General features: G+C 38.0%; 4 protein-coding genes and 2 long non-coding RNA genes across 13 annotated transcripts; 3 read left to right on the forward strand and 3 right to left on the reverse strand.

Moving 5' to 3' along the window:
• The first annotated feature begins 10,923 nt into the window (after nucleotides 1-10,923).
• On the forward strand, nucleotides 10,924-13,299 carry LOC110803523 (lysine-specific histone demethylase 1 homolog 2). The gene is made up of 2 exons (XM_022009034.1): nucleotides 10,924-12,457; nucleotides 12,557-13,299. Exons 1-2 carry the CDS (start codon nucleotides 10,924-10,926, stop codon nucleotides 13,297-13,299), a joined length of 2,277 nt encoding a protein of 758 aa, XP_021864726.1.
• A 686-nt stretch (nucleotides 13,300-13,985) lies between these two features.
• Nucleotides 13,986-14,919, reverse strand: LOC110803524 (protein ULTRAPETALA 2-like). Its single transcript, XM_022009035.1, has 3 exons — nucleotides 14,676-14,919; nucleotides 14,247-14,574; nucleotides 13,986-14,160 (listed from the first exon to the last, which is right to left on the reverse strand). Exons 1-3 carry the CDS (start codon nucleotides 14,917-14,919, stop codon nucleotides 13,986-13,988), a joined length of 747 nt encoding a protein of 248 aa, XP_021864727.1.
• Nucleotides 14,920-17,669: 2,750 nt separating this feature from the next.
• On the forward strand, nucleotides 17,670-27,083 carry LOC110803529 (uncharacterized). 6 transcript variants are annotated; one of them, XM_022009042.2, is made up of 13 exons: nucleotides 17,671-17,918; nucleotides 19,860-19,973; nucleotides 20,955-21,203; nucleotides 21,355-21,468; nucleotides 21,604-21,753; nucleotides 22,083-22,160; nucleotides 22,232-22,453; nucleotides 22,538-22,624; nucleotides 23,249-23,368; nucleotides 25,550-25,642; nucleotides 25,794-25,909; nucleotides 26,001-26,079; nucleotides 26,589-27,083. In XM_022009042.2, the coding sequence occupies exons 1-11, from the start codon at nucleotides 17,769-17,771 to the stop codon at nucleotides 25,851-25,853; spliced, it is 1,437 nt and encodes a 478-aa protein (XP_021864734.1). In that variant the 5' UTR covers nucleotides 17,671-17,768; the 3' UTR covers nucleotides 25,854-25,909; nucleotides 26,001-26,079; nucleotides 26,589-27,083. The 6 variants fall into 6 exon arrangements, with proteins under 6 accessions (XP_021864736.1, XP_056683523.1, XP_021864734.1 ...); XM_022009046.2 differs by lacking the exon at nucleotides 25,550-25,642 and having other exon boundaries at nucleotides 20,955-21,065; nucleotides 21,141-21,203; XM_056827544.1 differs by lacking the exon at nucleotides 26,001-26,079 and having other exon boundaries at nucleotides 17,672-17,918; nucleotides 20,955-21,065; nucleotides 21,141-21,203.
• Nucleotides 27,084-28,056: 973 nt separating this feature from the next.
• Nucleotides 28,057-36,449, forward strand: LOC110803531 (uncharacterized). Of its 2 annotated transcripts, XM_056827546.1 has the most exons (7): nucleotides 28,057-28,608; nucleotides 29,526-29,603; nucleotides 30,456-30,490; nucleotides 30,586-30,641; nucleotides 31,368-31,469; nucleotides 35,317-35,466; nucleotides 35,913-36,449. In XM_056827546.1, exons 1-6 carry the CDS (start codon nucleotides 28,198-28,200, stop codon nucleotides 35,439-35,441), a joined length of 807 nt encoding a protein of 268 aa, XP_056683524.1. In that variant the 5' UTR covers nucleotides 28,057-28,197; the 3' UTR covers nucleotides 35,442-35,466; nucleotides 35,913-36,449. The 2 variants fall into 2 exon arrangements, with proteins under 2 accessions (XP_056683524.1, XP_021864742.2); XM_022009050.2 differs by lacking the exon at nucleotides 35,317-35,466 and having other exon boundaries at nucleotides 28,065-28,608.
• Nucleotides 36,450-37,025: 576 nt separating this feature from the next.
• Nucleotides 37,026-38,345, reverse strand: LOC130459916 (uncharacterized). Of its 2 annotated transcripts, XR_008919645.1 has the most exons (4): nucleotides 38,055-38,345; nucleotides 37,908-37,978; nucleotides 37,433-37,525; nucleotides 37,026-37,222 (listed from the first exon to the last, which is right to left on the reverse strand). It is a non-coding gene; the product is annotated as an uncharacterized lncRNA (long non-coding RNA). The 2 variants fall into 2 exon arrangements; XR_008919644.1 differs by having other exon boundaries at nucleotides 37,908-38,306.
• An 8,858-nt stretch (nucleotides 38,346-47,203) lies between these two features.
• Nucleotides 47,204-49,085, reverse strand: LOC130459917 (uncharacterized). Its single transcript, XR_008919646.1, has 3 exons — nucleotides 48,112-49,085; nucleotides 47,623-47,703; nucleotides 47,204-47,401 (listed from the first exon to the last, which is right to left on the reverse strand). It is a non-coding gene; the product is annotated as an uncharacterized lncRNA (long non-coding RNA).
• Nucleotides 49,086-71,247: the final 22,162 nt, after the last annotated feature.

A 71,247-nucleotide genomic window follows, 5' to 3' on the forward strand; every position in this document is an offset into this window, starting at 1 on the left:
CTAGAGCTACTGCTGAGCAGATCGGGACCGAAGTTGGTAAGCTCACCTTCCGAGTCGAAGAGGATGCTGAGAAAATAGCTTCCTTCGACAAGGAGAAGAAGGATATGGCCGCCAAGTTTGCGAGCGAACTCGAAGAAAAGACAGACTTCTCAAGGAGATGACGTCTAAATTTGAGGCGGCTGATAAGGAGAGTAAGGATGCGGAGGCGAGACTTCAGCAGTTTGTCAAGAATCGGGAGATGATTCAGAACCAAGCTGACAAGGTGCCTGTTCTCAAGCTGGCGATCCGAGAGAAGGATGAAACCATTCGGAAGTTGGAGCAAGAGCGAGCTGACCTCTATACTGCTGATCAGTGTAGAGAGCAGTATTGGAATGGTATCCTGGGTGCTCGGCGCATGTTTGCGAAGCACATGCCTCATTTCCCTTGGAATGAGAAAGTTCCTCTCTGGATGCGGGCCCAGGATCACTTGGTGGAATGCCAGGCTGACCGAGACGAAGCTGAAGCTGAACGCCAAGCTGCTCTTGCAGTGGTTCGGGCCCAGAAGGCGAATTCCGAAGGTGACACTACTGCTGGGGGTTCTTCGAAGAATGCTCCCCTAGGGGCTGTTCCTGAGACTCCCAAGAGTTAGGGATTCGGGCAGTCGTCTTCTTCAGAGTCGGTCGGTTCCAGTTGAGGACTTCCGAATGTGTGCTTGCCTTTCCCCCTTTTGCCTCGGCGCTGCGTTGTACTTGCTTCTTTTTGGTTTTTAGTACTTCGGTAGGCCGGTATTATCTGTTGATGGCTGCCGATTTTAACTGTTTCATTTTGTTTTCAATTTTTGAGGGTCCTCGGGTGTGTCCCGAGTTGGTTTGATGTATTTTGAACTTCCCCCGAATATTGAATAAAAAATGAATGTTCGTGACTTGGCTGCTTCTTTTCAATTTTTTTGCGCTTTCCGAAGTTTTAAGTCTGCCTTTGAACTTGTGACTCTCGAGCTTTTCTTTGTGGATTTGTTGAGGGGTCCTTTGATCTGTAGATCTACTAAGAGACTCTTTAATTTTGCGAGTTCTTCAAATCCGTAGATCTGCTAAGAGACTCTTTAATTTTGCGAGTTCTTCAAATCCGTAGATCTGCTAAGAGACTCTTTAGTTTTGCGAGTTCTTCAAATCCGTAGATCTGCTAAGAGACTCTTTAATTTTGCGAGTTCTTCAAATCCGTAGATCTGCTAAGAGACTCTTTAATTTCCAGACTCTTCAGATCCGTCGATCTGCTAAGAGGTCTGAATTGTTCTTCCGATCTCTTGTGGTTCGGAAACCTAGGAAAGAGATCGCTAGTCTGCCTCTTAGTTATGACTCTGGCGATCCATGGATCTGAGCCGAAGTTTTATAACTTGATTCGAGCGACTGTTTGTTGCGAACAAGGTTTATCGAGGTATCGCGAATCCGAGGATTCTGGACGATTCCCCGAAGTGTATGATTTGGTCATTTCTTGCATTTTATCAAGGAATGGGCAAAGTCAACCTGTTTTAGTCTCGGATTGATCAGATCCGAGGCTGCATGTATATATAAAAGGACAATGAATTTGAAATATAGAGATAGGTTTAATGAAACACATGGTGCCAAACGGCTTTCCTCTTCTCATTAAACAACTTACTTGGTTTACAGACAGAGATCATACAAAATATTTCTTGAGAACATCGGTATTCCAATGGTTCTTCAAGATTGTTCCATCTAACTGTTTCAGCATAAACGTGCCTGGCCTTTTCTCGGAATGGATGATATATGGTCCTTCCCAGGTGGCTGAGAGTTTGCCATGGATCCGTCCTTTCTGAACCGAGGCGACGTTTCTGAGTACTAGATCGCCAACTTTTAGGGGTCTGGCGTTGACTCTTCGATTGTAGTGCTTGTTGACCCTCTGCAAATAAGCTGCGTTGAGTGTCCTTGCATCGTTCCGAGCTTCATCTAGTAGGTCGAGAGCTTCAGACAGAAGTTGGTTGTTGCTTTCTCCTTGGAGTCCATCATACCTGTTGTATGCCTGGATCCTCAAGCTTTCTGTTCCGATTTCCACAGGGATGACAGCCTCGGATCCATATACAAGGTGGAACGGTGTTTGCCCAATAGCTTCTTTCTCGGTGGTCCGAAGGGACCATAACGTTCCGGGTAGCTCTTCCAACCACTTGTTTTTGTCATCCTCGACTCTTTTCTTGAGTGCGTTGAGGATGAGTTTGTTTGCAGCTTCAGCTTACCCGTTGCTTTGTGGGTGGCAAGCTGCCGAGTAAGCTAGGTGTATGCCGAACTGTTTGCACCATTTTTGTAGCGGGGTGTTGTCGAACTGTTTCCCGTGGTCGAAGACCATCAGTCTTGGTATGCCGTACCTTGTGATGATGTTCTGCCATATGAACTTGCGGACCTGAGGTTCGGTGATGGAGGAGACAGCTTCGGCTTCGATCCATTTGCTAAAATAGTCGACTCCTACAATCTACCACTTTTTCTGGTTCGTAGCTGAGGGGAAGGGACCAATGATGTCTAACCCCCATTGTGCGAATGGTAAGGGATATAGTGTTGATTGTAAGGTTTGAGTTGGTTGATGGATAGCTGGTGCGAACTTTTGGCATTTCTCGCATTTCCTTGCCATCTGCTTTGCTTCGGAAACCATAGTGGGCCACCAGTATCCGGCCCGAAGGGCTTTGTGTGCCAATGTCCTGCCTCCGATGTGGTTTCCGCATATTCCGAGGTGGATTTCCCTTAGGATATAGTCAGCGTCTGTTGGACCCACACATTTTAGCAGTGGAGCGGAGAATGATTTCCTCATGAGCTCTCCTTCGGCGTCGATGATGAACCATTTGTTGAATCTTTTCAGCTTTCTCGCCTGTAGCTTATCTTCGGGAAGTTCTTGTTAGGTTATGATACATATGACAATACATAAATCATGCGGAAACAACCATTAAGCCAGGAATACATATTATTTACACATAATCATATAGCATAATTTAGATGCATACTCTTTGTTGCGTGCCTTCCCTAGCTGCGCCCGAACCGAACAAGAACAAGTCTTTAGGAATCCAAGTGTCGTCCCTCCGTAGATAGTCCACAGCACGTCCGGATCCGCCTTAAGATTGACCAACTAGAATCGCCCTTAAGGTACTAGAATTTTCGGCACTCTTAGGTAAGAAATATGGCTGAATTTTTCTCTCAAAACTCACTTTGAATACTTGAATTAATCTCTGAAAATATGTGACCCTAGGCACGTATTTATAGAGTTATGGAAAGGGAATTGGAATCCTAGTAGGATGCGAATTAATTAAACTTAGAATCCTACAAGAACTCTAATTAATTAATTTATCCTTTTAGGAATAGGAATTTAATCATATACTAACTCTAATAGTTTTAGGAATCATGCATGAACACAAACTCACACACACACGGCAGCCACGAGGGCCGCCCATGCGTGTGCGTGCGAGCAGCAGCCCACGCAGCGAGGCCATGGCCTTGGCGCGCGCTGGGCCTGCCTTGCGGTGGGCCTGGGCGCTGCCTTGGCTGGGCGCGCGTTTGGCTTGCTGGGCGATGGCCCGACTTCGTGCTGGGCCTTCGTCCGGCAGGCCTCGTCCGATGCTAATTCGTACGATACGCTTCCGATTAAATTCCCGGTTCCGGAATTCATTTCCGATACGAACAATATTTAATATTTCCGATTCCGGAATCAATTTCCGTTTCGAACAAATATTTAATATTTCCGTTTCCGGAATTATTTTCCGATTCCGATAATATTTCCGATTCTGACAATATTTCCGTTTCCGGCAATATTTCCGATTCTGGCAATATTTCCATTTCCGATAATATTTTCCAATACGTACCATGTTTCCGTTTCCGGCAACATCTACGACTTGGATAATATTTATATTTCCGATACGATCCATATTTCCGTTTCCGGCAATATCATCGTTTCCGGAGTATTCATTTCTTGCCTGTGACGATCTCAGCTCCCACTGAAACCAAGATCCGTCGATTCCGAATATCCATAGATGGAGTATCTAATGCCATTAAGTACTTGATCCGTTTACGTACTATTTGTGTGACCCTACGGGTTCAGTCAAGAGTAAGCTGTGGATTAATATCATTAATTCCACTTGAACTGAAGCGGCCTCTAGCTAGGCATTCAGTTCACTTGATCTCACTGAATTATTAACTTGTTAATTAATACTGAACCGCATTTATTAGACTTAACATAGAATGCATACTTGGACCAAGGGCATTATTTCCTTCAGTTCTCCCCTTTCTTTGTATGCAATTACTGCGTCCATCCAGCTGGGTTCGGTACGTAAACTGCATACTGTGGGGGGGGTGGCAAGTCAATGCTTCTCTCTTGGTGAACTTCCACGTGGACCGACCTGTTTAGGTCGATGAGTGTTGAGCTTGCGAGTTTTGACATTGCGTCTGCTTGCGTGTTTTGTCCTCGGGGAATGAGAATGACTTCAAAGGATCTTAACTTTGACGTTAAGGATTTAATTTTCGCTAAGTAAGCTGTCATGCTGGGCCACTTGGCCTCATACTCCCCTCGAATCTGGTTGGCTACAAGCTGGGAATCAGTTTTGAGGCAAACATGCTCGGCCTCCAGGGATAAGCAAAGCTCTATCCCTACGATTTCGGCCTCATATTCGGCCTCGTTGATAGTTTCTTTGAATCCGAACTTCAATGCATACTCTATGCTTTTCCCTGTTGGGGGGATTAATACAACTCCTGCTCCTGAGCCGTTTACTGTGGAAGATCCGTCAGTGAAGACCTCCCAAGTGCTTTTCGTATCATCCAGCATTTCTTGGTATGAGCACTCGGCCAAGAAGTCTGCCAATGCCTGTGCCTTGATGGCTGTCCTCGGCTGATATTTGATGTCGAACTCTGATAGCTCGAAGGCCCAGGCAGCCAATCTTCCTGACCTCTCTATTTTGTCGAGTACTTTCTCGAGTGGTTGGTCGGTCAGTACTGTGATCTGATGGGAGTCGAAGTATGGCCTCAGTTTTCGTGCAGCTACCACCACTGCATATGCAACTTTCTCGATGAGCGGGTACCGAGTTTCGGCCCCTGTGAGTGTTCGGCTGGTGAAGTAGATTGGCTGTTGCTTCTTCTCCTAGGAGGCTCTTTGGTTTTAGTGCTTTGAAGAAAGGGGCTCCCTTGTCCGAGGCTTTTGATATGAACCTTGTTAGTGCGGCTAACCTGCCGGTTAGCCTCTGCACGTCTCTTTTGGTCCTCGGCTCGGGTAGATCTAACGCTGCTTGGACTTTGTCCGGGTTCGCATCGATTCCCCTTTCGCTCACCATGAATCCGAGAAACTTTCCTGACTTCACCCCGAAGACACATTTTTTCGGGTTCAGCTTCATGCTGTATTTCCTCAGATTTCCGAAGGTCTCGGCCAAGTCCTTGACATGGTCTTCCTCCTTGATGCTTTTTACAATGGAGTCATCCACATAGACTTCGACGTTCCTCCCTTTCTGGTCGGCGAAGACGTGATCAACTAGCCTCTGATAGGTAGCGCCGGCATTTTTCAAGCCGAAGGGCATCATTTTGTAGTTGAACACTCCTGCACTTGTGATGAATGTTGTCTTCGCCCTGTCGTCGGGGTGCATGAACACTTGATGGTAACCCGAAAAGGCATCCATGAAGCTGAGCAGTGCATGGCCGCTGGTAGAGTCGACCAATTGGTCTATCCTTGGCAGGGGATAGCAGTCTTTGGGGCAGGCTCGGTTCAGATCTGTGAAATCCACGCACATTCGCCAAGAGCCATTTGCTTTCTTGACCATCACCACATTGGCCAACCATTTCGGGTACATGCATGGCTCGATGAATCCAGCTTCCTGCAACTTTTTCACCTCTTCGGCGATGGCTTTGTTCTTCTCCGAGGAGTAGTTCCTCTTCTTTTGTTTGATTGGCCGAGCTTCAGCGTTGACGTCCAGCTTGTGACAAATCAACTTCGGATTTATCCCTGGCATATCTGCCGCTGACCATGCAAAAATGTCTTTGTGATCCCTGAGCAATTGGATCAAATCGATTCGGAGCCCCGAGCTTAGGCCCTTGCCTATTCGGACGCTCCTGTCTGAACCCTCCTCGAGGAGGATATCCTCCATTTCTTGATCTGGCTCGGGAGACAGGGTTTCGGGGCGGGCATCGACCTCTGCGGGAGATAAGCTGCTCGTGCCTGCTTTTCTCCTTTTTGCCTCGTTCTCCTCTCCTGGAGCATCCTTCTCAGCCTCGGAACCGTCTCCTAATTTGGGCTTTCGGATGGCGGTGTGGCAGGTTCTTCTTGCAACCTCTTGATCACCTCTAATTCGTTCGGCGAATCCTGCGTCCGAGACGTATATCATCAGCTGATGGTACGTGGAGGGGACTGCCTGCATCTTGTGAATCATGGTTCTCCCCATGATTACGTTGTATACGGAGTCACAGTCCATCACCAAAAATTCGTCCCGAAGGGTTTTTGCTGCTTGGCCTTTGCCCAATGTGACTGGTAGGGTGATCTTTCCTCGAGGGATAGCTGCGGATCCGTTGAATCCGATCAGGGGGTAACTGACTTTCGTCAATGCTTCCTCTGACTCCTCGAGGATCAGTTGCTCGAAGCAGTTTCTGAAGATGATGTTGACGACACTTCCTCCGTCGACCAACACTCGGTGTACGTTGTGGTTATTGAGGTCCATGGAAATGACTAAAGGATCGTCATGTTTGTACTGGACTCCGAAGCAATCATCGGCAGTGAAGGTCATGTTCGGGGGGTGTGGTTGATTGTCTCCCACTGCGCTGAAGTTGACACGATGGGTGAGAGCTCTTAGGTGTTTCTTGCTGGCCTGGCCAGACTTCTGTCCCCCGAACACCACTAGGATGTCATTCTTCTTGTGCCCTGTTGCTTCGTAGACCCTTTTCTGGGGTTGCTCGTGTTGTTTGCCACCTGCGGCCTTTTCTTTTTCCTCCCTTCGGTCTAACAAGTATTGCTTCAGATAACCTCGGCGAACGAGGTCCTCAATGTTGTCTTTCAGCGAGTTGCATTCTTCGGTGTGGTGACCGAAGTCATCATGAAACTCGCACCATTTGTTCTTGTTTCTCCGAGCTGGGTTGGACTTGAGCTTCCCAGGTAGTTTCCACTTTTCATCATTTCTGTTGAGGCTAAAGATTTCCTTTCGGGGCAGAGTTAGTGGAGTGTAGTTAGCGTATTTGGGTTGAAGTTCACCCCTTCTCCCATCTTTCTTCGGGCTCATTTCTCTAACTCCTACTTTCTCCTTCCCTTTCCTTGAGCTGCCCTCGGGCTTGCTCTGGACATTTTTTGTGTCTCTCGGATCCGACGATCCTTTCAACCTTGCAGCAGCTTTGTTGAACTCTTCGGTTCTGATGAATGCATCAGCCATTTGGAGCACGTCGGCTATTTTGGAGGGGTTTTTCATCGAGAGCTTGTCACGGAATTTCCCTTCCTGGAGTGCGTGCTTCAAGGCGAAGATGGCCACGTCTGGCTGCAAGTTTGGTATGTTTGTTGATTCCTTCATGAATCTGGCCATGAATTCTCTTAGACTTTCGTCTCTTTCTTGTTGGATTGAGGTGAGTTCTGCCGTGGTTCGCTCGGGGCGATTGTTGCTCACGAACTGCGTGCAAAATCTCTTTTTCAGCTTTTTCCAGCTTTTGATCGATCCATTCGGCAGCGATCTAAACCACTCTCCCGCCACTCCGGTTAGCGTGGTTGGGAAATATTTACACCAACATGCTTCGGAGTAGGGGCTCAAGAACATTTGCTGCTCGTAGGAGATGACATGATCCCTCGGATCTGTGATTCCGCTATATGTCAGGTGTGCTGGCAGCCTCACCTTCGGGATTTCTTCCATGATCAGCTCGTCCGAGAAAGGGGATGACGTGGGAGTCATGATTCTTTTCCGGAGTCTAGCCCTGATGCCTTCGTTCGCCGAGGTTCTGTGATTAGAACGTTCGGGCGTACGATGGGGGCTAGGGGTTCGATCATGCCTCCTGTCTCTTCTTCTTTCTCGGCTACTGACCTCGGGTCGTTCGCCAGATCTGCTTGATTCGCCTACCCCGAGTCTCGTATGGATCGAAGGTCTTAACCTTGAGTGGACCGAGGGCCTCAACCTGCTGAGCACCGAGCTTCGGATCCGAGTGTTACGAGTAGTCGATTCGCTTTGGAGAGCTGTTGGAGTAGGCGTTGGTCTTGCAAACCAATCTGGTTGTTGTTGTGCCCTTTTTTGGGTGTCCCACGTGCTTTCCATCCATCTCGACGTCAGGTGTGTTCCTGTCAAGGGAGGGAGCTCTCGTTCGGGTCTGGACACCTCTACACTGGGCGGCTCGTTCAGCCTTCGCCTGGTCCTCCTCTCCTCTCTGCGGTCTTTTGCCAATCCTTGCTGCTTCTCATTGAAGAGGAAGTTTTGCATGATGGTCATGGCTGCAGTGAGTTCTTCCCTAGTTGGAATCGGGGGTCCTGCGTTTGTGGCGGTCGTAGCTCTGCTTGGCTGTGACCTCGCCACTGATTGAGGGTGCTCCTCTTCGTCAGATTTCGAATCTGACCGCACTATCATATCGTCATCATTGTTGTTGACAGCATCGTTAACCATTTTGCAGTGTTTCAAAGGCTTTGAAGTGTTCTTCCCCACAGACGGCGCCAAATTGTTCCGGTGTTGTAAAGGTGGAAACAATGGGCTTCGAATGAAGGCCCTTTCGTATGTGTTGAAGATCTTGCTTGCTTGAATGAGTCGAGTCCGAATTCACCTGCACAAGAGTAAAGTCACTAGCCTCGGGGGTGTTTCCGAGGAAGCCCCTCCGATGCCTAAGTAAGAACGATGCTCGGATTCTAGAGAGAAGTTCTCTAGAAGAGTAGTCTTAAGGCGATAAATTGGACGTACCTTGAGGTGTGAGCCTTGGCGGCCTATTTATAGTGTTTGCATAATAAATGCCCATAGGTCATTTATTGCTATTGGGCCTTGGGCCTTAATGGATGGCTGAATAGCCATTGGTGGGTTTGATGCTGTTGTTTTAGAGCCATTGAGCTTTGGACTTAGTGGCCCAATTGAGTATCAATTGGGAGCCCAAACACTACCAATTGATACATATCGTATATATAGACTTTTGGATGACACAACTAGAAAATTGAGACAATTCGTTGACATTGTCAAAAACAAAATACTCATTAGGAAACCGTAGTTGAATTTAAGAGTGATTATCTTATTTCTTGTTCTGGTTGTTCCTGTTCTGATATTTTGTTCACAAATTATAAAAGGGCAGAGAATTCAAACCTGATAAATATAGTGTATATACCCTTAATTGTTACTCCCTCTGTTTCATTTTATTTGTTTGCACGTTTATTAACGTATAATAAAGATTCTTTTTCTTTTTTATTAAAAAAAATAAACTCAAATAAAACCTCAATCCACTAATCATTACAACAACCAATAAGATTGTTTTATTTATCAAAATGAACCAATAATGGAAAAACACAAAGATTGCTAACTTAACATACTTGGGAAATTGTAAAGAAATTTAATGAGTTGAAAAAATTCGACCAATTAAAATAAAAAGTTGGCACAAAAAATGATACTTCCTCCGTATCTTTTTGTTTTTTACGTTTGGTATTTTGCACGCGTTTTAACGACTAATTAATGTTTCTAAGTTTTTCATGTAAACGAGGAAAATTACGTTTATTTATAATGTTTTCACTCTTATCAAAATTCTGATATTGAGAAAATGAGAAATTAAATGTCCATGTGGAAAAGTGTGAGAGATTAAATGATCCAATAAATTTAATTGGTTAATATAATAACTGGACACAAATTTTGATAGAATATTAAATTATTTATGTGATAATATAAAAGGAAATGTAAAGAACATTTTGGGACACCCAAAGAGGAAAATGTAAAGAACAAAAAAAGACGGAGAGAATAATATAATAAGTTTATAAAAGAAAATATTCTCCCACGTAACAAACATTGTGAAACACCATAAAAGAAATACGTAACAAACAAAAAGAAACGAGGGGAGTAACTACTAAACCAAAATATAATTGATAGTTACGGGAGTATACCTTAATTAAAGTACTCCGTAGCGATATCTACAACCGGTTATGCGTTAAATTTCCTATAGTTTCACAAAGTGCAATGTTGAGTGAACCAAACTAATACTTCCTCTGGGAAGTGGGAACCCAAGTACACCGTAAGTTGGACCAGCCCCATAGTTGTAGGAGTATTCATAGAAAGTCCAAAGGGTGTGATCCAATTAAATACGATACTTGGACCCACTTCAATTTGTTCACCCTTCCCTCCAATCAACATTTCTAAATTCATATTTTAACTCTTCTCACACACTTCGAGGTTCCCACTTACATCACCATCTTCATCACCACATCTAAAAACCCGCAAGAACCCTAATTTCAAAAATTAAAATTTATTTCAAAACGCTCCACCTAAATTAATTCAAATTAACCACCACCCCATTCAACTGCACTCCGATTCGCTTCAATTCAGTTATAGGTTCTTCGATTTGGGGAAAGTTCGAATTCTTCTGAACCTTTCAACACTTATGCTAATCCCTGTTTTCTCTCTCCTCAACCCCTTTTTAATTTCCCTTCATTTGGGATTTAAGTTGACGATTTTAAGGTATGCTCTTGATTTCCCTTTTCAATTAAAGTCTAATTTTACCATTTGTTCATCCATTTTGCATGGGGCGTTTTGGCCATTGTTGTAGGAAAGAATCGCGTTTCAAAATCTTGTACAGTATAGCGTTTCTTTTGCTGTTCATAATGTAGAAAAAATAGTGTATGGGTATTGTGTTTTTGTGTGTTTTGTCACTTTTGTGACATTCTTTTAAGGAAATACGAATTTATTGGTTTGATTGATTGACCTTCAAGTTTTGTATATTGTGAAATTTATCTTATAACTGTGGAAAGTTTTGGGGGGTTTTGCTTGTGGGGTTGAACATGGAGACCCCGGTTTCAGATGGTTTGGTTCCGAAAAGGTCATTGAGGAGGAAAGTTAGTACTAAAAATTATGATGAAAAGTTGATGGACGAGTTCATAGAGGAGCATTTAGGCGGTCCATTAAAGAAAAGGAATCGTACGAGGGATGACTTGGAGAAAGAAACTGAAACTGAGGCAATGATAGCTTTATCACTAGGTTTCCCCATTGATGCGTTGCTTGACGAGGAGATTAGGGCTGGTGTGGTGGGGGACTTAGGTGGGAAAGAACAAAATGACTACATTGTTGTAAGGAACCACATCCTTGCTAGGTGGAGAGACAATGTTCGAGTGTGGTTGTCCAAGGGGCAGGTCCGGGAAACTGTTAGTAGTGAGTTTGAGCGTTTGATATCCTCTGCTTATGATTTTCTTTTGTACAATGGGTACATTAATTTTGGTGTTTCGTCGGCTTTCACTTCTCAGATTCCAGAGGAGGCATCTGAGGGGTCAGTTGTTATAATCGGGGTAGGACTTGCCGGTCTTGCTGCAGCAAGGCAATTATTGTCATTTGGTTTTAAGGTTATTGTTCTTGAAGGAAGAAACCGCCCTGGGGGAAGAGTCTATACTCAGAAAATGGGTAAAAAGGGTCAGTCTGCTGCAGTTGAGTTAGGTGGAAGTGTTATTACCGGCATTCATGCTAACCCTTTGGGTGTTTTAGCTAGGCAACTGTCAATTCCATTGCATAAGGTGAGAGATAAATGTCCTTTGTACAAGCCAGATGGAACACTTGTTGATCAAAAGATAGATTCCAAAGTTGAAGTTACTTTTAATCGTTTGTTGGATAAAGTAACTGAGCTGCGAAAAATTATGGGTGGATTCGCAAATGATATTTCTCTAGGTTCTGTGTTGGATATTCTTCAAGACCTTTATTCAGTAGCCAAAAGTAATGATGAAAGTCAACTTCTTGATTGGCATTATGCGAACTTAGAATATGCTAATGCCGGATGTTTGTCAGAGCTCTCAGCAACGTATTGGGATCAGGATGATCCCTATGAAATGGGGGGTGATCACTGTTTCCTTGCCGGCGGGAACTGGAAGCTGATCAAATCCTTGTGTGAAGGAGTTCCGATATTGTATGGGAAGACTGTTCATACTATTAGATATGGAAATAACGGTGTTGAGGTTATAGCTGGGGACCAAGTCTTTCAAGCAGATATTGCCCTGTGTACTGTGCCTCTGGGAGTGATGAAGCAAAAGACAATCACATTTAAACCTGAGTTGCCACGAAACAAGCTCGAGGCTATTAACCGGATGGGTTTTGGGTTGCTTAACAAAGTTGCAATGGTTTTTCCTCATGTATTTTGGGGAGAAGATCTAGACACATTTGGTTGTCTTAGCAATCATGCCCATGACAGAGGGGAGTATTTTCTATTCTATGGTTATCATACTGTTTCTGGTGGTGCAGTACTCGTAGCCTTGGTTGCAGGAGAAGCTGCCCAGGATTTTGAAAGCACCGATCCATCAATTCTGCTGCATCGAGTTCTGAATCAGCTCAGAGGTATATTTGCTGTTTCGGTTTACTATGTGCAATTTGTTTCATATTTGATTCATTATACTCTCTTTTTTTTTGTAAACTTATTATTGGCGGTTCCAATAGGTATATACAATCCTAAAGGTGTTAATGTGCCTGATCCTATTCAGACACTTTGCACAAGGTGGGGCAATGATCCTCTTTCATATGGTTCATATTCTCATGTGAAAGTAGGCTCAAGTGGAGTGGACTATGATATCTTATCTGAAAGTGTTGAAAACCGATTGTTCTTTGCTGGTGAAGCAACAACTAGGAAGTACCCAGCCACAATGCACGGGGCGTTTTTTAGTGGTTTAAGAGAAGCTGGCCGCATTTATCGAGGCACAAGGAATCTGCAGCTGGACGGAAGGAAATGTGGGAAAAAAAGCCTTGGACCCAGCTGTGAGACCCTTGTCGATCTGTTTAAGAGGCCTGACTTAGAAGTTGGAAGGTTTTTGTTTATAGTTGATCCGTTGACAGATAATGGGATTCTGAAAGTTTGTTTTGATGACTTAAGTAGTGAATTATGTGATGATTGCAGTTGTTTGGTGGATGAGGGTACAAAATGTACAAAACACAGTTGCCTTCCTTTGCAGCTATATGCAGTAGTATCTCGTGAACAGGTGGAACAGCTACAGAAAGTAAATGGAGGAGACCAAGATCGGTTGTTATATTTGTTCAACAATCTCGGACTGAAGCTCGTGGGACCTAATGCTTTAGGTGTTCAAGGAAACACTGTGGTCAGTGGAATATCAAGTGCACGTAGAGGTAGAGGCAGAGGCAGAGGCAGGTATCGTTTAGGAAATGGACCTCCTCAAGGTATTACATAACTGCACTAACTGGTCGGACAGGAAGGTTGCTCTTATTTCCAACTAGTAGTAGCAGTAGATGTTTCAATGTTGGGAGTCGTGAAGCAGTTAATGTACTTTTTTTGGTTTGGTGTTGTTTCCGTCTGGTAAGAGCAACTAAGGTGTTGATGTTCACAAGTGTAGTCTGCTGACTGCGATGCTAGCAAGTTGGAATTGGGAAACGGGGTTGTACTTTATACTTTCTAACTTGACATCCACATTTTTGTTCAATTCTTGGGCTCTTACTATATGTAAATTTTCTGTACACTCAGAATTTTTGTTAATGCCTGAAAACAGATATAACTGTCCCCTGACCAATTTTTATAGCAAGGAAAACACATTTAGGTCTTGTTATTTGCAGCTTCTCCATTCAACAGTGTTCAAATGTCATAAGTTTAGGCCCGTCTTCTTTCAAATATGGCATAACTTACTAGAAAGTATGTAGAAAATAAGAAACCTTGTACTTTGACTGACAATGATTCTCACATATTTGTTCTATTCCAAAAGACATTAGCTTAAAAAAAGAAAATATTATGCTTGCTAATTTAGGGTAGTTGAAACACCTCAAACATATTTTTTCATCTTTAAAATTTGTTCTAAAAGGCATTAGCTTAGCAAGATAATGAAATACTACATTACTCTAAGCTTTAATCTTGGTTGTTAAACTTCTAAGGCTCAGAGTTTTGAACAAAATCGACGCAAGAACGACAGTCGCAATCTTCGAAGCGGCACATAGCGCAACCAAAGCATACACATGATGTGCAACCTTTGCATATTGGCATTAAGGGACATCCCCTGAACTTTAATTTCGTCCCCCTTTCTTCATCATCCTGACATCCTAAGCTGCACATTTTTTTAAATCATTCTCATTCTAAGTATATGATTAGAAGATACTTCTAGTAAATATATGCATGAGAATAGAGACTTACATTTCGTAAGGATAATCAGAGCAAGTCCAAGTATGAGTGGCTAGGTTAGCTTGGTGGTAGACCTTATACTCGGCTTTGTCTCGACACAAGAAGCGGCGGTCCTTACCACAGGCAGTGCAAGTCATAAGCTCATCACGATGAACAGTACGACTTCGACGAGGCCTAATACTAACACTAAGATCACTTGCTGACCCTTTATAGTACTTGGTCAAGTTAGTCTTTTTTAGTGGCACTTTTTCTTCATTAACAAACACCCATATATGAGTCTTCCAGTTGCTCACTCCACTTAACCCTGCATGCTTCTCAAATTCACTTGGGCTTATCTTTTCTGTGCACCAATTTTCATTTCACTTGGGATTACTTATCATTTCTCATTTAAATTTTAAATTTTAAATTTTATATTAAAACAATATAGATAGTTTGTCATACCTGCATTGCATCCAGGATAGCAATCACAATATATTTCAAGTCTACCATGACCGTAAATCCTAAGCTTGCCAGCTGAATCACCATATTTGTTATTAGTACATCCGCAATCAACTTCTATGAAGTTTTCACCTTTCTTTATCACGTCTATTCCCTCTAATTCTTCAGGACTGAATAAAGGTTTTTCGTTATGAATTTGGTCATCATACACTACTACCTCATTCTTGCTCCTTTGTGCATCCGTCATTTCACAATCTATAACCATTTCAATTTTTAATTAAGTTTATCATATTATTTTAGTCGGGAAAATGTTAATCTTAGTTACTTGTTAATAACTATATATGGGAAAATATACAACATATTCTTCATAAATTCATAATATATACTATGTACTACGTAACCAAGATGTGTGTGATAGATATTTAATTTGCAAAGTGTGAGGGATAAACTTTGAACAATTTGAAATCTTACAAGAAAAACTTTAAAGGAATTTAATTAAATCATTTTAAGAAGATGGAATTTCCATAAATCTATAATTGAAATTTTCTACTCCAATGGTAAAGGTACTCAAACAAAAAATTGAAGTAGGGTACGTAGTTGTTTAAAGAAAGATAAACATTTATAAAAGTACACGTCGTACAACTATCGAAAAGAGTAATAACGGCTTATAAAATTTTCTAATGTTTTTATTTATCTTTTTCAATTAGAACAACAAAAATCAAATGACAAAATAAATTAAAAGCTTTATTTCATAAGTACAATCTTTGATTAGATTATGAAGATTAATAGTGATTTTGAAGCTGAAGTGCAATTTATATCGTAATGATTTTAAAGCTGAAGTGTAATTTATATTTCAATTGACAATTGGGGTTTCTCCGGCCCCTAAGAGTGTTCATTCTTTGAGGGACCCTTAAGAGTGTTATAAAACAACTCAAAGAAAGATGTATAATTATTTTTTATGCAGTGTTTTAATTAAAATATACTAAATCAAATACAAATGTATACGAATAAAATAATAAATTCTAGTTCCATAATTATCATCAAACAAACAAATAAGACATTGTAACTTCAGTAGAATAAATGTGTTCAACTAAGTTGGTGGAAAGACAATTTGTATTCTATGTATAGTTAATGTTCTGTTGTTGTTGATGTAAATGAGCCATAAAGGAATTACAAACTACGAATGAGATATGAGAAACTCAATCATATGACCTAATGCACGCAGATCCTCTTTCAATTAATCAGTGATACATACAACTATATGTAATGCAGTTCCTCACATTTTATCAGCAATACAATGTTAAAATGAACAAAGAAACGCTTCTTAACTATTGAAAAATGTGACGTAAGTAGTACTTATCAAATGAGAAATGATAGAATTAAAAACTTACCTCGATTCATTTTCGACCTAGTTCTGTAGTTGGAATTTAGATCGACTATTTATCTATACTTTAAGGGTTTTTACTCTTTTTTACTGTATAACTATGATGATTTCTTGAACTTTTAAAAGAGAGAAAGGAAAAGCTCTTTGATTATGGCTACAAGAAATTTAATTTATATACATGCACCTTAATATTTCAATTATTATAAATAAACAAAATAGTATGTGACACGTCGTTTAACATGTGAATCGAGAAATCCGATATGATTTATTACTTAATTTCAAATTACTTACCAAATAAATACAAATGTCACCTTATTTGTTCAGATCACGTGTCCACTAAATAATCATAAATAGGGTTGTCAATGAATCGGATTCAGATTGAGTTCAACTTCACATGCGACCCACATTCATTTACTTTCCTATGTGCTCCGCCCCCATCTTTCTGCCACCCCGGTTAACCATCCATTTCGGTGCGTATTTAAAAAAAAGACATTTTGTTAGGTTCGTCTCAATATAGGGATAAACAGTTTTATATGTTCTACTTACAAGGAGGAGTCCAAAATCAATTAACAAGTGTACCAAAATCAATATCCCTTCATCAAGACTCTCAAAACAGATTGATGCTTCAAAGTACAATGGTTAGTGAATTTTCTAGAACACACGTGACAATAAAAAAAGAGGCAGTAATAACTTTTAGAAACTTAAAAAATGAGTAAACTAACTTATTTTTTCAAGAATGCACCGATTTAAATTTACTACGTAGTTCGACATATTCAGGCTGTGAAGGACAACTCCAACTCTAACTCCAACTGCCATACTAATGAGCCCCTTATATACTAACTATAGAATCTTTAATTGGTTGAGAATGATGTCAATGGGGCGGGACAGATGCGGATGTAGATCCCTCCATCCCCATCCCCGCCCCATCCCCGCTCCTACGGGTGTAAGCTAAAATCCATCCCCGCCCCACCATCCAACTGGTTATCCATCCCCGTCTTATCCCCGTTTCATACCCGCCTAATTTTTCTTATTTAGCAAACATTTGCCATATATACGGAGTAATCAAAGTTAACTATAGAAAAAAAATACCTTATGACTAAAGTAACCTATATAATCGAAAAAAATACTCGTCATAACAAAAAAATCCAAACAAAAAACATAAAAATTTCACCTAAATTTATATTATCACCTAAAGATGCAAATAAATCCAAACTCACCCCATCACCCATGGCGGGTATGAAGCGGGGCGAGTGGGGATGGGGCGGGGCGAGTGGGGATGAGGCGGGGCGGGCGAGGATGGGGCGGGTTCAACACAAAATCCACGCCCGCCCCATCACCCATGGCGAGTACGATTTTTATACCAATCCCCGCCCCAACACCCGCCAAACCTACCTCCATCCCGGCCTATTGGAGCGGATGCGGGGCAGGTCTCCCGCAACACCGTCGCACTGCCATCCCTAGTTAAGAATAAACAGGTGTATCCAAAGTGATCGTGACAAATTTCTAAAATGGTTCGTATGCTCCTATGCGAAGACCACGACCCATGGGCTATCGGCGTACTTCTCGTGTTACAACGGGTCGTGCTCATTTATGTCCGAACCGTATACATAATCCAGTTAGAGGCTTATCAAATATCAATAGCTTTTTAGTTCCTCTCTCTCTTTGGCCTCGCCCTCTACTACCAGCAAACTGAGAATCCTTTGTTGAGGGAGATGATGATGTTGGCTTTGTCAGGTGCTTCATTTTCTTATCCCTTGAAAATATACAAACCCATAAAAGCCATAGCCTCTAATCCTTCTAACGTTTCTCTCTCCTCTCCCATTGCTCCTTGTTATCATTTTGACAGTCCTTTTGTTCCCGAGGTAAGTGTCACAATTTCCCAACTTTCTTAAATTTGTTTCTCAACTTCAATTTCCATTTTGATTAATTTTTAATTCTGGGGTTTGGATTAATTAACAAACTTTGGTAAATGCATGTGAAGTTTATGTACTTTTGATGAACATGAATAAGTCTTGGATTATGGGAATCAGAGTTTGGCTAAATTTTACCGTATTTTTTGTTATGTTATGTTATGTTAGGATGGAATGAAGAAGTTAAGTTTGTTGTGTTTGAATGGATGAATTTATGTGCTTTCAAAATGAAGTAAGGATGTAAGTCATGTGCCCAAGTACCCAAAATTGGTGTTTATTGAAGAAGGAATTGTTAGTGGTTTTAAGCAGTCTTGAAATTAGAATAATTACAAGGTGGAATCAGAATAATTAGCTTGAGACTTCTCCTTTGTTGCTTGGACTTTAGTTTCGATAAATTGTTCAATTTGTATTGCCTTGGAACTTTGGGCTTGTATACTTCAAATTAGGCTTCAAGTAAGGACACTGATTCAGTGAATTATCTGGTCAATGGATGTAATCATCATTTATGAGTTTTAGCATTATGTAGTTTTTGTTAATCAATTCATCACCATTTCACTAATATAAGCATTATCCTTAACAATGCATTGCAACAACAGTATGTCATATCCCACGTATATTTGTAATCAGAAGTCATCTGTGTATGCGAGCTAGCTTTATTGGTAGAGTCTAGGGGATTGTACCCATAACTTAGGATCAAATCCGGTGTACATCATTGCCTTTGTAACTTCTATACACCAATTAAAACAAAATAGTTGGAAGCCTTTTTGATTGAGACTTTCCCTGGTTTACCTTTATCCAAAAGGCTTTGGTAACTAACGATCCAATGGAAATAAATGGCATGGTAGATGATCTGGGTATTGTTGTTCTTTGATTGATGTAACAAAAGTTACAACTAGTAGAGAAATGTCTCCTTCCCTAATATTCTCTCACTAGAAATTGGTTGATCCTGTTAAGAGTGAGTGTTCAGCTGTGAATGCTGTAATGTAACTATTTCAGGGCATTTTCTTAAAAAGTCTCTAAGAAATTAGATCATAAATTCACCAAGAATTTTTGCATCAGTCTCACCTGTTCAAAAGTACTAGATCCACCCCCTGCAACAGATTAAAGGGCCAAAATAAAAATTTGAAACAAGAATTTGTGACCTCTTGGATACCCTGGAGTTCTGGTCACTGTCATGGTGAATTCTTGGGCTTGCCAACGTTAGGGGAGCTAACCTTAGTCTTAAGTAGTTAGATACATGTAATCAGTTAGTATTGGTGTAGCATATAAATACATGTCTTCTGTCATTGTATTAGAGAATTCAAGAAAATAACAAACTTCTTTAACTCTCTCTCTGATTCTATCTCTCTCATTCTCTCTAAAGAATTTTGTCTTCCTCCTTTCTGTTCTATCTCTTCTCTATCTCCATTGGAGAATATCTGCAGTGAGCTTGCCTCCTGCAACAGCCAATTGATTCTTGCTATAACTTATGGATTTAATGGGCTACATATGTTTTCTTGTTCTGCTTTTCTATATATGCCCATATGAAAGAACATTAACTAGAGAAGTACTTTGATATCCCTATTTACTGACCTTTATGGCTTTATGGCTTTATGTATGAAGCACAAAGGTTATTGTCATTCTTTTGTCGCTGAATCAAAGCACCATGAGTCCATGATACCCCTTCTAAGCCCCATGAGTCCATGATACCCCTTCTAAGCCCCATGAGTCCATGATACCCCTTCTAACCCCCATGATTAAAACTCCTTTTCTATTTCGTGCTTTAGTGTATATGAGTAACTGAAAATATTGCATGTTTGTTCTTGCTCCGGTTGGATAATAAATGCTTGTGGGACTTTTAAAAATACTTCTGCTAAGAATGATGCTGAATTCTTGTTCGTATTAACAATCCAGGTCGAAAATGCAGTCGCTTCACTGCACTCAGAGTTCAGGGGCATCGATAATTTAGTAGCAAACAATACTTCCCGTGTTCTGAAAGCTTTTCAGAATGCTCGTGTTGGATCTCATGTGAGTGGATCTGGAAATTCTATTGTATACTGTACTAACTGTACTATACTGTGGATAGTGCTTAAAGGCTTCTTTTTGGGTAGATGGAGGCAATGGAGCTTATTATGGTATTTGTTGTCAAGACAGACAGTGTGTTTGGATAGGGTAATTAAAGGAAAAGGGAGGAGAGCCAAAAGTGAGGGATTTATCATCACAGACCTCCCTTGTATGGATATGATTTAGGCCTTTGGGGGAGGGGAAGGAACGGAATCGGAGGGATCTATTTTCCTTCCCTTTCAATAAAACAAATCCTTCCGATATTGGAAAGGTTTAGAGGAAAAATAAAAGGCACACTTCTTCCCTCCCCTCCCCTCCCATCCCCTCCCTTCCCCTCCCCTCACATCCCTCTCTTTTCTCTCAACTTCCTTCTCCTTCATTTCCTACCACAATAGCTATCCAAGCATAGTGTAAGCCTACCTTACATGATATGCATTTGGATCTTAACATTGTCCAATAGCACCTTTAATGTTTGGTCAAATACTATTAGCCTAGATTTCACAATGTAGTAGAAAGGACAAAGGTGAAGGATAAACTATTCTGACTAATGTCACAAATTTAGGATTAGTTCATCGGTAGACATTTAAGAATTTTCATTTTAACTACTGGATATTTTTCTATGCCTACAACTACCAAACAAAAAATGTTCCCGTACCAAGTTACCAACCATAATCTCAAACTATAGGGAGCAGGATTATGAGATTCATTTTTCTTTTCTTGGGGAATTGATACATCAAAATAAATTACGTCTGATGTTGACTGGAAGAAATTATGTTTTATTGATATGAAGTTTTTTATTTGTGATAATTTGTCCATTAGCCCAACTGTGTCTCCTTTGTTGGCCATCCATTTAATATTACAGTAGTAAATATGTTGTTTTCTTGATCTTATTAAATGGCAAGTATCAATGACATCAACAGAGTTCTCTGATCCCACTTTGTGTAGTTTTTTGCTGGATGCACTGGTTATGGGCATGATGAAGCTGGAGGACGTGAAGGTTTAGACCAAGCATTTGCCGAAATATTTGGTGCTGAATCTGCAATTGTCCGTTCACATGTAATTGTTCCCCCCTTATCTCTCTGCAGCCTTCGGTTCTTGTTCACCTTTTTTCCTCATTGTTTGGTCTATCAGTTTTTTTCAGGCACCCATGCTATCACTTGTGCCTTGTTTGCTATGTTGAGGCCAGGTGATGAGGTTAGTTCTTTTTCTGTTTTACTTCTACTTATATCTTAGGTATTTTTTCTTTCTGCTTGCAATAGAAATTTGAGATCTTCACTTCTTGTTTCCCAAGGTTTAAGCTAGCTAATATCTGGAAGAGTGTCTTCTAGACTTACCAGTTTTCTAGCTTCTGGCAGTTGCTGGTGCTCCATACGACACTTTGGAGGAAGTCATTGGAAAGAGAGACTGTAATGGGATTGGATCTCTGAAAGATTTTGGAATCAAATATAGAGAACATGCAGTAATCTATCATTCTATCCTTGCATTTCTTCTCTTTCTATTTCTCTGTTTTCATATTTTCTGTTTTCCTGGTAGTGTGATGGGAAGCATTCAGGTGACAATCTGCAAAATACTGATGGTCTAGATGCTATTTCAGCTTGCTGAGGATGGTGGACTTGACTGGGATGGACTGGCAAATGCCGTGACTCCTCAAACAAAGTGTGCACTCATACAAAGATCATGTGGTTATTCATGGCGTTGCAGTTTAAGTGTGAATGAGATAGGGAGAGCTATAAAAATGATAAAGGTATGCCTGAAGCACTTACTATTAAATTATGTCCCTTTCCTAGGCTAATTTTATTAAGATATTTATTTGTAAAAGGACCATGCTGAAAACTTTCAGTATGATCTTTAACTGTAATCTCCATGCTTTAACTTTGGCCTAATTGTAATATAAAAGTGATATTTTCATGTGCCATTGCTTTGACGGTTTGTTCATCTGCGGTTTGTTCATCCTGTTACCTTGGTTTCTCATGCACTTAATTGGTTTATATTTAGTTTTTGCATACGCGGTAAAATCTCTGAAAATTTCTTAACTTGAAAGATCCATCTGCTAATGTTTTATGTAACATACAGATGCAGAACCCAAATTGTCTGGTCATGGTGGATAACTGCTATGGTGAATTTGTGAACGCAATTGAGCCTCCCATGGTGGTATGTTGCAAATTCTGTTTGTAATAGTAATTATACTGGATAAGAAAGAAGAACTCATTAATTGTTCACAGGGTGCAGATTTGGTTGCTGGAAGTTTGATAAAAAATCCAGGAGGGACAATTGCACCATGTGGTGGTTATGTTGCCGGGAAAGAAAAATGGGTGAAAGCAGCTGCATCTCGTTTGTCTGCCCCAGGACTTGGTATTGATTGTGGCTCAACTCCTGGTGATATCATGCGGACTTTCTTTCAGGGATTGTACCTTTCACCTCAGATGGTTGGGGAGGCCATCAAGGTATAATATGCAAGATATAAATAACACTCTGATCTCTATATTCTTTAGTTACTTTATCTCTGCTTTATTATATTTCTTAAACAGGGTTCACTTTTAATTGCTGAGGTTATGTCTTCGAAAGGGTTCAAGGTTCATCCACATCCCCGAGTTCCAAGGAATGACACAGTACAGGTCAAACAGAACTAATCCATTGTTTTGGCTTTGTAAAATTTGTGGTTTGACAATGATGCTGTTTATACATTTCATTTATTAATTGGCTTTACAGTCATGTTTCCCTTATGTCATGCTGGAAAATTTTCGCTTTATCATATTGTAACCTTTCTGTGACATTTTGTTGACAAGAGGATGAATCTGATTGAAACATCGGACATCTGTTAAAGCTTTACTGACGCTACTCTGGATTTATTATCGGTATTATTTTGACAGTTGCCATGACTCATGAGGTTCCAGTGTTAAAGTAAATGCCATTAGACTAATAGTGCAATGCAATTTTTGTTGCTTACATCTAGCTAGTTCAACTATTTGTCGCTTGCTTGATGCCAGTTGAGTCTCTTTTTCGATGGTATTACTGTGTTTAGTTGACTTACCTCTCATTTTAAAAGAAGGGCTCTCAGTGGATCCTCTCTTTCCGTGTACATTTCTTTAAGTACTGATTAGAGGCTAGAGCAGCAACCAAACTTTCATCTTAACTGTGAATTTAAAGGCTTCAATTTTCTGAGATAATAGTTGGCATAATCTCTAATTGCTTCTAAACCAAGAAGAATGAATAGCTCATTATTACTCTTATCAATCCAGGCTGTAGAGCTTGGGAATCGAGAACGTCTTATTGCTTTTTGTGAGGCTGTGCAGAGAAGCTCCCCTGTTAGTTCGTATACAAAACCAGTGCCTGGAGCAACTGCTGGATATGCATCAGAGGTGTGGTTAACTATACCATTTTGTTTTGACATTTTTTGCAACGTGTAACTTGTTTGAAGAAGAAGTCATTTTGTGATTGAATGTCTCATAACTCGCAGTTATTGGGAAGTGTCTTGCTATTTATTGAATGCAATTGTTAAGTTTTGATTTTATTGTTTCCTATCAAAATTTTGATTTTCTAGTTCTTGGTATCTTAAAGTATGGCTACCTTTCTCTTTGCCACCCACCCTCTACTTCAGTTTGTTTCTCTGTTTCTCTGTTTCTCTCTTCCTTCACATTTACGCAGTCTATGCAAAGCTTGGGGCTTCAAATAATAACTTAAGGGAGCTTTTTGGTGTACATATTCATTAGTGGGTTTCTTCAGAAGTCCTTGTCGATGAACTGCAAATCTTATCCCAAAGACAGGTGCTTTCTTTACTAATTTACTGAACAGGGGAGATTTCTCTAATTATTAAATACCTGGAGCTGTTTCTGCATCCAAAACTTATCTCTTTACGTATTGGGAAATAATTGCCTCACTCTATTGGGTTGTTGGTATTGTAGGCAGAGGTAAAGCTCGTAGGGGTGTTGTATGGGGTTTATGTTTACATGAACAAATTCTGATGGCTGTTACGACTTCATTTCTCATGTCTTAAATATGTATAAAACATTCCTTTACTCTCTTTTCGGCCAATATAAAGATAGTTGTCTTGGCAGATTTCTACTTTCATTTGAATAGGTTTATAGTGCTTTGTTAACTATTACGTTTCAATGTTTCTTTTTGGGTAGTCATGCATTTTTCACCTGACAAAAAAGAAAAAGAAAATTGGACAGTGCTAGGCAGGAAGTTTTTTAGCTACTAGAAATAGTCCTTCAGCATCTCAGTTGATATTTTGTTACTCTGAGCTTGTGACATGTTTATATTACTTCTTATGTTACCACTTTTTATAGAAACTAAATAAATGTTCTTCTTCTAGTCTTCTACTTTTGCAAAAATCTTTATTTACTTTAACTTATTGCAAAAAAGTTCCTAATCACACAAGAAAGGACCTTCTATAATTTCTAACTAGTAAATACGTTTTGGTAATGGTCTGTGCATTTACACCTCCCAGAAGTGAAGTTTTTGCCTGACCCTGACCCTGCACCAGCCATGTTAGTTGTCATTCTTGGTTTTATCTAAGAAATACAGTCATGTTTACCATTTTGAAATGAGAGTGTTCCTAACGAGCTCTGAGGCTTCCTCGTCTCCTGTTTGGTTGATTAGTAATAACTCTAAGTTTAGGTCTAGACACTCAAAAACATATAAAAGTAGCATCAAAGTTATGGAAAATGATAGGCTAGTAAATAGTAGTATTATACTACCTATGAACATAGAAGAGAAAAAATATTATTTCAGTGGACTTATAAGTTACGGTGTCATGTTTGTCTGGATCAATGATAGAAGAGGATGACCCGTTAGATTGAAATCATGGCATGAACTTGATCTTGTTTTCTGTAACACTTACATTACAAATATCCTTTATCTAACATCACTATATTAGGTCGGGAGCAATGTCCTCGTGTTTCCTATCTCTTACCTTTCCTCTTTCGTCTAGAGCTGGCACCTGATAAATATTAGTACATGAAATGTTAAATGATTACTTCATACAACAAATTGGTGAAATCAATCCTCGTTCAGGTTGCGTGTGTTCATATCCATTTATCCTCTCATTCTGTCTTTTTTTTTTGTTATGTTTGGTTATTTTCAATATTGGCAGATCTACTTATGAGCAGCATGTCTGTTTATGTGGTTTGTTATTTGTTATTTTTTCCCTTATTAGACCCTTAATAAGTAATGAACAATAATGTCTTAGAGATATGAAATGAGGTGTCACACTCTTACTCAGTTACTTGTATACAAAAAGAGTTTAGAAGATAAAGTTGTTATGATGTCACTCGTAGAATCACCCAAATAAAAAAAAATGAAAGCTAGAGTCAAAACCAATCATTGTCTCAAGATACTGAATCATGCATGTTCTTTCCTACAAGATCAAGGACCAACTAGACTTATTTGATTCTTCAGTTAAACTGTTCCTATACCTTTTTTTTATATATATCTCACATAATTAATCGGAAATGCTTGCTTGATTACCACTAAAAAAAATTAAAAAAGAAACTGGAATAGCTTGCTACAAAAATAAACTGAGGTCTATGGCGGTTCAGGTGATCTTTGCTGATGGGACCTTCATTGATGGTAGTACCAGTGAGCTGTCATGTGATGGACCACTGAGGGAGCCATTTGCCGTATTCTGCCAGGTCTTTTGTTATAATCCAACTTTCGGATTTGTCTCACATTGCTTTTTATTTCTTATGGCTACATCAAACAATATTATGGTGTTTTCTCTTTAACTGCATATCGTGTTTAAATTCTTGTTGAATTAAATTGGGATGCCTGAATTTGATGCAGGGTGGTACACACTGGACACAGTGGGGAATGGTTTTGGGAGAGGTTCTTAAATCTATATAGTTAGAGCAGACAGAGCTGCAGCAATATTTTGCAGAAGTATCATTCTTTTAGCAAAGGTAAAGAGACTCGTTATGGCACTTGGTCTGTGGTAATTTAGCTATAAAGCTTTTCTATTGAATAGTATTGGTGGCTGTGTATCATGTACAGTTTTATCAAATATTTAAACATACGGAGATTCATACAAGTGTGCAAGGAAGAACTACTCTTGCAGTGAGAATGGGAAAAGGTGACAACATAACTGTGTGTTTTTTGAAACAAGTTACGTGTGATGCATGACAGATTCTTACAGATTCCGTTCCCTTGGTTAAGTAAATGCTGATGCTGCCTCGAGAATGGCTTTTTCTTTCTTATACACATCAAGTCATGATTTTATTTTATTTTATTTTTCGCTCATTCAGGAGGAAATAATTATTTAATCCCTTTTATTAATTAGGTGGAAACTGCATCCCTTAGACCTACCACACCCTGTTACCACTGAAGACTAGAGTTCTCTTTTGATGATTTCTGTCAGACTAAAATTTGGACCCAGATGCCCCATGAACTGCTAAAGTCACAACAATTCTTTAAAAAAGTAACCCAGATAATGATATAAATGGAATGAAATTAAAGAAAATGTAGTTCATATTTGTCATTGTGATCATATTTACTTGGTTGACTACAATACAAAAGGTTGTTATTGTTTGGTTCTCTTCATTCTGCAGGTAACTTCAAATCACGTTTGTTTGCGTTTTTCAGGAGCCAAAGAAATGTAGTAATGTCTGATCAACTGTTGATATCACTCAGTAATTGATCGGCATCTCTATATCTTCATCTGAGGAAAAACAAGCTTCTGTTGCCATGATTTTCATTGGATACTAGTCAGAACTATTTGAGGCCCAGGTCATTATACTGAAACTCTGGTGTAGAGTATATTGAAATTTCCTGTCCAAAATTATCTGAATAAAAACAAGTTCCTGTACAATTTTGTTAAAATTTTACTAAATTCCTAGTGGTACTTGGATACTGGAGAGGATCTAGGCCTCCTAATGTTACCCTTGCTATTTTGTTCCAAGTTCATATTCAAGCGATCTCAATCTTGCTTCCCTCCGAGGCTCCGACCAACATATAGAAATTCCAGGAACTATGTATAATGTATTGGTGCTTAACTTGCTACCATAATTTGCTGTAAGTTATTAACAGGATCCTACTGAATTAGACCAAATCACATTTCAGTAAACATTTCCCCTTCTACTTTATTCCATTTTTACAAATACTTTTTTAGCATCTTACCCCTGTTATCTATTTATCTTACAATTTATTCATCTTTTTGCTCGCTATCTCTTACATTATCCACATATTTATTACACCATCTACCTTTTTATTCCATCTTTCTTATTTCATCCACCTTTACCTAACTTTTTCAATTTCACCGTGATTTGTTCAATAAGTAGAACAGAAAAATGGAGGTTTTAGAACCTATGAAAATCATAGTACCCTTCAGTCACATTTTAGTTGCCCATAATTTTTTTGTGAGACCTTTTGGGTCAAATAGGCAAGCAAAATGAAGCAAAATGGTGTGTACGGAGAATAAGATGTGTATGTATTATGTTCGGGCAAATTTTTGCTCCACCCAAGTACATTCAATCAGTGGCGGACCTTGAACGGTTTTATGAGGGGGGTCGGTAGAAAAAAATTAAGCAATATACTATGTAATTATACAATTATTACACAAATTTTAGGGGGGCCGTAACTAAAAATGCACTATAAAATTTTTCGGCCGGGGGGGACCGTAACTAAAAATACACTATAAAATTTTTCAGCCGGGGGGGCCAACAAAGATCCGCCCCTACATCCAATGCTGGTTGTACCTCTCTTACCGTCCAAAACAACGTCATTTTGTGCTATTCAGGATGAATTTGCTGGAAAGAGAAAGCGAGGTTCAAGATATTTTAGTATTTTTCTTATTCATTCATAATCAACTCCCAATCTATTCTCATTACTAATCAAGGGAAATGCCAATATTTTCTTTAATTTTCAATTGACAATTCCCAATCTATATCCCTTCTTTTATTCCTTAAATTCCCATGTCCACATACAAAACGCTCTGTTAAAAATACTCACATTTGCCGACATTGTCGTGCCTTGGATGGTCCGACCCGGTGCCATCTAAAATGGAATGTGACAAGTGACAACGTTGGCGTACTTGGAAACGGATATGCTTTGAGCCTTTGAGGCCTTTTGACAAATAAATCTCCACCACCTCACATTTGATTATTTTCCCTCGGAAGAGCTCCTCCTCGCTAGCCTGAAAAGTGAAAACTACAAATGCTCAAATTCTTACTTGTTGTTAGCTAATGGTTTTTCAATGACAACTCTTTCCCCTTTATCCATCACCATCCCAATTAACAGACCCAGAAGTAAATTTCTCCCCAAATCACTTCAACCCATAAAATTTTACCATCTAAATTGCACAAAAAATGGTGTTTTTCGTCAAAATTGTATAAAAATAGAGCTGTGCGCTTATAGAAGAAGAGGGGTCTTACAAACAAGTAAAGATGGAATTTTGTGGGGAGATAGGAAGAAATTAAGGTTGCAAAAGAGGGTAGTATTGGTAAAATTCAATCAATTTCCTAATAATTTCAATGGCGGAGGTGATAAAAGAGATGATGGTACAACAGCAAGAGTGTTGGGTAATCTTGCTTTAGCTGTGGGATTGACTTATCTTAGTTTCACTGGCCAACTCGGTTGGCTTCTTGATACTATCGTCTCCCTTTGGGTAACGCTCCTTAAACTACTCTACTTGTTTCAATCTTCTATTTCAAACTTTGTTTTGTCCATTAATTTGGGTTTTGGTTTGTTGTTTAAACTTTAAACGTTAGTCTGTCTGATGAGTATTCGATAGTTTTTGGGAGTCTAGTTAACGGTTTTACTGTTCGTGTGTGTGAGATTGATCAATATCGGATAATAACTTAGACTTTCACTGTTCGTGTGAGTGGGATTGATCAATATCGGATATTAACTTAGATTTTCACTTTCGTGTACGTGAGATTGATCAATATCGGATATTAGCTTAGACTTTCTCGTCGACGTGCCCATTTTGAATCCATGGTTTAATCTTGATATGTTTTTGTCTATTTTAATTTTTGTTACAAATTGCATGTTTGTTCCTTGTATATTTGGTTGTCTGTTGAATGTTATACTAGCTTATTGTTGCTAGCAATACATATTTTGTTTCTTTCATGTTTGAACTTATAGTGGCTACAATGCATCAAGTTCTAGTTGGCACATATGATAAGTTGCTCTTTTGAACAGACTCAACTAGAAGTTGTAGTTGATTGGTATATGCTTCAATCCCGAATTTCAAGTCAGTCCTTTTCCATTCTAAACTTAACCATCTCATGTTTGATCGTAGAGACTTTCTAACTCGTAAGAGATTGTCATATGTTGTCATTTTGGTGCTGTGGCAGTGTTGTGCATGCGAACTGCGAAGTAATGCATACAGCGTACAACATGTCATCATCCCGCCTCGTGTTTATTGTTGTCGTGTTGGTCTACATTTTAGAAAATTCTGAATTTGTACAAGTGATCAGTATAATATGATCTCTGACGCATTTGTTATAATGTACTTCTGACTCTGAAAGACTGGAACTATTACTGATGTTGGATCTGACTTTCCATATTGCGCTTATGCAGCTGCTAGCAATAATTGTACCCGTAGTTGGCTTTGGAGTGTTTCTCTGGTGGGCAGGAAGAGACATAATTCAAGACAGTGTGAGATTTCATAAACTTCTTTACTTCTATGATATATAGAGCTTGTTTTGCCTAATCAACGAAACCTATTTTGTGGTTGTTTTCTCAAAAGAATGCACTGTCAGAGTTCATTTCTTCAACAAACCTGCTTCTATCTCTTCATTGTCTGAACGCTACCTTAATATTAACCCCTTGAATGGTCTGTACCCAACATACAGTCGTAAGGAGTATGTATATACGGAACTTCTGGTAGACCTGCATTTATGAGTGAGCTTGTCTAGATTTGTAGGAAGTTAGAAACATAGGAACAATAATAAAGCTTATCGGAAGCTCACAAATGTTTTCTGTTAAGTTAGCTGGAGTTTTTTTCAACCTGTTTAGAAATTTGCTTGTTTTTTGGGGGTAAACTGATCTCCTTAATCCTAATTGTATTAGCATAACCAATGTGGATGGACCAAAAAAAGTTAAATTGGCTACACTTTCAGGGCAGGATTTCTAATGATTGTCTTTCATTCCTTTAATAGCTGATTATATTAGTGTTAGGGGGCGTTTGTTGGGGGTGATAATCAAAGGGAAAGAGAATGGGCTGCAATCATTCCCTTTGTTGTTGTTTGTTAGGCTTCTTTTATCATTCCCTTTGTTAGTTGAATGGGTCTGGCTTTCAAATTTTTGATTTCATACTTTATTTTCCCTTACCGAGCAGTCGAGCACTAATTCTCTACACGGATTAGCTGGTGTTTGCATTGCTTTTTTCACCATTCTGTCAATTTTTTAAATATGAGAGTCTTGTCCTTGAGATTACTACTACTATCTGTTGTTATATGTTTTTTTCCTTTGACTAAAATTCTGTATCTCTGTTTGGTGTATATGCAGTGTCCTAGCTGTGGTAATGCTTTTCAGGTTTTCAAGTAAGGAAACACTTAATCTCTTATCAAAAGATGCTCATCGCTATCTTTTCTGGATTAACTAGTGGTTTATTACGTCTCTTGTTGACATGTGTCAGATCAACTTTAAATGATGAACCTCAGTTGTGCCCCTACTGCACTCAACCCTTTTCAGGTAAAGAGACTTATTCTTTTATTGTAAATTGTTGCATAGTTACATCATGTATTTTACTGGTAGTCATAGTACATGATGCTTACACAGGGCGTGGTGCTTTAACATTGGCCTATATTCAATTTATATGCTTCCCTCTTTTCAGTTAAATCCTGAAAATGATACAAAGTGTCTCTATCTAGAAAACAAGCAGCATTAGTTTTTCCACCATTAATATTTGTAGTTACGTATGAAAACAATATAAATGTGGAAGTTGATATTTTGAAAGTACACATCGAAAACGAATCTAACAGACTTCAAAACATTATGTTTTCTTTATGTATGAAGTATGTTATTAAATATGGTCCAAGTTTAAAAACTTTGGCCTAGAAAATTAATGTTGCATTTATCTGAAAACAAAGGGAGAGTTATAATTGAAAGAATACATCTGTTAACGATTAGATGGCCAGATGCATGACTCCACGAAGGAAGTTGTATGCTTCAGGAAATGCAACACATGTTATCAGTTTTCTAGTTAGGTATTAATAGTTTGTTTCCTTTTAGGATTATAATGCATGCATTGGTGGAATGATCGTTTCCTTTGGTTCACCTCATTTTGGTACAATGGTTGCCATGTTATCCTCTTATAGCCATTTAATTACTCTATATGACATAGGTTTATGGGAAACTTTTAAATTTGGAAAAAGGTCCCATTGCATATATGATATGGATTTGTTAAAACTTTTGCAGTGGAAGGAAAAAAGTTTGTAAAAGAACCTATCAATTTTTCCTCCAAGCGTTCAACTCCATTTGGACAAACATTTGATGACTTTTCACCTCGGTCTAGAAAAGGTATGATCCTGGTTTTTTTTTAGTATTTGTCCTCCCTTCCTAATTCCCCATTTACACCCTTAAGTCATATCCTTGGAAAGTATGGTGTAAACTCGTATTGTATGATTAAAAATAACTACAAGTATGTTTAGATTGTCGACTATTTATAATAATGTTTGAGCACTAGACTATCATTGATTGAGTACACATTCTTATTTCAAGTTTTACATTTTTCCGTCTTGAAGCTTCCCCCGTAACCGTAATTGGGGCTTTACACTTCCGTGAATAGGCTTGCATGATTATATGGTAACTAAATAATTATGAACGTCCTTCAATTGTTGTTATGGGAAGTGATTATCATCTTTTTGAAAGTTTAATATGTATTTGAGCACTAGAAGTTGCATGAGGAAAATAGCTGGGTATTCATTGGTATCATATTAAGTTTGACGATTAAGGACTGAAGTATTGGCTTAAAACTTTATTTGATTAAACAAAAGTAATTGTTTGTGAAGGTGCTTATTGCTAGATGACTAGCCAACTTCTTGTTATCCCCAAATCCTATTTTACTCCGTATCAGGGAGAAGAAAAAAGGACCACCTTGCAGGCTTAAAAACAAGTTTGATGTATGAATTGGTTTAGTTGTACAGCCTGCAAGGTGGTCCTTTTTCTTTCATTATTTTGTTAAAAAGAAACTAGAGCGAACAGAGAGATTAGTGTTTTTTCTTTTAAAGGAAAGTTTTTGCTCCGTTAAAGAACTTGTAGGTAGTTAGAATGACGTAACAATTGGAAAACTAGAGTTGATGAAAACTAAAGGAACGATAGAAAGAAAGAGGAAGCTATAGCACCATGCTCCTCGTTCAAATTGGCATGCAGTGATGTGCGCGATGCTGCTTGGGTACTTGATCGATGTGCGCTGACGCTTGTAACTTCTAAACTGTGTAACTTAGGTAAATTGAAGCCCTTGTGTTGTACGAATTAGGGTTTAAGAGTATTCTAGTGTTTTGGATTTTATAAAAATCATGTTACTGTGTAGAACATTTTACGCACTATAAGTGTAGAATGTGTGTCTAGAAGGTTTACACTTGTGTGGATGTAGTGTAACCAAGTAGCTTACTTTCTATTCATCCATCAAGAGGTGGATAAATCTAAAGTACGAAACAAAGTTTTAAATTGGAAGGTAAAGCAATCAACATCTATTCTAAATTACTTCCGTTTTCTTAAGATTGCAACACTTGTGTTTGGCACATTAATTAAGAAAAAAAAAAGGAGAGACTCATTTAAATTACCCAGCCTTCTCATCAGTCACTCTCACCACCCATCCACAACAACACCGTAGCAAACCTCACCATAACCTCGAAATTCACCACCTCAAGTCCTCATACCACACCCCTCGTCCCTCGCTGTCCATAGCACCATCAAGCCACCACTACAACCTACACCTGGAACAATGTGTGAGAAAGCGGCTTTGCTATTGAGCATGGAGTAGAGAAGATTTTGGTGGCTGGAACCCTAGAGTCAGTGGAAATAGTGGGAGGATTCTTGCCTGCGACATCCGGTGCTTAATGGCGCCATCATTTTTCCTGGATCTACAACATCATATAAGGGTGGGAAAAGGACATAGGAAGGTGGTAATGAAAAGGGAAGGAAAGGGGTGACAAAGGTGTGGGGTAGTGTGTCTAGCAAGGTAGGGAAGTGGTGGTGGAGGGAGCAAATAGCAAAAAGAGAGATAGAGTGGTATTTAATAATGTACTAGGTAGGATGAAAGAAGGACATGTGTGGTAATTTTGTTGGTGAAACTTACGAAAGATAAAACTGTTGCAATATGTTACAATTGTTAGGTTATGAATAATACAACAATATAATTCATGCGGAAAAACTATAAAGCCAGAATCCAAATTAATTGCCACATAGTCAATTAGCATAATTTAGGTGACATACAATGTGATGCGTGCCTTCCCTAGCTGCTCCCTAACCGAACAAGAACAAGTCTTTAGAGCCCCAAACGTTGTCCTTCCGTAGAAAGTCCACAGCACGTTCGGATCCGCCTTAGGTTCAACCAACTAGGATTTTACTTAAGGTTTTATGTATTCGGTTAGGCTGGTATTATGTTCTCCCTTGAACACAATGGGAATAAAGAATATGTTTTCAATTCAATTGATGTCTATAATTATGAGGCCCTAGCCTTTTATTTATAGTGTAGAAAATAAGGAATTTGAGTTTCACTAGGAATAGAATTACCAAACCTACTAGGATTGAAATTCTTATTCAATTAGAATTGCAACTATAATTAAACTCTTAATTATTTGAATTCTAGTAAAAGTAGGAATACTTAATCCAAGGTTACTTGGGAATTAAGCAATCGGATATTTCTTGGAGCCCAAGACGAATAACCCAACGCAGCCACAAGGGCCCACGTGGGTGTGCGTGCTGCCTCGGCCCATGCCTTGGTAGGCCTTGCACACGGTGCTCGCAGGCTGGGCGCAGCCCATGCGTTGCTGCCTTGCCGCAGGCTTGGCGCGGCCCATGAGCTCCCGCCTTGCTTGCAGCTTGGCGCGGCCCATGAGGCTGCTGCCTTGCTTGTAGCTTGGCGCGGCCCATGGCTGCGGCCTTGCTCGCAGGGCGCGGCCTCATGGCTGTTGCCTTGCTCGTAGGGCGCTACCCATGGTGCTGCCTTTGCTTGTCGAGCGATGGGCCGACTCGCTTGCCGGCTTGTCGCTCGTCGAGCTTTCGATTTGTTTTCCGATTCCGGAATTCATTTCCGTTTCGAACAAATATTTACGTTTCCGTTAATATTTCCGATTCCAAAAATAATTTCATTTTCCGACAATATTTCCGATTCCGGTAATATTTCCATTTCCGACAATATTTCTATTTCCGATAATTTTTTCCGATACAAGCCATGTTTCCGTTTCCGTTTCCGGCAACATCTACGATTTGGATAATATTTATATTTCCGTCATGAACCATATTTACGTTTCCAGCAATATTATCATTTCCGGAGTATTCTTTATTTTGCCTTTTGACGATTTCAGCTTCCACTGGAACCGAGATCCGTCGTTTCCGAATGTTCATAAATGGAGTACTTAATGAATAATATATTTACTTAAATACTTGATCCGTTCACGTACTATTTGTGTGACCCTACGGGTTCAGTCAAGAGTAAGTTATGGATTAATATTATTAATTCCACTTAAACTGAAGCGACCTCTAGCTAGACATTCAGTTCACTTGATCTCACTGAATTTATTAATTTGTTAATTAATACTAAACCGCATTTATTAGACTTAGCATTAAATGCATACTTGAACCAAGGGCATTACTTCCTTCAACAATATGTTAGAAACATCCTATTTAGGCATATGGTTCTAGGTGTTTATAATAGGAAGATAAAGCAACCCATATAACTTCAGTGAATAGGATAAGAGAAGTTAGATATGACAAATAGAAAGTAAATCTTTATTGAAGGAGGGGAAAAATATTAACTCTTTACTATATGTGAAGAAGGGAAAAAAGAAGAAGAGTTATGAGAACTTGAATTTGATTCCATCTTTCACGTTTACTAATTCTTCTCACTTAGGCCCGTTTAGTTCACCTTATTTCTCCTGATTTGATCTAGTCTTATCTGATGTAAACTTATTTTTTGTAATCTGATGTGATCTGAACTTATTCTTTCTAATCTTAACTATCTGAAATAAGTAATAAGGTCCTGAAATAAGGTGAACTAAACAGAGCCTTACTACATGCGTTTTTTTCAACTTATCGAACTTATCTGAATTTATAATAAAATTTAAAATTTTAAAAAATTGAACTTACTAGTGCTCATTGTTACTTATATGTACCTAATTGATATGAAACTTATTTTTTGAAGGGGAAAAGAACACCCCTAAGTGTCATGCAAACTTATTGGTGAGTGCGTTCAATGTTTGCAATCATATGAAAGAGAATGATTACGACGTTTTGGAACAGAACACGCAATTGTATCTTGCATTGTAAAATTCGTCTTTCAACCTGTTGTCGGGTAAATCTATTTTTTTTTCCTCACAAACTCTCATTAGTGGCTATAGTGTATCAGGTTGTTAGCACATAGTAAATATCAAGTATTGCTAAGTTTTTCACATCTTGTGGAGACATAGTTTCAAGAAAAATGCATATTTTGTTTATCCCTTGCTATACTTAACCAAATGAGAAAACAAATAGTGTTTCTTGTAGCTTACCAGGTAGAACCGACTATACCATGCATGAGTTGGTCACACACTTCCTAAAGTAAATGGCCTATTACCCATTAACTAAATCAAATAAACTTATACCCTGTCAACTACCACACAATAGAAAATCTTGGAGCATAGATGATTGGGTAACAACATTATTATTAAGACTAGCAATAGAATGTGATCAATTAGCTAGTTATTACTGGAATGGTTCAAATTTCTATCATTGTAAATACCAGTAATGTTTTATTTGCAGATAAAAATGCTTCAACATCTGTAGTTGATATTGAAGCTGAAGTGAAAGATGCAGATTGAAGCAAACAAGATTTTATCCCTTGTTGTAGCCGGTGCAGGTAATGCTATGTTTTGTTACAACGTCAAAATTTGAACTTTCTTATGTATTTAGCACCCAAGTTGGTGTAGCAAACGGCAAACCCCTGTGTTTCATGGTGCAAATATCGCAAGGATGTATATATGTGTATACTCTATTGTCAGGTTACATGAATTGATTTTATGTAGTTCATCATGTAACGTATTTTTTCCAAGGATGAGCTTGGTGGAGTCGGCCTCACGCGAGTCACACCTAGATTTCTAAGCTGCATATCAATGTTCTCATGTAGTGTAACTTTCAATCTGATAAAATTTGTACAATGTACTGTAATGTTAATTATCTTGATACAAAATTTTGATAGGTTCGTTCAGTTCATTTTGGATGATTTTTTTGATATTTAGGAGTAAAAAGGTATGTATCAATTATAAATCCTTGAGTTATACCCATTACCCAACTTGTGAATTTTTTGATCGAATTTTTTGATCATTACTATTTACTAGTGATGAAGCGATAATTCAAACTTGTTATTGTGAATATTTTCTTCTAGCTGTTCATAATGATGAGCGACTATTCTATCAGAGGATTGCAATTTTTGAGTCTTAAGCTTTTGAAAATGATCACCTTATCCTGCACTCCCCCAGATACAAGAACAAAACAGAAATCATTAACTTCCCGTTTGATATCGATTTTTTTTTTATAAAACTAAAAACTAAAATGTGAAAACGAGAAAAGCATTTTCCAGTTTTTTGTTGTCAGATTTTAAAATCAACATGACAACTGTACATATTACTATTTCTTAGTTCGTGATTCAACCTAAATCATATGACTTTAAAAAAACTAAAAACTGAAAACGGGTGGTGATATTGAACGAGCCCATTAAAACTGACAGCTTCGGGATACAAATAGGAATGACAGTTAACTGAAACAACCATTGAAGAAACAAACTTTCAGTACTCTATCAGGTCCTAAACAAACATAGACACTAGTATACAGGGATTTGTTGAATAAACTATACTTCGTATTAATTACATGCAAACCTTTGTACAAGGATGTTTTCATATCATACAAAGTCATGAAGTACATAACAGGATACATATTGGAAAACCAAAAAAAAAAAAAAAAAAAAAAAAAAAAAATAACGTACAACATTACAACACTAGATCCAGCTGGCAGCTAGCGTCATCCAACAGGACCGCCTGAATTTCCACATCTCACTTTGGCGATTTCCCAACTTTCTGCAAAAGGAAATGAAAAATAGAGACAAGTGATGATTTTCAAGAAGGTAATTGAAGTTAAGTGGATAGCAGAGGGGCTATACAAAACAATGTTAAAGCAAATAATTTGTTACTGAACAAGTAGATATTATATTTCTAGAGAACCCTAATTACTTGGTTGTTCTGCTTCTGCTGTCAAGACTCAAGAGAGCAACAATAAACATGGCTAACCTCGTCTTTGTTTTCTTTTTGATCTCCTGTGAAGAAGAACTTGTAGCCTCCATAGATTAGCGTGCCCCAACCAACCAGAGAAACAATGACAAACTGCAAACAATAAGCATTTACAATTATCAAACCCAATGTAAGAAATATATAGCACCATGAAGAATTCTCTGAATCCTTCATTTCACCTCTACCGTTAACCTTTTAGTGGAAATGTCATTTCAAGGAGTAAGTAACAAGCATTCCTAATTCCTAATTCCTAATTCCTTCACTCCTCGAAGCTTCTTTTCTAACTTTACGGATTGGAAAATCAAGTAATAAGGAAACTGCATGTTCTCGGGACACTAATATGTCAAAAAGGGTTCATTAAGACATGTATATCAATTTAGCAGAGGTTCATAGTATTAATTTAGCAGGTTCATCAAGATATTTATATAAGCTTGCCAATTTAGCAAGTAAACAAAGCCTATGATACAATACTCACCTGTTCTTTCTTCCATCTCGATGGGCTTAGCGGGTCTTGCCAAAACTTCACCTTCAGAGGACCATGATGATCTGCAAGGCAACCAAATTAAATATGCAATTAGTGGCCATAGATATCAAGATCGATCAAACTTATATGCAACTACACCTTTCAAATTTTTAATTAGTGTCTACTTGTTATCAGCTAGGTCACGGGTTTTGATCAACCTCTGCGTACATTTGGACCTTTCTCAGACCCTACGCTCTATGTGTTTTACTGGGTAAGACCTTCTACTTATTTCGAGATCACAAGATTGTTGAAAGTTTGAAACAGTAATATCACTGAGATAAGCTTACAAGCTCTCATCACCCTTCCAAAGTTTCTGGCTGTATGAATAAAATTTCACGAAACTCCTGATTTGATAAAAGGACTGAATGCGAATTCAAACTCTATTGATAATAAGGTCTTAGTTGCTGCTAATGATGATGCTATGACATCATCATGAATAAAGTTGTTACAACAACTTCGTACAGCAAACCTCCTTTCCTTTACTTTGTAATCAGTTTTTCTTCCATATAAAAGGAACTGTTATTGTAATATTAATTAATTAATTCTAATCATTACATTTTCTCTCTCCTTCTATTTCCTCTCTTGCCGGGCACTCTTTCTAAAATTGACATGGTATCAGACTACTAAGATCATCTTCCGCATTTTTTTTCTCCTTCGATCATAATTGTTGGATGTTGCTGGTTCTTGCTGATTAGCTCGAATTTTTCCGATTTCGTCACATTCAACCTAATTTCTCTGGTTTGGTTTCTAATTTTCTCTATGTTTTCTCTGATCTTTGCAATTTCTTCCCCATTTGTTGTTCTGATTGTTGATATTGCTCCAATTTCGTAGTAATTTCACTCATTTCTCTGAATTTCTTGTGGTTTAATCTGGAAATTGTCGATTAATTTCACCACTTTCTTCCTGGCAATTGTTGTTTTTACATCCTGTTTGAACTAATTTCTTGAATTAATTTCAAGAAGTCTCGACCAAATTTTTGACCAAATTCTTCAATTCTCAACGCTAATATGGCAATTGATTCTGACTCCTCAACTCAAATGGAACCTACTCAAAATCCTAGTTCTATTTACTACTTGCATCCTGCTGAAAATACGTCTCATCAATTAGTATCGCCTCCATTTGATGGAGCTGGATATGGTGAATGGAAGAGGATGATGATGATATCCTTATCTTCTAAGAATAAGGCATGTTTTGTTGATGGAACACTGCCCAAACCAACAAATGTGATAGAGGCGAAAGCTTGGGATCGTGTAAACAACATGATATGTGGTTGGATTCTGAAGTCTTTAGGGCTGGAGATCGCCAAGAGTGTCTTGCTCTTACCTACAGCAAGGGCTATGTGGAAAGACTTAGAGGATCGTTTTGGTCATTATTCTGTAGCTCAGTTATACTCTCTTCAACAGGAACTTGCAAACCTGAGTCAGGAGAATGATGACATCTCATCATTTTTCACTAAGATGAAGGTCTTATGGGACCAATTGGATAGTGCTACTCCTCTTCCTTGTTGTGAGTGTGGTGGTTGCACCTGCAATTTGACTAAGAAATTTATGAAGATTCAACAGGATCAACGTTTGGTTCATTTTCTCATGAAACTCAAAGAGGCATATCAGCAAGTGAGGTCTAATATCTTGATGATGGAGGCTTTGCCACCTCTGTCTAACGCATACAGAATTCTTCTTCAAGAACAGAGACACAGGGAGTTGAGTGCTCAGAACAATCAAGGGAATGAACTCATGGCTTTTGCAGCCAACAGAAGGTTTGGTGACAATAAGACTGGAGAGTACTACAAGGGTGGTTCTAGCTCAGGACCACCACATGTTGGAGGTCTTGGAAAGACTACTGGATCCAAAAGAGGATCTAACTATTATTGTACACACTGCAAAGCGCCGGGACATAGCATTGACAGATGCTTCAAGTTACACGGTTATCCTCCTGACTTCAAACACAAAAGATTTGCTGCAACAGTCCATATTGATAATCAAGATAATTCAGACAATGACATTGTACCAATCTCAATGGGACAATACAAAGAGATGATGAAGATGTTTGGTGAATACAAGTTGGCTGGTTCAAACACACAGAATGCAAATGCAAGTTCCGGTACAAGTACTTCAACAGGACAAGCTCAATTTGCTGGTAAGCATTGCTTATTATCTCAATTTTGTGGTGGTTGGATTATTGACAGTGGAGCATCCGACCATATTTGTTGTGATAGTAGGTTGTTTTCTGGCTATGATGTGGTTAATGGACTTGACAATACCATAACCATACCTGATGGAAGTAAGATAAAAATCACTCACATGGGAACGGTGAAGGTTAATGAACATATAACCCTGAAGAACGTTCTGTTTGTTCCTGGTTTCCAATTTAATCTGATATCAGTGACAAAGTTGTGCAGTGATATGAATTGTTCAGTGGTTTTCACATCTGATACTTGTGTTCTACAGGGCCCTTCCCTGACAGCACCTATAGCTCTTGGTAAACTAAAGAGTGGGCTTTACTATGCTGATAACACGGCTGTTTCAGAGGTTCGTAATTTTGCTGATGTTACTCTTATGGCTTCTTCTGCTTCTGTGGATATAAATAATGTTGCTAGTATTGATGTTAATAATGTGGCTAAGCTTTGGCACCTTAGGATGGGTTATATGCCTTTTAGTCAACTGAAACTTGTACTTCCTGAAATTGATTTGAAGAAGGAGGCTGATTCTATTTGTCAAATATGCCCCAAGGCTAGACAATGTAGAAACTCTTTTCCTACAAGTAATACTAGCACTATGAGGCCTTTTCATTTGTTACACGTTGATGTATGGGGCGCATATAGACATGCTACGAATAGTGGGTGTAGATTCTTTCTCACAATAGTTGATGACTTCACTAGGAACACTTGGGTGCATTTGTTGAAATACAAGTCAGATTGTGTGAGTGTTTTGGTAAACTTTGTGGCTTATATTGAAAATCAATTTTCCTGTACTGTGAAAACCATTAGAACAGACAATGCTAAGGAACTTTGTGAAGGAAAAATCTTGGAGTTATATCATAGTAAAGGAATAGAACATCAAAAGAGTTGTGTCGACACTCCACAACAGAACGGGGTGGTAGAAAGGAAGCATAAGCATCTTTTAGAAACTGCGAGGGCTCTATTTTTCCAAGCTCAGATGCCTAACCATCTTTGGGGCGAATGTGTGTTGGCTGCAACTCACATAATAAATAGAATGCCTCTTGTGGTTCTTCAGAATATCTCACCGTATCAGAAGTTATATGGCATTAAACCTGATATTTCTCATTTACGGGTGTTCGGGTGCTTGTGTTATGTGTCTACTCTCAAATCTGGTAGATCAAAATTTGATTCAAGGGCAGAAACTTGTGTATTGTTGGATATCCCCCAGACCAGAAAGCCTACAAGGTCTATAACTTGACAACTAATAAAATTCAGGTTTCGAGAGATGTTGTTTTTCATGAACAACACTTCCCTTTTCACTTTTCTTCTCCTCACACACACTTTACTTCCTCTCCACCTTTCAATTTCTTTATTCCATCCACAAGTACAGATCATATTTTTTCAGATCCATTTGTCGTTCAACCTGACGATGATCACATAGAAAATGATAATGTCCCTTCTCCTGTTTCTATCTCTCCTCAATCTTCTAATCTTTCACATTCACCTGTCCCTTCCCCTCACTTTTCTTCCTCTTCTTCTCCTCCACCAGAAAACATCACTCCTCCTAATTCTTCTTTCTCTTCTTCCATCTCATCTGGTCCCAACTTAAACTTTGTTCCCGTTTCTACTTCTTCAGCACCTAGACAATCCAGTAGATCACATAAACCACCATCTTGGTTAGACGCTTATGTTTTCACATCAGTTACACCGTCTACCTCTCCACCAAAACATTGGTGTAATCTTGTGTGCTACACATATATCCCATCTCATCATCAAGCTTCAATAGCAAAGTCTGCAGAACTAGTTGAGCCAAGTTCATACACCGAGGCAGCCTCTCATCCCGAATGGATTGAAGCCATGAATAAAGAGCTTCAAGCTTTAGCTATTAATAAAACTTGGGAAGTGGTAGATCTTCCTAAAGGTAAGAAGGCAATTGGTTGCAAGTGGGTGTTCAAGATTAAGCTTAGAGCTGATGGCACTATTGAAAGATATAAGGCTCGGTTGGTAGCAAAAGGATACAACCAGAAATACGGGATTGATTACTTGGAAACTTTCTCCCCGGTAGTGAAGATGCCTACTTTGAGATGTTTATTGGCCTTAGCAGCTAGTAAAGGTTGGAAATTGTTCCAACTAGATGTGAATAACGCATTTTTACACGGGGACCTCGATGAGGAGGTTTACATGAAGTTACCAGAAGGTTTTTCTAGTTCTGGGAGTAAAGTTTGCCGACTGAAAAAGTCTCTCTATGGTCTGAAACAAGCATCTAGACAGTGGTATGCAAAATTGGTTAATGAACTCACTGTTCTGGGTTTTCATCAGTCCAAGAATGATTACTCACTCTTTATTAAGAAAGCAGGCAACAACATTACACTAGCTGCTGTGTATGTGGACGACATAGTCATCACTGGAAATGACTTGGAGAGTATTGCACAGCTAAAGAAGCACCTTCATGCCACTTTCAGCATCAAGGATCTTGGTGAGCTAGGATTCTTTTTGGGAATTGAAATCAGTTATCTCCCTCAAGGAATAACAATGACTCAAAATAAGTTACTAAGGAGCTTCTAGAAGAATCAGGTCTTACTTATTTCAAGCCTGCAGTTACCCCACTTCCTTTGAACTTAAAGCTCTATGCTGATGAAGGGGAGTTATTACCAGACCCTACTTATTATAGGTGCTTGGTAGGTAAGTTGAACTTCCTAACCAACACCAGTCCTGATCTATCTTACACAGTGCAAACACTTAGTCAGTTCATGCAATCTCCTAGGTCCCCGCATCTGTCTGCCTTGCATCACACTCTTTGCTATCTAGCACATACAGCAGGTCAAGGCATAATGTTAAAGGCAAATGATCATCTAAGGCTACAAGCTTTTTCAGATTCCGATTGGGCCTCATGTCCGGACAGTAGGAGGTCAATTTCAGGTTATGTGCTACTGTTGGGTGACTCTCCTATCAGTTGGAAAAGTAAGAAACAAGCAACAGTCTCAAGGTCATCTTCAGAGGCTGAATATAGAGCCATGGCTGGGGCTGCTGCAGAGGTTACCTGGATGGTTAGAATCCTTCAAGAGATTGGTGTCGTGAACTTGAAACCAGTCACACTACATTGTGACAACCAATCTGCATTACACATCGCCAGGAACCCAGTTTTTCATGAACGGACCAAGCACATAGACTTGGACTGTCACTTCACAAGGGAGAAAGTGATGGAAGGTTTGATTGAGTTAACTTATTTGCCTACAACACACCAACTAGCAGATGTGTTTACAAAAGTTCTGCCCTCGGCTCAGTTCACCAATTTACTGTCCAAGCTCGGCATGAGTTCGATGCCTAGCTTGAGGGGGTGTTGATAATAAGGTCTTAGTTGCTGCTAATGATGATGCTATGACATCATCATGAATAAAGTTGTTACAACAACTTCGTACAGCAAACCTCCTTTCCTTTACTTTGTAATCAGTTTTCAAAAAGTCTTGTATGCACAAGTTGTACAATAAATTTATTGTACACCAATATAACTTTTACCCAGTTTTCTATAACTTTTACCCAATTTTCTCTAACTTTTATACTATTAAAAAATAAGTTGATAGATAATCATTTAAAAGGGCTAAATGATAAATTTTATACATTATTAGTGATTTTGAAGAAATACTTTTAATTAAAATGAAAAATTTTATTAGTAAAAAATAGATAACTTTTACGTATATAAGGGTAACTTTTATGCATTTTACGTTAACTTTAACTTCGGTGTACAATATTTATCGTACACCCATTGTAAATAAGAATTTGTGATCAGTTTTTCTTCCATATAAAAGGAACTGTTATTGTAATATTAATTAATTAATTCTAATCATTACATTTTCTCTCTCCTTCTATTTCCTCTCTTGCTGGGCACTCTTTCTAAAATTGACAAACTCGTTCTTGAATTGGAAAGGATGTACACAAATACACCACTTAGGAATTCCTATAAGTAGGCACATGCATGATGCATAAGAAGCTCAATTCAATTTGTGTGTGTTTGCTAACAGGTAACATGATAATTTCGTTGGAATTTTCAATAATTTATACAGTAAACCTTAAGCGAACGAGAGAAGTAAAGGGGAAAGAAATAATACCCCCACCGCTGGCGAAACCGCGCCGGTGGATTAAAGATGAAGAAGCACCGGCGAGTTTAGGAGAGGAAAGGCGAGTCAGCTGAGTTGCTTGACGAGTTGCTGCCGCCATTTTTGTAGCTTCTTTGACACACAGGGAATTGAAGAGAGGTGACAGATGACATCGTGAGAGCACCGAGTGATTTTTATGACACTCAACACATCCAGTGAGTTCCTTTCGCTGTGTTCGTGTCACTCTGTCACAAAGTCCGGGGCAACCTAATATAATACCAGCACTTATTTAGTTGAAATGAAAAGGTGTAGAATCCAAAATAAAAATTAACCTTTTACATACTGAGTATCACACAAACACTATAACTTACCTTAAATCAGAATTATTGATACATACAGTTTACCAGATTATACATGGAGTAATACGTTAACAACGTACAACCAGGACTTGTGTAGGTTCTTTCATCTAAACAATTTAGACATAGACTAGTACGTACAATCTTGGATGTCACACATACGAAATATGTAATAACTCATGAGGTCTATACAGTCTAGCTCATAGACGAGAGCTAGCGAATCATAATCCTTTTCCTGTTCGGCCTGAGAATGGTTTTTTTCTCCACTTGTTCCGCCGGAAACTTCTCTGATGAGATTGGCGTTTCACTTTTCAACTTCACTGCATTCATCTCTTCCTGAATTGTCTCCTCTTCTGATCTTGACACAGTTCCAGGCTTCTGCATCTCCTGGTTGTTACACACTTTCAGGGTGGCTCCGTCCTTCAAGTCTTCTTGCACTCTTCTATGCAACTGCAGGAAACCTGAATACTCTCATAGAGTCAAGGCCAAGACCAAATGAAGTTTGCCATGTAGAATAAATAATGGGATCAGAACAACAACTTGAACATTGGAATGACATGAAAATATCTGAGTTTCAAAATAAATTCCTTCCATTCTAACAAAAGGAAAGAAAAATGAACACCACAGTTTCCTCCCTATCTCTCAACTCTCAAGTCTCACCTTCCCTTCCTCTCCTCCATTCCATCCCCTGTTCCCATCCCTTCCTTTTCCATGCAAAACTTCTATCAAAATAACAACATGTTCATCACTGGTATCAAAAATCCAAAGCTATTGTCACAGAAAGCCAACTTAATTGCTTGTTGTTTTTGTCAAGACATGGAAAATTTCCGGAGTAGCAAATTAAGTCGAAGACTTCCGGCCCCTTCAAAGATCAGTTAATCTAGCTAAAGAAAGCACAAACTATAGTTCATAGAGTGAGGCAACCAATTAGGAATCACGAGGTCAACACAAAACAGTATAACAAGTCTTTCAAGCACTCCTAGATGTTCACTTGTGCATATCAGAACCAGTAGCAGGAAAAGATATGAACCTAATTTACCAGTTGTCAGAAAAGCATTACAATAGAGGAAGAATATTACATTACAATTCAAGAACTATTACCAGTAAATAAGAGTCTTCGCCATTTACCACCCAAATGCTTCCCTTAGGATTTAAATGAAAAAATCGTACCATAATACCCGTCCTTATAAAAACAGAAAAATACGCTGCAAGCGACTGGGCAACCCCCAAGAAATGAACCATGAACCCTAACAATCTCAAACGAAAATGCTAACCAGGTAGTAAGAGAGTCAAAGTCCCAAAACTGCCGAAACCCTTACACAAAGAAACCAAAGGTCAATCGCTGAATAATTTCCACCCACTTCCCTCCACACCAAAACACCAGCAAACAACACTAGAAACCACCACGAAAAATAACAGTTGTAGTTCTCATCCCTCTTCTTACGCGGCTTTTCGTCTCTGAAAATCGTCCATAACGAAGGTACGTACACGACCTGTCCAAAGTTGGCCCTCCCCTAACTTCCACACCAGATTTCTTCAACGTTCTTATAATGCATGTGTTTTTGCGGCAACTTTACCAAAAAAATCAGTTAGACGGTTAGTTGTTGCATAATTCTAGCCTTGAATTTAGGCATGTTGGAAATCCTAGTGAGAAAACAAAAGAAAATGAGTGGGAAAATGTGGGAATATGAAAAGTCCCACATGGCAAAAACACAAACCATATTCAATGTTTATATTTGGGGGTTTGAGGGAAACATTTGTTTAAGAAAGTATGTGAGTGGCATGGGTGGTCACAACACGCACGCGCGCGCCGGGCCGGGCTCGGGCGAGGGCCGTGGGCCTTGGTACTTGCGGTTCGCGGGCGTGGGGTGGGTTTTGTGGGCCGGGTTATTCTTTTTGGTTAAGGGCTGTTTGATTAAGTCAGAAGACTTAATCAACCCACTAACTTTGGAAACTGCTCCATTAATCACGTCATTACTCCCCACTAGCCGTTTTATGACTGTTGCAGTTCCCCATTACTCCCGTAACTTCTCCACTAGCCGTTTTTGCTGTTACAGTTTCCCAAAAGCCTCACTATAAATTCATCGTTCATTTCCACAAAAATATACAGAAACTACAATCAATCTCTCTCTCAAATTCCTCTCTTTCTGGGCAAATATTCTGGTCTCCAATCGGGGATTGTGAGTGCACATAATTCTCGGTGTCGTGTAAACCCTGGAGGGCAACCGCAAGCGTTCTACTGCATCGGAGGTAGCGCGGAATTGTCTTTTAGAGCAGTGGTCCGGCCACGGCACGACAATCCACTACAACAAAACAGGGATGTAGCGACATTTAATTTTTTCTTAGGCGGCATTTAAAATTGCCGCTAAAACCTGTAGCAGCATTTACCTATATGCCGCTAGATCCAATGTCGGGAGAACTTCTAGCGGGATTTAATCGATTTGCCTGTAAAGGGTGAAATAAATGCCGCTAGAGTCCTATTCCTAAAAGCGACTATTATTATGCCCCTGCATTCCTGCTTATGCTTTCACTTCTATTTCATCTCATATACCTTGAAATCTTCATATTTCACTTCCCATAAAAATACACAAATGGATAATAGTTGCAAAATAATTAATATATATAATAGTTGTAGTTACATCATTCAAAGTACACAAAATGCTCATTACAATTTTTCCTGTTGTCGAACTTCTAATGCATACTTCGTACTGCTTATAAAGTACACAAGATCTAAAAACTCATTTCAAAGGCTATGTTGTACTCTTCACAAGCATCCAAATCAGCATCAAAACCTTCACGAATAATATAGACGAATTCTCCCCGCTTGATTAAAATAATCTGAAAACAAAGATCATGTTATGAAATAATATAATGTAAAATTAAAGTTAAGGATTCAAGTATAAATTTTAAAGTATTAATGGTCATGGATTATTGTCATGATTATTAATTCAAGGTATAATGTTCAGTACAACACCTTTCATCACATATCAGTTTGCTAAAACTCGATCACCCCCAAATGAGAAGTGTTAACCATGCAAGATGTACTAAGTAGTAAGTACCTTCTCATCAGCATAACAAGCAAAACTTTTTGATCCACCAGTATGCGCCATAACTTGTAGCTCACGACTCATTCGATTTATCTATGTATACATAAAATCAAAAGGTCACATAGAGGGGAGACGGGATAAATAAATTAACAACTAAACTGAATTTGTATATTACAAAATGTATACCATTTCTTTAGGTGATCGAATTCCAATACGTTACCAACCAAAGCCACTGGCCTTCCGGCACACAATCAGGCCTAGCTTTAAGAATATTTGTTATATTTCTAATGTGTGGTTAATTTGAAATCAAGTTTTAGTTCTCCCTTAACATTGTTCCACTTATTTCCCATTGAATGTTTTACATGCCTTCCTATTAACAGGCGAGGAATGAAGAATTTTGACTTTAAAAATAACCAAAACAAGTTACTCATATAATAACATCATACAATAAAGGGACATTTTTACAAAACAACCAAAGCATTAAAATAATTTAGAAATTACCTTCACAATATCAAGTGTTTCTATATTCTTCTTTTTTCGGGAAATAATCTCCAATCATCTGCATTATTACAGACCAATAAAACGGGTTATTTCTCATGAAAAAAAATTACATATTGATCTCTGCATTATTTAAAAACATTAGCAAACACAAGTGAGGAAAGTTCCATTACCTCCTTCCCAAATCCTGAAAGATCAATAAATTGGGTTATTCTCTTTTAGTGGTCCGTACATGTTTCACCTTGTCAAGAGTACAAAATTAAATGAGGTTGTTTTAAGACTACAAATTTATTTGTGTTCAAGGCTCAATTTCAAACACAAATGAGGAAAGTTCCATTACTTTTGCCAATAAGCTTGCCTCAATAAGCATATTAGACCAAATAGAAATGGCAGCAAAGTAAAAAACTTTAGTAATTCAACTTAAATGAAACCAATTTTGAAACTTAATTCATCCATTAGACACGAATTACCATCTCAAATTAAAATCTTACAAATTACAAAAATAAAATTAAATAAAATCAAACCTTAAATATGAACTTGAACTCTTATCAAATAAAAAGAAAAGAAAAGGAACTTTGAGTATACCTTCAAGATCAAAGAAGATCTACTAACAATCGACAATTAAACCCTTGATGCCGCCACCACCATTGCAGCAGCCGCCTCAAAGCTCCACCTCAATTGTTCAATTGTGAGCGATAATCCTTGTAAAGACAATAAGAATTTCAACACTATTATGACAAGGATTGAATCTTTAATTTTGAAGAGATAAAATTGTAGATGAGAGAGAAAATGTCCAAAGGAGATGAGGGTTTTGACTTAGATGAGACTATGAGAGTCTGAAGAGAGTTTTTTGGGGGTTGGAAAAAACTGAAGCGCGATTGATTTTCATTTTTCCCAAATAAGCGCGCCCAGTGGGCTATTGCACCGCATAAGAAAATTTGGGCTTTTAGTGGCATATAAAAAAATGCCACTAGATATGCCGCCTAAAGGTTTAATGTGGTGGCATTTACTATGTATGCCGCTAGATAAATGCCGCTAAACCTATAAATTGTTGTAGTGATCGTTTCAGTTCGTATTACGCAATATCCAGTTAAGTCGTTCCAATTACTTATTTAGCTAACAATCTAAAAGACAATTATTCTGTTATGGCTAAGAATATGTCGAAATTTCTTATTCCTGATATGTCGAAATTGGAACCTCTTGATGGGAAAAACTATAAACGTTGGGCTGTTAGGATGAGATTTTATTCGGAGCAAATTGATGTTGCGTATGTTATTTCTGATGTTGTGAAACCTGTTAATGATGATGAATTGCATGATTTTGAGGTTAAGTTTGCTAAGGATGATAGAACCTGTAAGGGAATGCTATTGCATCATATGTCGAATGTTTTGCTTGACATTTACATGGGCTATAATCATGCTAGGGATATTTGGGATGGTTTAGAGAAAAAGTATGGAACTGATGATGCCGGTACGAAACGTTATTGTGTTAGTAAATGGTTAGGTTTTCAAGTTGAAGATGATAAACCTATTATTGATCAGATTCATGCATATGAGAATATCTGTATTGCTATGGCTGCCGAGGGTTTGAGTATATGTGATATAACTCTTGCTATTGTTTTAATTGAGAAACTGCCACCCTCATGGAAAGACTTTAGAAACCAGTTAATGCATAAGAAGAAAGACCTTACCCTAGAGGAACTCGTAGGTCACCTAAAAATTGAGGAGGAGAACCGTATTAAGGATAAGGGTCAATTTGTATTTTCTGGGTCTGCTAAAGCTAATCTGGTTGAACCTAGGGGCAATTTCTATTCTGATAAGTTTAAGGGGAAGGGCAGTCAGTTCAAGCCTCAATGGAAAATTCAGAAGTATAAGTTTAAGGGTAACTGTTTTGAATGTGGGAAGGCTGGTCACAAGTCCAGGGATTGCAGGGTCAAGAAGAAGCCAGATCAGAATCAAGCTCACCTTGTTGAAGCAGTTGCTGATCCTAACAATTTTATTGCTGTTGTTTCAGAAGCTAATCTGGAAGGTGATGTTGCTGAGTGGATAGTTGATACAGGAGCAACCAGGCACATTTGCACCAACAAAGAAATGTTCACTTCCTACGAGAAGACTGATGGTGAAAATGTATTCATGGGTAACTCTGCTTCTGCAACTGTTCAAGGCAAAGGGAAGATCATTCTCACTCTCACTTCTGGAAAAACACTCACTTTAACTAATGTTTTGCATGTTCCAGAAATGCGTAGGAATTTAATTTCCGGTAGTTTACTTATGAAAGCTGGTTTGAAGTTGTCCTTTGATTCTGATAGGCTAGTTATTACTCACAATGGGGAATTTGTGGGAAAGGGTTTTTGTAATGGGGGGTTGTTTACTCTTGATGTTTCCATTGAAATTATGAATAAGAAAGCTAGTACTTCTTCTGCTTATATTGCTGAGTCTATTGATTTATGGCATGCTAGATTGGGTCATGTTAATATTGCTTCAATTAAAAGACTCAAACAAATGAACATGATTCCAAGCTTTTCTAAAACTGATTTTGCGAAATGTGAAGTATGTGTTGAAGCAAAATTTGCAAAGAAACCCTTTAAATCAATAGATAGACAAACAGAAGTACTAGAACTTGTTCATAGTGACTTGGGGGATTTTAAAAACTATGAAAGCAGGGGCGGTAAAAGATATTACATTACTTTTGTTGATGACTGCTCTAGATTCACCATGGTTTATCTTCTCAGGTCTAAGGATGAGGCTGAGGAGATGTTCCTCAAGTACAAGGCTGAAGTTGAAAACCAGCTAGACAGGAAAATCAAGAGACTTAGGAGTGATAGGGGGGTGAGTATGACCCTAACACTCTTAAGGCGTTTTGTGAACAGAATGGTATATGTCACGAAACAACAGCTCCTTACACACCCGAACAAAACGGGATTGCTGAAAGGAAAAATAGAACTTTAAAAAATATGATGAATTCAATGCTTATTAGTTCTGGGCTTCTTGATAATATGTGGGGGGAAGCTATCCTTTCTGCTTGTCATGTTTTGAACAGGGTGCCTCACAAGAAGCTGGACAAGACCCCATATGAGCTATGGAAAGGTCGAGCACCAAGCCTGAAATACTTGAAAGTGTGGGGGTGCTTAGCAAAGGTTGCCTTACCTAGTTTCAAAAGAGACAAGATTGGTCCCAAAAAGGTTGATTCTATCTTTATTGGTTATGTTTATCAAAGTTCTGCTTATCGTTTTTTAGTTAAAGGTGCTAACAACTCTTATGCAAGTGGTAACATTATTGAAGTAAGAGATGCTGAGTTTTTTGAAAACACTTTTCCTTTAAAGATCTCTTGCATTAGTAATGATGTACCATCCTCTAGCACCTCTAATGCTTTACCCATTGCTCCTTGTTCCACTACTAATAATGAGTCTGATTTAGAACCAAGGAGAAGCAAAAGGGCAAGAAAGGAAACAAGTTATGGTGATGATTTTGTTACTGCTTTCCTAACTGAACCTTTCTTGATTACTGATGATTTTGTGTATGTATTTATCCTAGAAGACGACCCTAGAAACTATGAAGAGGCAATGAGGTCGGTTGATGCAGTTTTCTGGAAAGAGGCCATTGATAGCGAGCTTCAGTCAATCCTAAGTAATAATACTTGGGAATTGGTTGATCTGCCTAGAGGTTGTAAACCCATCACCTGTAAGTGGATTTTTAGGAAAAAGTTGAAATCATGTGGGTCCATTGATAAATATAAGGCCAGGATTGTGGTAAGGGGTTTTACTCAAAAACATGGCATTGATTATTTTGATACATACTCTCCTGTAACTAAGATTGAAACCATTAGAACCTTAATTGCTCTTGCATGCATTCATGATCTTGTTGTGCATCAAATGGATGTGAAAACTGCATTTTTGAATGGTGATTTAGATGGATTTATATGGTTCAACCTGAATGTTTTGTTGTTCCAGGTCAAGAAAACAAAGTTTGTAAACTGGTCAAGTCATTGTATGGGCTTAAGCAAGCGCCTAAGCAATGGCATGACAAGTTTGACAAGACGATGACTAGTAATGGCTATCATGTAAATGAAGGTGATTCTTGCGTTTATTATAAACATGATTCTTCTGGTTGTGTGATTATTTGTCTTTATGTGGATGACATGCTAATTTTTGGTACTGATTTGGATCGAGTGAATGAAACAAAAGAATTTTTGAGTTCAAAATTTGAAATGAAAGATATGGGTGAGGCAGATGTGATTTTGGGAGTGAAAATTATTAGAACTCCAAATGGCATTTGTCTCAGCCAAGCTCACTATGTTGAAAAGCTTCTTAAAAAGTTTGATTCATTTTATGTCGATCCAATCAAGACCCCTTATGATATAAGCATTCATTTAAAGAAAAACAAAGGTGATCCTGTTTGTCAATCTGAGTATGCTAAAATTATTGGTAGTGTCATGTTTCTCATGAACTATATTAGACCTGACATTGCCTATTCTGTAAGTAGATTGAGCAGGTACACCCATAACCCAAGCAATGAGCATTGGGGTGCGTTAAGGCGATTGCTTAGGTACCTAAGGGGTACCATGGATTGGGGATTGCACTACTCCAAATTTCCAGGAGCATTGGAGGGTTATTGTGATGCCAACTGGGTATCCGGAAATGATGAAGTCAACTCCACTAGTGGTTATGTCTTCACCCTAGGGGGTGGAGCTGTCTCTTGGAAATCCTGTAAGCAATCTTGTACTGCTATGTCTACTATGGAATCTGAGTTTATTGCTCTTGAATTGGCAGGTCATGAGGCAGAATGGTTGAGGAACGTGCTTGCAGATATTTCACTGTGGGGGAAGCCAGCTCCTTCAGTTGCACTTCATTGTGATTCGCAATCTGCTATTGCCGTGGCAAACAACCAAGCCTACAATGGAAAGAAAAGACACATTCGTTTGAGGCACAAAGCTGTCAAAGAATTGCTGTCAAGTGGAGTGATATCACTGGACTATGTCAAGTCCGAAAAGAACATCGCGGATCCGTTAACGAAAGGCCTATGTAAGAAACTAGTTTTGGAAACATCGGAGGGGATGGGCTTGAGGCCCATTGGATGAATTGTAAGGTAATGAACTCCTACTCACCATGAGTTCAAAGGGGAACATTATGTAATAATTCAGAAGCACAAATTTTATTTTCTGTCCATCCCTTAGATGTTTATGATGTGCTTGCTATTATTGAACGAGGTTGAGCATACGGCTCTTAATGAACCCATATCCATATTTTTGGTGGTGTGATGTAGCTCACACTTGATGGGATTCACCTACTTAGGTGTGGAAGTGAGGCCGCTTCCTATGAGAATTGCATGGGCTATTCTCTAGAGCACCTATGAGCATCCAGGTTATGGACGTATGGCCAGTATAATGCGTCACTTTTATTGGCGGAGATTCAGAATATCATACATGTTCAATTGTGTGCTTTGAGTAATGAGTTTCTAACCCCCTATTAAGTTCAATACGAAAGTCACTTGGTAGGAAAGAGATTCTAGCTTGAATGTCACTAAGTGTCAATTCAAGTCGCAAGACATTATATTGACACCTATTCAATTGTTTGTTTTGCCCAGAAATTCAATTCTTTTACTTCTTTCTTTTTCTTCTCATCTTCGGACCTGTGGGGGATTGTTGGAAATCCTAGTGAGAAAACAAAAGAAAATGAGTGGGAAAATGTGGGAATATGAAAAGTCCGACATGGGAAAAAACACAAACCATATTCAATGTTTATATTTGGGGGTTTGAGGGAAACATTTGTTTAAGAAAGTATGTGAGTGGCATGGGTGGTCACAACACACACACGCGCGCGCGCGCGCCGGGCCGGGCTCGGGCGAGGGCCGTGGGCCGTGGGCCTTGGTACTTGGTACTTGGCGAATGCGGTTCGCGGGCGTGGGGTGGGTTTTGTGGGTCGGGTTATTCTTTTTGGTCAAGGGCGGTTTGATTAAGTCAGAAGACTTAATCAACCCACTAACTTTGGAAACTGCTCCATTAATCACGTCATTACTCCCCACTAGCCGTTTTATGACTGTTGCAGTTCCCCATTACTCCCCACTAGCCGTTTTATGACTGTTGCAGTTCCCCATTACTCCCGTAACTTCTCCACTAGCCGTTTTTTGCTGTTACAGTTTCCCAAAAGCCTCACTATAAATTCATCGTTCATTTCCACAAAAATATACAGAAACTACAATCAATCTCTCTCTCAAATTCCTCTCTTTCTGGGCAAATATTCTGGTCTCCAATCGGGGATTGTGAGTGCACATAATTCTCGGTGTCGTGTAAACCCTGGAGGGCAACCGCAAGCGTTCTACTGCATCGGAGGTAGCGCGGAATTGTCTTTTAGAGCAGTGGTCCGGCCACGGCACGACAATCGTTTCAGTTCGTATTACGCAATATCCAGTTAAGTCGTTCCAATTACTTATTTAGCTAACAAGGCATTTGGCTTAAATGCGTCAGTAATAGACATATAGCACCCCTAATTTAATATGTTACGCGCGCTTCCACTATAAGTTTTAAACAGGTATGGAAACAGGGAGTACTACAAAAATACTTCTTGTATCCTCAGTAACTCATTTAATTCATACAACTTAGCAAGATTACAACCGCCAAGGTAGCAAGAGCTGAGCCACAAAAACAAATTGAATTACATGAACAATCTGAGGACTTCCAAGCATACAATGTCATACAATGCACAAACACACCACGAGCTTAACAACTAATTGAAGACTAATCAACTTCAAAAAAAATTGACACAAGCTTAAATTTCACCCTTCAAATTCACCATGAGTGCATTAGTCCGGCTAAATGGCATTAGTCACATTGTTGTCGACAAGTCTCTAGTTCCATATAACCCCAAGTTAAACTTAATTCACATATTTTTTTGTCAAATATTAACTATAAAATCCCTTTCGATAGCTATTAATAAGTACAAGTATTATTTGGTCATTGATTTTAAAATATCTTTAGTATTTGCTAAAACACCATTGATTAGTCCATCAAAAGAGGAGATGATAAATTATAAAGTTGTGTTTCCTCTTCTTACATTCCCGGAGTTTATCCTCTGCCTGTATTAGCCTTAAAAGGTCATTAACGTTTAACTACTGTGCTTATAATATGAAACAGCCTCACTAGAAGTTAAGTCAAGCCATGCCATACTCCTTTCCTTGGTTATGATGTAAAGATATGCTATTGTACTTCGCAGAGATAAAGTGGCAAGAGTAAGAAAAACAAGATGCAGGATTGTAAGGATGCCGAAGAGGCAATATGAGTGATTTATTGCATCTTCTTGATTCTTTATCAGTAAATTAAACAAAGGCACGATCATAAGCTTTCAAATTTCGGAAATGAGTTTATATGTAAATTTGTAAGGTTACTTCCCTTGCCAAATCACATTTACATTCATTACCATTTACACCATTTATTATCGGCTACCAAACAGATTGTTAAAGTATTAAATGGATGAAATGTTAATCATTTAAGTTTCTCTTGCAGCATTACTTAACTTACTAATGACTCCATGAGAAATACATAATCAATAATCCAATCTCCTAGTAGAAATCTCACTCTACAACATTATCTTCCACAAAGCCTCATTTTCACCCTTAAAATCTATAGGAATAAACCATCCAACTGCTTTTTGGTAGAAAACACAACATCCGAATCGAAACTGAAGTTCACATTTTAACCTACTGAAATTATGATCAGATAGCTAACTAATAAGTAATAAACCAATAAACCAGGCATAAATTACAAGTATTAGTGAACTTCACTTTTTTAAAATTTCATATGGAGTATCAAATAAATCATACTCATAAAAAAATATGAAGTGACGATAATTCAATCTGTCCACTGCTATAAAACATCAAGTAAAATTTTCAACAGAAGAACTAAAAATGCCAATAAACTTTGAAAATCTAAAAATTTGTGGTAAAATCACCTTTTTTGCCTTTAGTTGACAAGTTGACGGAAAATTCAACGGCGTATTTTCCGATACTCTCCAGGAACCGCCTTATTTTCCGGCGACCGGCTATGTGGCCCTGCTTCAGTTGTTCATGTCCCGAAACGACATTACTCACTTTTGAAACGACAGCCATAGACAACCAGTGGCGGACCCAGGATTTCTAATCAGGGGCACCAATCTACTGACCAATACTCCACAGTCCACAGTAAACAACGTCAAAAAAAAGTTCCTTGAATTTTTTTTTATCATATTACTCAATATTTTTTCAAAAAATAAATAAATTAAAGCATATAATTAGCTTTTTAGAGTGACTATCTAAGAAGAGAGAAAAAAAAAAGCCAACTTTATCCAACATTGGGGCTCTCTAAGCTTTTAAGTAGCTCTCTATGGAGAGTCACTTGACCATGACTCTTTGCTAAGACAACCCAATAAAATAGATGAACATCTATCTTTAGTTCTTTACGACATGTGAATATGACTCCGTTTTAGATGACCATCAACTAATGAAAAGGAGACTGACTAGCTCTTTGGAGGACTTCCATATGTGGTGATTTTTGGAGGATCTCTTGAAATTGTTATGTAGAGAGAGGGCGCTTTTGATAGCGTTATAGAAATGTATACTCTAATACTTGTATAGTGGAGTACTATAATATTAAAAGGTCCGTAAATAAGTACAGTGTTATGAAGAAAAAAATTAGTGTTTTGACTTAATTTAGGTCATCTAGACATCTATATATAACTGGCGACTAAATCAGGGAACGAAATTCAACCTCAATTTGATACGAATTACTATAAATTAAAAGAACGCAATTAATATATTTTAGTTCAATTGTTACGGTGTATTAATATTATCCTTTATTTAAATATTATATTTTACATAAAAAAAAAGAAAAAAAAAACTGATTAAGAAAAAATAATTAAAAGTAGAATAACAAATATGCCAAAAACTCAACAATATGTCTCGAACTCCAAATCTACTTGAATTCCGTGAATTTTATGCATAATACCAAAACCACTGCGGCACTATCTTGTTTATGATCAATATATGCACTATATTATTTATATACTAATTAATGAGATTAATTTTTGCCAAAACAAAAGCAATTTTTTTTTTTTTTTGAGGGGGGCATGTGCCACCCCTGGCCCCTTCATAGGTCCGCCAGTGTAGGCAACCCAAAACTCTCCGCTTTGCTTGAAACGTTTCGAAATGTAAAGGTTCGGGCTAGGGCCCTAGGAAGACGAAGCTCTGATCCTCCGTAAAAAGAGAAAGGAGTTAAGGAGGAGAACTAATCATACGACGCCGTTCTTTCATAGTACCTTGCTCACAATTGTTTTTTTTAGCTAAGGCCCGGTTCTATTTGGCCGGTTCTATTTGGGTTATTTCAGTTCAGTTCAGTTCAGTTTAATTCAGTTCAGTTCAGTTTAATTTAATCTAATCTAATATATACATATATAAAGGAGGCATATTTGCTGAAATATTAGAGCGCCACCTAGGATTACTAATGGTTTCAGCCAATGAAAAATAAGATTTCTAATTTCTTTTTGAATTAAAAAAATCAAATGCCACGTAGATAATTAATTAGGTGCCACATAGATATTTTAATTAATTAATTAATTACTAATATATACAACTCCATCTAAAATCAAACACTCTAATAATTAAAAAATAAATCTAAAATAAAATTCATCCAAAATCAAACAATAATCTAAAATAAAATAAATAAAATTCAATTTAAAATCAAACATTAATCCAATATTAGAGCGCCACGTAGAAAATCTAATGGATTAGGCCAATGGAGGAATATTTGCTAAAATATTAGAGCGCCACCTAGGATTACTAATAGTTTCGGCCAATGAAAAATAAGACTTCTAATTTCTTTTTGAATTAAAAAAATCAAGGGACACGTAGATAATTAATTAGGTGTCACGTAGATATTTTAATTAATTAATTACTAATATATACAACTCCATCGAAAATCAAACACTCTAATAATAAAAAAATAATATATTTCCACGTAGATAATTAATTAGGTGCCACGTAGATATTTTAATTAATTAATTAATTACATATATATACAATTCCATCTAAAATCAAACACTCTAATAATTAAAAAATAAATCTAAAATAAAATGCATCCAAAATCAATAATAATCTAAAATAAACTAAATAAAATTCAATTTAAAATCAAACATTAATCCAATATTAGAGCGCCACGTAGAAAAATCTAATGGTTTCGGCCAATGAAAAATAAGATTTCAAAATTAATTTTGAATTAAAAAAGTCGAGTGTCAGGTAAAGAAATGATTAAGTGTCACGTAGATATTTTTTATTAATTAATTATCAATATTACGCATATACAATTTCATCCAAAAACAAACACTCTCATAATTAAAAAAAAAATCTAAAATGGAATTCAATGCAAAATCAAAAACTAATCTAATATAATATATAAAAGTGGTACATACATAGGATTTTTATTTAAACATAACAATTTAATAAAATCCGTGCATCGCACGGGCTAAAATCTAGTATATATATATATAAAGGGGAGTTTTTTCAAGAGCATTTAGATCGTCCACGTAGGATTTTCACATCATAACATATAATTAAATTATTAATTAATTAAATAACGAATATTAGAGTCTTTTTATGATTGACCACTTAATATGATAAAGATAGATTCCAACTAAAATTTATCCTACTTCTCTTCTCCTTTTTGTGTATATATACATATAAACTTCTTTTCATGATCCACCAAAACTCACGTATAACACAAAAAAATCTACGTAATTTTTTTTTTTACACATCATAATTGTTTATGCTTCATCGGCTTAAGAACTTGCTATTCGTTTATGTGTGTTCATTTAATACTATTTGTATGCCTGTTGGATATTGATAATAATTGTATATAAACTTCTTTTTGGGATCCACCAAAACTCACGTATAACACAAAAAAATCTACGTAAATTGTTTTTTGTACACAGCATAATTGTTTATGCTCCATCGGCTTAAGAACTTGCTATTCGTTTATGTGTGTTCATTTAATACTATTTTGTATGCCTACTGGATATTGATATACGGAGTATTTGTATTTTAGTTTTTGTTGTGCTTGATTTCATCTTGCTTAAGTAACTCACGTGCATCAATTCTTTGCTATGTTTCAGCGCAAAAGTCGATGGTTCAAGGAGGGTGATCGATGCAACAAATTATGCGGAGTAGCATTTATTATAATAAATGGTAATTGTAATTTCAATTACCTTAATAATTTTTACATAAAAAAAATCTTTTTGGGTGCAACCAGGAAAGAAATTTGTAATAGTTATGATAATTATTATTAAGTGTATAATAGAGTTCTATTTGCATTAAACCTATATTTTTTTCCAATTATAAATTAATTTAAACCCATATCTAACCATCAACATAACAGTTTTCCAAAAAAAAAAGTATAGCTTAAATAAATAAGGGTTATTCATATTTTTATTAATTAAAAAAAAAAGATTTGCCGTGAAATTAGCATGCTGGTAGTTAGATAGATTGTTTTGATTTTGTTAATATGTTGGTAGATCTTAATAAAAAGGTAATTATGGTAGTTAGGATAGATTTATCTATCCAAAATTATAGGAAGGATTATCTCCATCAAAAAAAATTATAGGGTTTAGTTTACAAATTTGAACGACTTATTAATTTCTGAGTACATAATTATTGTAACGGGCTTCAAAATAAAGGGTGAGAGTAAATTATTCATTTAATTTGCATTGTAGTTTGATTAAAAAAATTGGTGTAATCTTAATGGCCAATTCAGAATTTCGCCATGATACGGATTGTCGATTTCGCCATTTTTTAGAATCTACCCAAGATGATGGAACTCCATTTGACGAATATGTAGTTTTCATTACAAACTCGTGCATCGCACGGGCTTCAATACTAGTTTATTATTATGATAGAGTATTATTATTTACATTATATTTATTTATATTATAATTAATAAAATAATTAATAATAAAATAATAAATAAATAGTAATTATTAATTAGTTATTAATTAATAATTAGTTGTCAGAAACATTATGGCTACAGGGTATGGAGGTAACGCTTGGGCTCAACACCCAAGTGGGCTCTATAGCTCTACTCTGTTAGCTCTGGTTACGAATGGCTGCAAGGTCCCTATTCAAAGGTAAATTGACATATGTGGGTTTGGAATAGGCTGAATGTGCCTCGTCATAGTTTCATATGCTGGTTAGGTGTTCTAGGTAGGCTGCGTACAGCTGCAAACCTGTTCACCATTGGGGTCAGTGATGATGACAAGTGCACCATCTGTGCTCAACTCCTTGAGACCCACACTCATCTCTTTTTTGAGTGTTCTTATAGCAGGAACGTTATTGGTTTGATTAAGACTTGGTTGAATATCACATGTTCTAGTTTGCAGTTTAATCACCTCTGCAGGTGGATTGCTCGAACCAGATTATCTAAATTCCAGAAAGCAACCATGTACGCTGGCCTGTGTGCTTGTTTATATCAAGTTTCGATGGTACGGAATGAAGCGTTTTGGGACAAGCGTGTGCGGACAGTTAGCAGCTCTATTTTGAAGATTCAAGCTGATGTTAAAGGGCGAATTCGCTCTATTTTGCCTAAGTACATGAGCAGTACTGATGTAATATGATTTGAAGCTTTGTAATTTTTAATAGTCTCTGTTTGGTTGTAAAACGTTTCTCAGATTGTGTCTATTTGGGCTTGGCCTCGTAGACATAATCCAGTTTTGCACTTTCTTGATTAATTCAATTATTACTTTTAGCAAAAAAAAAAAATTAATAATTAGTTATTAGTTACGTAGTATTAACTATTAATTATTAATTAACTTTTATTAATTTTTAATTTTTAATTAAATGGGTGATTGTCGACGGGATACAAAACTTCCAAACCTTAATCGACCCCGGTATGGCAAAATGTTGATCACGTATTATTTGATCACAGATCATTCTCATGTTGAAGCTATCTGGTTCGACATTTATAGCAATGAAAGAATACATCTGTGCAAGCCATAGTTTCACCTCCTCGGAGGATTGCACGGGTCTAAAATGAAAATTTGCAAATTATCATCAATTATTTCTTTTTAATTTATGCATGTAACACTTTTTAAGCACATATTATATTACAAGTTATACTTACTGGCATGTATTGAAAATCTGGCTGATCTGTTTTAGCCCGTCTGGTTGTAAAGCAAGTTTGTCAAGTTTTCCCCAGGATTTACGGATCACTTGATTACATTTTGGATTAACATCCTAGTACGTACGTAATTCAGAGTTGCAAATTAAATTATATAGTTAGAAGCTAGTCTATTTTAGAGATTAATAAAATCCTAAACATAGCATATAAGTAACGTAGTATTTCATTACAATGATGTTAATTACCTCAAAAACCCGTCTAACGGTGGAACAAAACCCATCGTGTGGTGTGACGTTACCATAGAGGAACATTGGAGCGGATGATGCCAGAGCTCCGATAACAGTCTGGTTATATTTTACTCGGAACCACGCTGCCAATGCTGAATTAAAAACAAGCAGTTGTTTAATTAAATTACTCTACTAGGGTAGGTTTAATTAAGTTGTTTTGTTTATTTTTCCTAATAAACATAAAGAAAATAATTTGGTTTGTAGTAATTATACCTCCGGAATATCCGCTGCCTGCAATTATCACCGGTGAAGAAAAAGCTGACAAGTTTGCTCTAAAACTTTGTATGATTTCCGCGGTATCCTGAAGTGCTTGGTCGGTGGTCAGACAACCTCTTACTTCAGTATCAGCCATCGCCAAGTTTATAGACCCGATTGGTACAGAGTCTCCATAAAATCGATGCTATTTACAACATAGGTAACAAAAAATGTTAGACCTTACGCATTCTCAGGATTTTTTACTAAGATTAAGCTGCTATGGGACCAACTTGATGGTCTAGATCCTTTGCCTTTCTGTTCCTGTACTGGTTGTAGCTGTACACTCACTCAAAAGTTGTTTAAGTCACAGCAAAACCAAAGACTTATTCAGTTTCTAATGAAGCTTAATTCGAAGTATGAGCATCCTAAGAGCACAATTCTCATGATGAATCCTCTGCCTACTATTTCTAAAGCATATGGCCTGTTGCTTCAAGATGAACAACAAAGAGAAGTGCAGAATAGTAGAGGTCATGTGAATACAGAGTCAATTGTGTTTACTGCTAGGAAGTTCAGTGATAACAAGTACAGCTCAAGTTCTAACACTCAGAACACATATTTTGGAAGTCAATCAAGGAGCAACACCAGAAACAATCTGTTCTTTGAACACTGCAGAATGAAAAATCATACAGTTGACAAATGTTAGAAACTGCATGGTTATCCCAAAGACTCTAAAGGAAAAGGTAAAAGAGTTGCAGCAGTTGTTCAAATGGAAGAAGCTTTTACAACTGAGAAATCAAATCAAGAAGAAACAGGTCTTGTTCATGCTACATTCACCGAGGAGCAATACAATCAGTTAATGAAGCATCTCAGCACCTATCAAGTTGTTAACCAAGTTGAGACTCATGGCTCTAACTCTCTTGGTTTAGCAACAAGTTCTCAAGCTCAAGGTACTTTCTGTTTTCTATCTAATTTCAAAGAAAAATGGATATTAGACAATGGTGCAAGTGACCATATGTGTTCAGATTTGAGCATGTTCAGTAGTCTTGAATCTCTTCCTGATAAACAACATTCAATCACTATACCTGATGGTACTGAGTTTCAAGTAAAACACAGAGGTCTTGTTCACTTAGGTGACAATATTACTCTCAAAAATGTATTGCATGTGCCAGGGTTTCAATTCAACCTTATTTCTGTTTCAAAACTTTGTCATGATGCTGACTGTTCTATCTCATTCAATGATAATGAATGCATCATTCAAGACTATTCCAAGGAAAGGCACACTGTGCTTGGTAAATTGAACAAAGGACTTTACAGTTTGAATAAGAGCCTAATGGGATATGCCAGCAAGTCTACCTCAAAAGATCATGCTTTCTCAAGTACTTGTTTTACTGTAGTTGAAGAAGCCAAGTTGTGGCACCTTAGATTAGGCCATGTTTCTTTTGGCAGAATAAAGAACATCAGTGGGATTGATGTCAAGGGATGTTTAGCAGAATGTTTCTGTCAGATATGTCCTCTTGCTAAATAATCTAGGTTTCCTTTTTCAAGCAGTAGTATTAAGACTACAGAACCTTTTCAGTTGTTGCATATAGATGTGTGGGGACCATATTCTGTACTTGATTCTTCTAGGTGTAATCAATTTCTCACCATTGTAGATGACTTTACAAGGATGACTTGGACACATTTAATGAAAAGCAAAACTGATTCTGTTCAGATTATGACTCAATTCTTATCTTATGTTGAAACACAATTTGGAACTTCTGTCAAAAACATCAGGCTAGACAATGCACCTGATCTAAGAGAGGGAGATATGAAACAATTGTTCCTTAAAAAAGGAATTTCGCAACAGAAAAGTTGTAGTCACACACCACAGCAAAATGGTGTTGTGGAGAGAAAACACAAACACCTTCTTGAGACTGCAAGGGCACTGTCTTTCCAATCTAAACTCCCTGATAAGTTTTGGAGTGATTGTGTCCTAACTGCAACCTATCTGATCAACTTGATGCCCCTTAAAAGTATCCAATTTGCTACTCCTTATGAGAAGCTCTTCAAAACACCACCTGATCTTTCTCACTTAAGGGTGTTTGGTTGTCTTTGCTACATGACAACTCCCAAAGTCAACAGAACAAAATTTGATGCAAGGGCTGCTCCATGTGTGCTAATTGGGTATCCACCTTCACAAAAGGCATACAAAGTTCTCAATCTAGCTACAAACAAGACTGTTGTCACCAGAGATTTGACCTTTCATGAAAAACACTTTCAATTTCACTTGTCTTCATCTCCATTCTCAACTTATTCTACCCAATTCTTCTTACCTATCATCACTCCTTTCTCTTTAGATGACTTCTTCCTTATTTTTTCCTTCCACTCCCACAGACTCTTCTTCACAATCTTCTTCTCACCTCTCATCACCTCAATCTTCTCCCTCATCTCCACCAAAACTTCTCAATCACCTGAAATTTCTCAACCTCAATCACCTGAAATTTCTCAACCTCAATCACCTGGAATGTTAGTTCCTATCATTCCAGTTTCCACAAGAAAATCAACTAGAACTATCAAACCTCCACCTCACTTAAAGGATTTTGCGTGTCAGAAACCAACACCACACTGGTGCAATTTGGTTGCTTTTGATAGCTTACCAGAAAAACATAAATTGCTTATTGCTGCTCACATGGAATGCATTGAACCCACTTATTACAAGGAGGCTATCACTGATCCTAAATGGATTGAGGCAATGGACAAAGAGATTTCTTCTCTCCAGCTTAATCACACATGAGATTTTGTTGTTTTTCCTAAAGGAAAGAAGTCCATAGGGTGTAAATGGGTATACAGAATTAAAAAGAATGTTGATGGTCCCATAGAAAGATACAAGGCAAGATTGGTTGCCAAAGGGTTCACACAGAAGTATGGCATTGATTACACAGAGACCTTTTCTCCTGTGGTTAAAATGTCAACCATCAGATGCCTTATATCTCTTGCAGCTCACGAGAATTGGAAATTGTTCCAACTGGATATAAACAATGCTTTCCTTCATGGAACTCTTGATGAAGAAGTCTACATGAGAGTACCAGAGGGAGTTACTGCACCTCTAGGCCATGTATGCAAGCTTACTAAATCCCTATATGGTCTAAAACAAGCCTTAAGGCAATGGTTTTCCAGATTGCTTGATGAACTCAGATCACAAGGCTTCACTCAGTCCAAAAATGACTACTCCTTGTTTCTCAACAAGGACTCTCAGGATCTTACTATGGTTGATGTTTATGTAGATGATATCATCATCACAGGTTTAAATGAAGCTAAGATCAATGCCCTCAAAGCTCATCTACATCACCCTTTCAGCATCAAAGATATAGGGATTCTGAATTATTTTCTTGGCATAGAAATTAGTCACACTGATGAAGGTTACATACTCACACAAAGGAAATATACTAAGGAATTTCTGGATGAATGTGAACTTGACATCACTAAGCCAGCTATCACTCCTTTTCCTCTCAACTTCAAGTTTTCAGTTGACAGTGCTCCATATCACAACCCTGAACTTTACAGATGTTATGTGGGAAAGCTGGACTTTCTGACTCATACAAGACCTGACATTGCCTTTGATGTTCAGTGCTTAAGCCAGTTTATGCACTCTCCTCAAATACAACATGTAGAGGAACTAACTCATACACTCAGATACATCTCTCATACTACAGGGCAAGGGATTTTGCTCAAAGCTACTGACCAGTTGACTCTTCAAGCTTTTTCTAACTCTGATTGGGAAGCATGTCCCACCACCAGAAGATCAGTAACTGGCTACATCTTGTTACTTGGTAATTCCCTAATTAGTTGGAAGTCTAAGAAGCAATCAACAATTTCTAGAAGTTCCTCTGAGGCAGAATACATGGCAATGTCACAAGCTGCAAGTGAGGTTACTTGGGTTGTCATACTTTTAGAAGAGTTAGGAGTTAGCTCTTTAAAACCAGTTGAACTTCATTGTGACAACCAATCAGCCATTCACATTGCCAAGAATCCAATTTTTCATGAGAGAACCAAACACATAGAGATGGACTGCCACTTCACAAGAGACAAAGTTCTTGAAGGTCTCATCACTTTACGTTATTTACCTACTCAACACCAACTTGCTGACATAATCACTAAGATTTTGCCTGGTGTTCAACACAGAAACTTATCATCCAAACTAGCAATGGTTAATGTGTATCATATTCCTTGTTTGGGGGGGGGGGGGGTTTGGTTTACAACTCAATGCAGGAGCTGCTACTATCAATTCAAAGGAAGTGATGTATGCTCATGCAGTCAGCAGTACAATGGATCATTCTAGAAGTTCATGCATGCTCAACAAACTCCCCTACATTTCCGGAAGTTTGTTAGAGAATCAGTTACCTGATTCTGTTTGTAATAAGCCAACTCAGCTAGCCTAGGTGTACATGTAAATAATTCTGATTGGATCTTAGCTACTAGCTTGCTTCCTATTGGTTAGCACAACTCATGTAATCAGTCTATAAATAGACTTAGTTGCTGTAATATTATTCATTCAATACAATAATTCAATTGCTTCAGCTTGAAGCTATTCATTTCTCTCTCAATGTTTGAGTATTATTTCTACTTAATTTCATGCCAAGAACATGAAAACTAACAGTTACATACATCAAAAGTTTATATAATTTTCTTTAATGATATGCAAAAAGGAAACACATAAGCGTAGCGGATTCAATTTCCTCATCACGACCCTACGTTACTTGTAAAGTAAATATCCTTTGACTGAGAAAGTCATGTCGAGTTTGTGGCCAAACTTAATGATAATAGTATGAGGGACTGAGGAGCCAAAAAAATTTCGTCGTTAGCTTATTCGATCAATTTTCATTTCTCATTTTTGGTACCACATTGTGCACTGAAGACTGCCAACCCGGCCTACAGTCATGTTTCCTTTTTTTACGGGAAAAATGTGAAGGATTATCATTCAATCTGGTTCTTGTCCATGAGGACAAGAGGGAGAATATCTGGTGGGCAATCCTCAAGCCAGACTAGCTCCTCATCAGATAGGAGGGAAGAGTTAGCCATGGCATGGGCCACCTTATTACAACATCTATTAGAAAAAGCCAGTATATCATTTACAATTCTCTGGGTACTCGATTTTTCGCTCAATCTGCCTTGCAACATGTGTACTACGTTGATGCAGTCCATCTCCACCTCTAGCAATCTATAGCCTGCATCGTATGCAATTTTCAAGCCGTATAGGACAGCCACTGCTTCGGCTTCCTGCACCTGCGTTGTGGAATTTATACTCTTGCCTGCACCAACTAGAATGTCTCCCACATTGTCCCTCATGATCACCCCCAGACCCACTCTTCCTTCTGTACTCCTCATGACCGCATCAGTGTTCATTTTTACTTGCCCGACTTGGGGGGCCTGCCAGGTCCTTGCACTGGGTGCACTGTTCTCAGTTGGTCCTTCCTCTCGTAGCAGTGCATTTTCATGCTCAGTGAGGTAGTTCAAAGTTCTCACATTCAGCAGCCTTGGAGCCGTTTTGTTGATTCCTGGTTTTGATGATGACAAGCTAACCTTCTACTAATAGTTTATTTTGGAGAATGTCAGGAACAGGTTAATATTTAAAAGAAGGACAAATGCAACAACCGAAGCAAGCAAGGGAACTTTGAAGTAATTAAGTTCAAAGTACGTGGCAAGATTAAATCAAGGATTAAGTCAAGCAAATTCTATAAGGGTCGAAAGGTATAAGACCAATGTAATTTAGTACATGCTTAGTATGGGAACAGAGTATTTTGAAGAGTCCTAGTTATATCGTGAAACGAAATAAAACAGTTTTGCTTTTACAAAAAGATAAACATCAAATGTTTTTAAACTGATTTTACAAAACTGTTTGAAGTTATACTCTTGAATTTGAGTTAACATATAACTCTCAAAATACGAAAAGATTGATTTTCCTAAAACGCGTTTGAAGTAAGATTTGCGAAAATCTATCTATTAAAAAGAGTCATAAACTGGGTTGGATTTGAATCTAGGTTAAACACTTGGATTCGTATAAATACAACCTTTGTTCTTTGCTAAACTTTTCATCAGACTTATTTACATCAACCGGAAGCTTTCAGGTATCATCCTTAAAGTCTTAATCTTTGAAGAAGTCTGTTCCTGTTCCCATATAGAGCAGTATTTGTTACTTGGTCTTATATCGTATGTTAAGTAGTTAATTAATTCTTATACGTTTGATTAAAGTGTTGAGTTATTGTAAGTTAAGCCTGAGTCAGGCTTACTTGAGCAGGAGAGAAGATCTCACAAGAGATCAGTGAGTTGGAACAGTTGAGGGACTGTTTCCATAAGGGAAGGAACAAAGAGGGTTGTTCCTAGTCATCTGCAATCAGAGGCGATTGGCAGATTGTGGCCCGAGTAGATTAGGTTTGTAAAGAAACTAAGTTGTTTTGCCTAATTAGTGAAAGTGTTTAAGTCCCCAAAGGGGCCGTGGTTTTTTCCTCTCTATTGGGCCTAGAGAGTTTTCCACGCTAAATCTTGCTTGCATATTTTACTGTTTCTGTTCCGTATAGTTTAATTTTTATAAATACGTAAAATATCAATTCACCCCCCCTCTTGAGGAACTCCGTGAAACTAACAATTGGTATCAGAGCCAGAACCCTTTAAACTGCAGGTAACGCTGACGGGAAAAACGATTCTGAAGCTATGAACACTACGGAGAAACTAGAAGAGGGATACTCAACACAACGACCTCCAATGTTTAGCGGCAAATACTATTCCTACTGGAGAAACAGGATGGAGATTTTCATTAAGGCTGAAAACTATCAAGTATGGAGAGTGATTGAAGTTGGAGACTTCCAAGTCACTAAGCTGAACTCCGTTGGAGAAACTTTTCCCAAACCTGTTGATGAATTTGACAAAGCCGACTATGAAAAGCTTGAACTCAATGCCATGGCTGTCAAAATCCTTCATTGTGGACTAGGTCCAAATGAACACAACAGAGTTATGGGCTGCAAGAACGCAAAGCAGATTTGGGATCTGCTCCAGGTTACTCATGAAGGAACAAACGAAGTTAAAAGATCGAAGATTGATCTCTTAATGCACCAATACGAGCTGTTCACCATGAAGACATCTGAAACGATTCAAGACATGATTACTCGCTTCACAAACATTATCAATGAACTAAACTCTCTTGGCAAAATCATAACTCCTGAGGAACAAGTCAGGAAGGTTCTAAGAAGTCTACCACAAGATCCCTGGATGGCTAAAGTCACAGCCCTCCAGGAAACTAAAGACTTCACAAAGTTTAACCTGGAACAACTGGCTGGATCTCTCCTGACTCATGAACTTCAATTAAACGCGCGACCTTCAGAGAACACCAAAAATAGAGCTCTTGCTCTAAAAACCGAAAATGATGAAGACTCTGAAGAAGATGAAGAGACAGCTCTGTTTGCTAGGAGGTTCAGAAGAATGTTTAGGAACTACAAAGATGTGGAACACAGAAGCAAACCAAATAGAAAGTTCCCTAAAACTGACACTGGATGCCATAAGTGTGGAAACTTGGAACATCGCATTAGGGAATGTCCTCTATGGGATCAAGAACGAGGAAAGGGAAAGGAAACTACAAAAGACAGATTCAAAGACAACAGAAACTCCTTTTCCAAAACTGAGGTAAGGAAAGCCATGATTGCTGCATGGGGAGATACTTCTTCTGATGAGGAACAAGAACAACCCAACGAAGAAATTGCTCACCTGTGTCTTGTAGCTGAACATGAAGATGAAGAATCCGACTCAGAATCTGATAAATTCCAGGCAAGTCTTGTTCATATTAAAAGTAGGCTTGAATCCATGTCTAAAGTAGAACTGTTTGACTTACTTTCTTGTCTCACTAGTGATTATGAGGATCTCCTAAAAGAAAAACTAGACTCAGACAGGAAACACCAAGACATTGTCAATAAACTCACAGAGGAGTTGGAATGGACCAGAAACTCAAACTTAGATATTGACAATCGTTTCTTTAAACTCTTTGATCAAAACCTTCATATAAAAGAAATGTGTGAAGCCTTACGCAATGAAAACTCCTGGCTAAAACAAGATATGATTGACCTAAAAATAGCCAAAACCAAGAAACTCTATAAAGAAGAACTAGAAAAAGCTAAGTTAGAACTAGTGAAAATTCACCAAGAAAAGACCCATCTAGAAAGTGAATTGACTAAAAGGACCAGACACAAAATAGAGGGAACACCAAAGTGGATAGAAGAAGCTAGAACCAAACGCACAGAAGGTTTAGGTTTTAACCACAAAAAGCATCATCCTAGAAAAACCAGAGTAGATTTATACAGTGACATAGTATGCACCTTCTGTGGTCAAATCGGTCACTATAGAGTTTCTTGCCCGAAAAACCAAAAGTACTTGGAAAAGAACATCGAATTCACCAAAACTAAATGGGTAAAGAAAAATGATTTGATTCCAAGTAAGGAACCCAAGCTATGCTGGGTTCCTAAAAATTCTAACTAAAAACTTCATGCAGGTCGAAGTGAGGGGGAACAACACATGGTACCTAGACAGTGGTTGTTCCAAGCACATGACTGGAGACAGAAATAGATTTCTCTCACTCACGACCTACGAAGGTGGAACTGTGACTTTTGGCGACAATAAGAAAGGTAACATCATTGGCATTGGTAAGGTTGGTAAGTCAAAGTCTCATTCCATCGATAATGTGTTTCTGGTTGAAGGACTAGGTCATAGCTTATTAAGTATTTCTCAATTCTGTGACAAAGGCAATTATGCAAAATTCTTCTCAAATAAATGTCTGATCATCAATAGTAACACAGAGACAGTGATCCTAGAGGGACAGAGGAAAGGGAACACATATGTGGTTAACCTCAACTCGGTCCCTCACTCCAATCTAACCTGTCTCAGTGTTATTGAAGATGATCCTTTGTTATGGCATAAAAGATTTGGTCATGCTAGCTTTTCTCTAATGAACAAATTAAAATTGAAAAATTTAGTCACAGGTCTCCCAAAAACAAAGTTTGCAAAACAATCAGTCTGTGATGCTTGTATCAAAGGAAAGCAAGTAAGAACGTCCTTTAAATCAAAAGGGGTAATCAGCACTACAAGACCACTGGAGCTGATCCACATGGATCTGTGTGGACCAATGAGGACACAAAGCAGAAGCGGAAAGAAGTACGTACTCGTTATTGTAGACGACTTCTCAAGATACACATGGGTGATCTTCTTATCCAACAAGGAAGAGACGTTTGAAGAATTTCTGTCTTTCGCCACAAAGGTTCAACGACAAAGCAATCATAAGCTGGTCCACATCAGATCAGATCATGGTACAGAATTTCAAAATAAAAGATTTGATGATCTATGTAAAGATTCAGGAATAGATCACAACTTCTCTGCTCCCAGAACACCTCAACAAAACGGTGTTGTAGAAAGAAAGAACCGAACTCTTGAAGACATGACAAGGACTATGTTGATTGCTAGTGGACTTCCAAAAAGTTTCTGGGCCGAAGCTCTAAATACGGCATGCTATGTA

The sequence above is a fragment of the Spinacia oleracea genome, chromosome 4 (genome assembly GCF_020520425.1).
Source record: "Spinacia oleracea cultivar Varoflay chromosome 4, BTI_SOV_V1, whole genome shotgun sequence".
Classification (NCBI taxonomy): Eukaryota; Viridiplantae; Streptophyta; class Magnoliopsida; order Caryophyllales; family Amaranthaceae; genus Spinacia; species Spinacia oleracea.

Coding starts and splice junctions, on each gene's coding strand:
- LOC110803529 (XM_022009044.2), top strand. CDS start 17,769: ATGATGATGTTGGCTTTGTCAGGTGCTTCATTTTCTTATCCCTTGAAA. Junction 19,974..20,954: donor ATGCTCGTGTTGGATCTCAT/GTGAGTGGATCT, acceptor CACTTTGTGTAG/TTTTTTGCTGGATGCACTGG. Junction 21,469..21,603: donor TCAAATATAGAGAACATGCA/GTAATCTATCAT, acceptor ATGCTATTTCAG/CTTGCTGAGGATGGTGGACT.
- LOC110803523 (XM_022009034.1), top strand. CDS start 10,924: ATGGAGACCCCGGTTTCAGATGGTTTGGTTCCGAAAAGGTCATTGAGG. Junction 12,458..12,556: donor AGTTCTGAATCAGCTCAGAG/GTATATTTGCTG, acceptor CGGTTCCAATAG/GTATATACAATCCTAAAGGT.
- LOC110803531 (XM_056827546.1), top strand. CDS start 28,198: ATGACAACTCTTTCCCCTTTATCCATCACCATCCCAATTAACAGACCC. Junction 29,604..30,455: donor GAGACATAATTCAAGACAGT/GTGAGATTTCAT, acceptor GTGTATATGCAG/TGTCCTAGCTGTGGTAATGC. Junction 31,470..35,316: donor TTCACCTCGGTCTAGAAAAG/GTATGATCCTGG, acceptor TATTTTTTGAAG/GGGAAAAGAACACCCCTAAG.
- LOC110803524 (XM_022009035.1), bottom strand. CDS start 14,919: ATGACGGATGCACAAAGGAGCAAGAATGAGGTAGTAGTGTATGATGAC. Junction 14,575..14,675: donor CTATCCTGGATGCAATGCAG/GTATGACAAACT, acceptor ATTGGTGCACAG/AAAAGATAAGCCCAAGTGAA. Junction 14,161..14,246: donor TCTGATTATCCTTACGAAAT/GTAAGTCTCTAT, acceptor AAAAATGTGCAG/CTTAGGATGTCAGGATGATG.